This window comes from Chenopodium album, chromosome 13 (genome assembly GCF_948465745.1).
Source record: "Chenopodium album chromosome 13, dcCheAlbu1.1, whole genome shotgun sequence".
NCBI lineage: Eukaryota > Viridiplantae > Streptophyta > Magnoliopsida > Caryophyllales > Amaranthaceae > Chenopodium > Chenopodium album.
In genome coordinates, this window is record NC_137846.1 from 19,356,312 (window position 1) to 19,428,400 (window position 72,089).

General features: G+C 33.7%; 2 protein-coding genes across 3 annotated transcripts; both read right to left on the minus strand.

The window, feature by feature from the left end:
- Positions 1-17,177: 17,177 nt before the first annotated feature.
- Positions 17,178-23,021, minus strand: LOC145574680 (ethylene-responsive transcription factor WRI1-like). The gene is made up of 7 exons (XM_081632522.1): positions 22,461-23,021; positions 22,144-22,226; positions 21,724-21,732; positions 21,285-21,373; positions 20,883-21,007; positions 20,483-20,559; positions 17,178-18,200 (listed from the first exon to the last, which is right to left on the minus strand). The coding sequence occupies exons 1-7, from the start codon at positions 22,823-22,825 to the stop codon at positions 17,488-17,490; spliced, it is 1,461 nt and encodes a 486-aa protein (XP_081488648.1). The 5' UTR covers positions 22,826-23,021; the 3' UTR covers positions 17,178-17,487.
- A 2,463-nt stretch (positions 23,022-25,484) lies between these two features.
- LOC145576466 (uncharacterized) lies at positions 25,485-33,290 on the minus strand. 2 transcript variants are annotated; one of them, XM_081634225.1, is made up of 8 exons: positions 32,660-33,290; positions 31,277-31,477; positions 31,080-31,175; positions 30,901-31,005; positions 28,554-28,685; positions 27,595-27,732; positions 26,640-26,855; positions 25,485-25,926 (listed from the first exon to the last, which is right to left on the minus strand). In XM_081634225.1, exons 1-8 carry the CDS (start codon positions 33,173-33,175, stop codon positions 25,606-25,608), a joined length of 1,725 nt encoding a protein of 574 aa, XP_081490351.1. In that variant the 5' UTR covers positions 33,176-33,290; the 3' UTR covers positions 25,485-25,605. The 2 variants fall into 2 exon arrangements, with proteins under 2 accessions (XP_081490351.1, XP_081490352.1); XM_081634226.1 differs by having other exon boundaries at positions 25,486-25,926; positions 32,671-32,904.
- Between the last annotated feature and the right edge of the window lie 38,799 nt (positions 33,291-72,089).

Consider the following 72,089-nt stretch of genomic DNA (forward strand, 5'->3'; position numbering starts at 1 on the left):
AACTTTAAATGGTTGCAATTGACAAATTTTCCTTTTTGTATATCAATGTGAGATTTTGGTCTAAAATTTATAGGTTTGACTATAAAAAAATTAGTGAAAATGTGATTATTAAAACGGAGAGAGTAAACTATAATACCTACGGAGTAATTAAGATTGAAGGTATTTGTCTGATATATTCAAATTAGAGGTATCAAGACCGTACCCAACTCGACCCGATCCCCGAAACTGATTAGAAAAATATCTAATTCAGATTTCGACTCACATAAACACAATAATTTAGCATGACTCGAGTTTAAAATTAGACTCGACACAAACCGAACTCATCAAACCCAATCCGAACACTTGAATTGACACCTCTAATTCAAACTCCTCCACCCTCGTGATTTGTATTGACCTTATGTCTTACTCTCAAAGAAGAAGAAAAAGTGGTATCTGTAGACACCTAAAAATGTCTCCCCAAAACCAAACCCGATGATGAACAACCTTTCATCGCCATTATTGGTCGGGTTGAGTATTTAGTCTTGGAGTGCTTAAATCCATATTCAATCCAATACATTTTAAAAATCAACCCAATTCTTAGCCCATTTTGCTAAACCATAACTTAATTTCCACTTTTCGTGTCCACATCACAAAACCGAGAGAAACTGATATTTTGGCCTTATAATTTTGATCCAAATATTATTTGGTTGGATAGACCTTGAAATAATCTTTCCAACGATTTATCATGAGCCCAATTCCAATTTAAAACGAAGAAGATATGAACAAAATACTAAACTCGGCCCAAAACCGACACCCTTTCACTAAAATGGCCATATATTAAAATCTAAAAATAATTTTAACCTGATTCTAATTGGGTTGGAAAGTAGACTTGATACGATTTCCAACGATATATTATATGCCTTATTCCGAGTTACAGATCAAAAGTTATCATAGTTTTAAAAACGCATAAAAAATTAGAATTACCGCGCAACAGTTTAAAACACTGCGCCATGGTATAAGCTGACGTGGCACGGTACTTTATACCGTGACACGGTATTCTTCAGCGTGTCACGATGCTTTTTTCGTGTCTTTTCCGCGTTTTCTCACATGCTTATGAATTTAGACGCAATCTAGGAAAACTGTGCACCGCGACATGGTATGGAATATCGTGCCACGGTGGACTACGCCGCGTCGCGGTATCCTGTGTCGTGTCACAGCACACATACCGTGACACGGGAAATTCCTGTGTGCTTTCCACATACAAAACCTCACGCGTTTACTGAACTTAGCCACATTTTAGGTAAAATTGTCTACCACGACATAGTTCTTTTGACCATGTCACGGCAGACAGTATCGTGACACGGTGTTCAGTGTCGCGTCACGGTACACACACCGTGTCAAGGTGCTTAATTCAGGTTTTTTCTGCAGCTTTATCTCTTCTAGGGTTCCGTGGAGTCCCCCTGTTCGTCTCCTCTATAAATACAAACCTCATTTCTGCAGTTCGGGGCACCAAATCATTCTCTCTTCCACTCTTCTACACCAAAAATCATTCTCTTCTCTCTCTTTTATAGTCTAAGCCTTAAACTTATATTCCTAACTACATCATTCCTTCCTTAAGCACTCTAAGGAGTCCATACAACACCCGATGTTCCGTCCTTAAATCAAGGCGTGAAAGGTAGAATTAATTGAGGGTTTGGACCAAATCAACTCTACTTTTTAATTTAATTGTTTCAATTTGATTTATATTTTTATTGAAATTACTAACAATTTATTCATGATGTAGTAATTTTATGGAACGCACGTAATGTGAGTAATTAATTAATTAATTTAATTACTTATTTTATTTTATATTGCTAGTATCATGATTAGGATTGTTATTATTGATTTGACTAACGATATTATTATTAAATTGCTTCCAATATTAATGTTGATTTTATTTTTTATGATCACTATATTGCATATTTAAAGGGAATATGTAATTGAAAATCACGACTAATAAGATAATTTGGACAACCGGTTTAGGTTCCTTTTTAATCTTGTTATTTAATTAAAGTGATCACAAATATTTTAGAATTATATGTTGCATTAATATTCAACCAATTTAGCATAATAATAGTTTGAAGCGAATTGAATATTTGTTTGCATGCCTTTGAGATCGCAAGAATCACTTTTCACAATAAGAATCGAGTAAAGGCCAATACGGGCAAATGTGACTCCATCATCCCCGATCCTCCTTTCGTGGTTCCGAACCATATGGAGTTAGTAATCTCATGGATTATGAATAAGGTATAACCTTCACAGGTCAATTGTTGTTGCCTTTCGTTGTCCCTTATCGTGGTTGCCTTAAATGATCTCATGGATTATGAATAAGGTATAACCTTCACAGGTCAATTGTTGTTGCATTTCGTTGTCCCTTATCGTGGTTGCCTTAAATGATCCGTGAACGGTTTACAAGTTCCTTAAAACTTTTTTGGCGGCTCCCTACTTTCCTTGTCCCATCGTTGTCCCTAATCGTATATGTCAATTTCCACTTCCTAAGAGTGCCAAGCATATTCACAACATGCTTAACGTAGGCGCACTTCAAACGACGCCTACAATATCTATAAACTATTGGAAAATTCTACAATGGTGATCTTTAAAATGACCATCACTATACTTAATTCTTATTGGTTAATTTTTTTTTTTATTTTTTTTTTATGCTTGCTGGTCAAACTTCTTTTTTCTATTTTTAATCATTGTCGAAAATTATTTACTGATTTTTGGTTATTTTTTTATTTATCTTTATAATAGTTATTAAAATTAGTTTTTAATAAAATCAAGAATAAAGATTAAATTAAAGTAATGAAAATAAAATATTGTTCTTCATTGTTCTTTAATGTTGTTCAATGTTCTTCATTCATGGATGAAATTAACAACCATTATTGTAATCTTTATCCCGTTAGTACGCTCGTACATCAATGAAAATTGAAAATATGCATTGATCTACATACTATATGTGAAATTTGAGTTCGTTCGAAATTGGGATTCATGTGCAAATATGGGTTTGTTTTTAATCCTAAAACAATATATGTTAATCGAACAATTGCAATCAAGGGATCCAAAATCAGCCTTTATATGTATGCGAAAATAAAAAAATCATGAATTTTTCGAATATAGGCACGTGAGGCAAATCAGAGAAGACAATCACGATTATTGTTTGAAATACCGACCTTTTTGATACGAAAATTAGAAGATGTAATTTTAATTTTTGTTTGTATACTAGGCATTAACCCAAATGCTAATAGGACATTACCTATAAAACACAATATTATTTATTTTGTCTATGACTGTACCATACGTTATGTTGAACATTGCTAATTATTAGTTCATAAATCATATGCATTTGTATCTTAATATTTTTCTTAATTGATAGCAAATAGGATTGTGGTCTTCACTAGCCAAGTCACAATGTATTACCAGGTTTGATACCAATGATCACTAATATATCTACTATTGTGGTTTAATTTCTGTATGATTATACCTCAAAATTAAATTAACTCTCAATGAAACCACCTTTAGAGTTACTCTGATGGTAACTAATTGTCAAATTAGATTATTATCTTAACTTCATATCTATCTGTGTGACCCAATAGTTAGATATTATTTTGTTATTATTATTATATAACTTTACAATTAAGGAGATTAAGACTAGTTCTAAATCTATAAGTAATGTCATATCTTAATATTGGACATATCCTACATAATAACCAAATGAAAAAAATGGAATTAGAGCAATTACGTACAATGGCAACTGTTTTTTTTTTTTTTTGGGAAATTCTACGCTATAACCCTCAAGTGTTCGAAATTCTACATTGTGCCAGGATTTTTGAAATGTCTACACTGTAACCCCAAGGTACATTTAGTAAGTGTACGGTAACCCACATCATCTAGCATTTATGACGGACATTAGGTGGGCATTAAAGACGTCACCTAACTCTAAATTTTCACAGTCACTTTCTCTCTGCTTCAAATTGATTTCCCTCCTTAACTCACCCCTGTTTACGAATTTGATCATAAAAGGGACCAAACATAAAAGGGACTTCTTCATCTGGAGTAGTGGCGAATTATCTAGGGTTTCCTTCTCCGAATTTTGGCGAAGAAGTTGAGGTTGTAAGTGTACGGTAACAAGTTGAGGTTGTGCGAAGAAGACAACTTTTGCGAAGAAGGAATGGTTGCTCTTTATTACCCTAACCCTTACAATTATGATGAAAGGTTATTGATTGATGTTGTGATTGTTAGTGTAAATGCATAAAGGTTATAAATTTCCATTCTTTTTGTTAAGTATTTGTTATAGTGGCATGACCTTAATTCTGGGAGAAATCGGCGTGATTATGTGTTTTTTTGTTTGTGGATGGGTTGATGTCTCTGGGCTATGGGTTGGTTGTTGTTTGTTTACCTATGCAATTTGTATGTGTATGAATTTGGTTGTTATGTAGTGTGTGTACTTTATGTTTGATGATTGTATGGGTAACACATTTTATAGATGGAAGAGGAGAGGATTTTGAAAATTCATTATTGTGCTAATTGTGTAGATTTAACAATTGATGATGTGGATAAGTGTTTGTTAATTGATGTAATTAATGATATGTGTGAGGATTTTGCAAATAGAGGTTTTGAGTTGCCTGAATACCCTAACCTGCATTACTAGTATAATCAGAAAGCTATTAATTTAGTTGATGATGGAAGTTTGATGAAAATGTTTGAGACTATTGAAAAGAAAGAGATTGATATTTGGGTTGGTTGTTTGAGTAAGCCTTCCTTCATTCTGAATTTAGCTAGAACTATTAAACCCCAATAAATTAAGCCCAATAAACATGGCACAATTGGAGTTGACGGGAACTACCCCATTCTTACCCTTTTGGAAGGTATTGAAAGTGCCTTCTTTTGTACTTGTTATTAAGTTAAATGTATGACAACATTGTGTACGGTGCAAGTGTTAGGAGAATAGAAATGGTGAGGCATGCTACAAGACAACAAACCAGTGAGTAATGGGTTAATGGAGTTTGCCCTAACATTAGAGAAAGAGTTAAGGTTCTAATGAAGGAGGCCAGGTTTTGTAATGCTTACCCAGCTGGAAGGGGTGAGTATGAAATCTCATATGGTAAAAGTATGTTGCATGTATCATTGAACTCAAGGACATGTGTCTGTGGAAGGTGGCAAATCAGTGGGATTCCATATAGACATGGAATTAGGGCACTGTTAGATGCTAGGAAAGAGCAAACTGATTATGTTAGTGAGTGGTATTCAGTGGCTAGGTATAAGGCAGCTTATGCTGGGAACATCTTGCCCATCCCAGATCCTGAACAATAGCCTAATTTGGAATTCCCAAAGATGGCGCCCCCACCAATCAAAAGAAGTGTGGGTAGACACCTTCAAGAAATAGAATAAGAGAAGAGGTAGAGCAAAGAAAAGGAAAGAGAATTGCTACTGTGAAATGCCAGAAATGTCAACAATTTAGACATAACACTTTAACTTGCAAGGGGGGCAACTAAGAAGGAGTTGCTGGCAACACTGGGGAAGACATCACAGCAAGCTAAGGGAAAGGGAAAAATGGCTACAAGGCAATGCAGTCAACTAAATAACACCAACTTGATTGAGCTCATGATACATGGATCTACATCATCACAGCCAATTCCCAAAACCCAGCCAGTGCACACTCCTACTTCAAGTTAGCCACCATCTACCAGAGAACCATCCAGCTAACCCGTCCTAAGACATAGTACCATATCAGCTGTCAGAGGTGCTGCATTCATTCAGCCTCCACCAACATCAGAATTGCACCAGAGCATTAGCCCAAAGAGGCAAAAAATTATGAACAGGCTGTCAATGCTGTAAATTGATCCCCTTTCGAAATTCTTTTGGAATCACTTTTGCAAATAACATTACTCTGGATATGTAACCACTTAAGTGGCTTTTTATTACTAGCAAACTTCTTAATTTCATGTCCTTTTTGTTGACTAGCTAACTGCTTCATTTATGGGTTTGTTTTTTGTAACCAACAGTTATGATGTTGATATGATTAGCTCATCTCAGTGATGATCTTCATATGTTTATGTTTGGAAAATTTTGTCATGTCTTATATAATTAACCCATCTCAGTTATGTTTTATATGGCTATTTGTAATTGCAAATATAAAATGCATTCACACAATAATCACAAGAACACAATTAATCAAAACCCAAATTTATTTATACCATTTATCATTTAATCTTGGTTACAATTGCACCAAATTTGGCAATTACAATCAATTACCCCCATTTTTAAGCATTAAAATCACCACTATATAACATACATAAACACTCCAACCCTCACAATTTCCCTAACATAAGACATAAAATCTGTGAACTTGAACATCACTGCTTCAATCCCATTGTTGTTGTTCTTCAGTGTATCAAGCCCTTCAATATCACTATCATCGAGCCACTTGAAGAATCCACAATCATTGCACTTGAAAAAATCTTTTCTTGGGTTCTTGTTCGTGGTTGAGATCTTCATCTTCGTAAATTTGGGTGGCTTGCACCAACGTCGTGGACTGATAAACTCTAAAGTACAAGTCGAATTGGAAGGAAAAGAGCTGCGAGAGCTTGTCGGAGACATTAATGTGTATAGGAGAGAGAAAACTATGGAAACCCTAATTAAATTGTAATTTGGGGAAAAATAAGGGGAAGGATTATACATAAAGGGAGGGAATGGAGAGCTTTATATTTGGAGGGAATATTTCCCACCAAACTCAACTAATATCACAAAAACACTGCTTCAATTGACTTAACAAAACCATATTAACGAACACTTAACGCCAAGGGTACTGTACACATACTAAATGCACCTTGGGGTTACAATGTAGACATTTCAAAAACCCTGGGCACGGCGTAGAATTTCGAAAACTTGAGGGTTATAGCGTAAATTTTCCTTTTTTTTTTTAAGAATACAATGGCAAGATGTTAAATATATGTAAATATGTTTTTGTATTTATGTAAATTAAGAAAGCTAATATTCAGCCCCTTTTAGGCTAAATACATGCTGCTGCTATTAGTTGTATTCCATAGAATTAGGCGCTTATCATTGTTCTGTTTTGTATATACATGTCTATCTATCTTAATGAGAATCATTGGGGAAAATATAATCTTTTTTTTTCAAATTGTCAAAATATATTGTTTCAAAAAAATTGTCAAAATATATAATCTTTTTTCTAATAGTCTATATTTTATGTGTCATAAAAAATAATGGATGACAACACTATTGTATAATATTGATTTATTTTTTCACCAAAAAAAAATATTATTGATTTATTTCCTAAACAGTACGATTATAATGGAATATTTAAAAAGATTTGGATGAAAAAAAAAATTATATGGGATAACTTATGTAACAATAATAACATTTTCCTAAAATTAAGCAATCAACAGCTAATGACATCATATAGCTAGGCAATATTCTTTAAATATAGATCTTAAATCTAACAGTTTAGCTTCTATTGTTAATATAGATTTCAATTTTGCTTTAAATAATTTTTTTACTTTATAGAAAGCTGGTTTGAATTTCAAATTGACAAACCAAAAAACAAAAATTACTGTCCAAACCTATGTTTATTATTTTGGTCAAAATTTATTTTAACTGTGTATTATATCTTAAATTAGCTATAGTAAATTATGAAATTACCAAAAACTGGTTCGCCTAAACTAAATCGATTTACCAATTAACATTTAATAAAGAAAATATTTGATATTTAAAAAAGGAGTAAAATATGCTACATTACGGAGTATTATTACCTAAGCTATCCCCTATTACCTAAGCTATCCCCTAATAATTGGAATGACCATGTTCGTTCAAAATAATAAAATTATGTGTTACAGGTAATGTCCTATTAGAAGTTAGGCTAATGCCTTATACACGAACAAGATTCATGGTTCCATCTTCGGGTTTTTTTATTTTTTTTTATTATTTTTTTTATCAAAATGGTTTTCAAAACAAAATTTATGGTTTCTTCTCCGATTTGCCTCACAAACCCAGATTTTCGAAAAATTGATAAATTATTTTAATTTTTGCATATAATGGTCGATTTTGCATGCATCCCTTGATTGTAATTGTCCAATTAACATATATTGTTTTAGGATTATAGATGAACTCATATTTGCACGAATGATTTTGAATGAATTCAAATTTCACATATAATATGTTGATTGATGCATATTTTTAATCTTCATTAATGTGTGAGTTTATTATGGGACAAAGATTATGATGATGGTGGTAATTTTCAACCATTGATGAAGAATATTGAAGAACAATGAAGAACAATATATTGATTTTAATTATCTTTATATAATTCTTTTTTTAGGAATTATCTTCATATAATGGTTGTATTTGATTTTATAAAAAATTGATTTTAATTTTTTTTTCAAAAAAACAAAGAATAATTTTCAAAATAAAAAAAAATGAATAAAAGAACTTTGACCAAGCATAAAAATAAATCAAAAATCAACCAATAAGAATTAAGAATAGTGGTAATCATTTTAAGAATCTATAATAAATATTACTAAAGTAGAAACTGCTGATATCATATTGTCCACGTGGCAGCTTTATAAGAAAAATTTTCTCTCCTAATTAAAATCTGATGTCATTATATTTTCTTTGGTTTCAAATTTCAAATTTAATTTCTCCTCCTCTTAATTTATCTATACTCTTTAATTTATTTATTTTTCTTCTATCACCAACTATTGGTATCTAATACATCTTTCTCTTATGCTTCATCGAACAAAATACTTTGATATATATATTTTTTCTATTTTCCTTTATATATTTCAAGTTTAAAATCATTTTTTATTTGCTTAATTAAAATCGTATAGTAAAATTCTAACTTTTTTGTATATGCTTAAATTTTCATATTCGGTTTGTTCTTCTTCAAAATTAATTTTTTTAAAATTAGCATTTACAACTAATGGTTATGTCTCAATAATTTTTCTGATACGTAAGAATATATAAAATATATACTCCATATTTCAAAGAAATCCGTGCATCGCACGGGACTAATCTAGTAACCACTGTAGAATCATCCATTAACTATTACCAAAACAAAACATTGCTGACATCATCAACTCTTAAACTATCCTACGTGTCATTATAACATTAAAAAAATTTCCTCCATTTTTATGTGAGTCATCAAATATTTTTTTTTAATTTACAAAACAAAAATTAATTGCCACACTTTTTTATGCAAATGATAGTATATATATATATATTTATTAATTATGCGTAATAATAAAACTATTTAAATAGTGCAAAGGACGAGTCTAAACTAGTAACGTACTAAAATACTTCCTTCGTTTTTTTTTTAGTTTCTACACTTTTATCTTCACGATTTCCTAGACAATTTTCTAAGAGGAGAGAGATAGAGAGAAAAATAAGAGGGACCCATGTGGGTAAGAGAGAAATAGAGAGAAGGAAATGTCAAAAATAAAAAGTATTGTAACTAATTAGCAATTTCCAAAGTAAGAAAGTGTAGCAATTAAAAAAAAACCGAGGAAGTATGAAATTAAGGATTATGGATGGCAATCCAGTCCGAATCCGACCCTACTCTGCCCCGATCCGAGGTAAAAAATCCGCTCCGAGTTCGAGAAAAAAGTAATCCGAGTTCGACTCCGTTAAAATAATCCGACTCTGAGTCGGAGGAGGGTCGGAGTCGGATCCTAAAAAAAATCCGACTCCGACAAATGTCCGACTTTGACGGATTATCCGACTCCGACTCCAATAGATAGTGGATTTTTGTGTGGGTCATGGTGGCATTGGGTGTGGGTTGTCAAGGCCCAAATAGCCTAACATCTCAAAGTATATTAAATAATGTAAAAGAAACTCGGAGTCGGGTCGGATCGGAGTCGGAGTCGGAGGTCGGATATTGAAGTCGGAGTCGGAGTCGGATTTCGGAGTCGGATGTCGGAGTCGGAGTTGGATGTCGGATTTAACATCCGACTTCTTGTCGGATCGGAGTCGGATTTAGCATAATCCGCTCCGAGTCCGACCCGTTGCCATCCCTATTAAGGATACAATATAATCCTGTTAATCCGTGATTAAAAAAAGAAAAAAAAAAAAAAATTGTCGTCTCCGTCAGCCGCCAACCTCATTACGAGTAGAACTCTGGCATCCCACGTGTTGTCCCCTTAAATAACCCACTAATAACTTACTACGTGTGAAGTGGACCCACATTTTTTGTCCTTATTATGTACACATGTCATTTTTTATATTGTCTACCCTTTTTTAATTTCTTCTAACCTTATCTTTGCACTCAAAAAGTTTAAAAAAAAGGGTTATTAATTTTTTATTTTGTATATTATAATTAACGTCATTTAAATGGTGATGAGATTTTCTAATTATGTTTCATTGTTTAGTAAAGAAATCTGAGGTAATGAACTAATGAATGGCTGACTTTTAAAGTTTTCCAACTAACTTATGGTGTAATTGTATTTTATTTCATGTTTTTATAATTTTGTATTTGACTTTTTGTATTATAAAAATATTAAACTTTGGGTTATCTTGGCAAGCACTTGGACTTGGGTAGTACGAGTAATTATATTGTTTAAGGAAAGAGATCATCTTTATTGGCTAACACTTCCTCTTTTTCTAAATTATATACGAAGTATATAAATGCAATCGTTTGACATTTTAAAATTTTACATTATACATTTATATCTTTTTGAAATAACATTATACATTTATATATACTCCCTCTGTGTTTTATTTGCAATGTTATTGTATAATGCGTGTTTGGTCAAACTGTAATACTTATTTAAACACGGAGGGAGTACTACATTTGTTTCATTTTATTTGCAACGATATGGCATTCACTAGCATTCAGGTAAAATTTGTTTGTGAGTGGTAAATAGAGAGCGGAAAAATTGAATGTGACGAGGAGAGAGATAAAAAGAAATAACAAGTAAAAAAGGAAAGGAAATATTTGTTGCAAATAATTTATAATATCATTTACTGATAAATGTTGCATCAAATTGAAATAGAGGTAATATTAAGTTTGATAGCAAGTTTTTTGTGTGGTTAATCACGTAATGTGGCTACATTTGTTTATATTTTTACAGAATTATAAACAACGTTTTAAATCAAAATCTAACAAAGTTAACACAGACTGTCTACAAGCCAAATTCCGCCTAAATTATGATTTTTTTTTCTTTTTTTTTTTAGGGCGGGGGAGAGTGGGGGGGGGTTAATTTAAACGAATATTTTTAAATTTTTACGAGCACTAATTATTATATTGTTAAATTACTGGTTATGTGCTTAAAATTTGTTTGATTCATCAAGTATATAGAAAAGCCCTAGTACTAATTTGCTTAAAATTTCCAATTGATTTATTGAATTCATGTTTAGAGTAGGTGGATAATTAGAGTCTGATTCCATGATTTTTAATCTGCACCATCTATTATTAGTATTAATACTGTAATTATATTGACTATTTTACATGAATCACATATATAAACTCTAGAGTAGATAAAGATTAAAAATTTGACATTTTGAAAACCGATTGAATCTTTCAGTTTTTGTTCATTATTTGAATATAAGAGCCATATCACTTGTTACATTCCACTACCATTGATAAGTAGATTTTATTTTAGGCTTTGGGATGCATTTTCTTTAGAATTAGAGAAGTTTTGTATTTGTGAGTTTTTTCAAGTTGCACTCGATTTCTTCTATTTTAGTTGTTTGGTTGCTATTATGTGATTTTTGAGCAAAGTGATATTAAACAACTTTGGGTATTTGAGGATGGATCTATGGTCACGCAGACACTAAAATGTATCTCTTTAAAGTAAAACCCAATGGCAAAACAACCATCACTGCCTAATTTGGTCTAATTTGTATAATGGATATAAGAATTACTTAAATTATCATTTGTCCTAGCCTATTTGCTTTTTTCAATCCAATTTAGCCACTTTCTGCTAGCCCAATCCATTTATTGGCCCATTATTAAGGGTGTAAATGAGCCGATACATTCGTGAACTACTCGCGAACAAGCTCGGTCAAAGCTTGGTTAAAACTCGTTTGTTAAGCTAACAAACAAGCTTGAACAAAAATTTTAAGCTCGTCACATAAATGAACACAGCTCGAACAACATCATGTTCGACTCGATAGCGTTCATGAACAACCCGTTTAAGTCCATTTATAAGTTTTTTCACGGCCAATTAAAACTTGAAAAAATTATAAATTTTTTATTCATACATATTTGTAAAATGTACTAATTATTTCATCATGTAAAGGCATAAAAACTCTGCCATTACCTTTTTCTATAGAAAGAATATAAATATCTTATATAAAATTAAATGGATGTGTTAAAATTTGAAAGAAATCATACTTTTAATGATAAATTTCGGCTCATTTATTTAATCAAGCCCAATTTAGACCCGTTCAAGCTTGAACTTAAACATGAAATGCAAACGAGTATGTTCGTGAACAAAGTTTGAACAAGGAAAATTTTTAACAAGCCCAGCTCGGACAAGATTTTTAAAACCTTGTTCAAGCTCGAGATAGTTCGAATACAAATAATTCTTATCAAGCTTAGCTCGAACAGACTAAAACTCGGCTCGGCCCGGATCGTTTGCAGCCCTACCCATTATACTACCATGACTCAATTGGACACTTTCAAAATCAAGCAAAAATTGGCTTACGAAGAGTATTGGAGTCCTAAACGGATATAAATTTCATTGTAAACTGGATATGATGAGAAAGATTCTTGCCGGTACGAAAAAGGTGGGCAATTACATATACGAGGGTTAGAACCTATTTTGCTATATTCGCCGGACTCGGCTGAAATTCCGGAGCGTCCGTGTTGACACGACACGGATTCGGACACGAAATTCGTGTCAGATTCGCAATGTGCACTCGGACACTTCAGAGAGAGGGGAAGGGGAGAAATAGAGCTGAATTTTTTTAAAAAACTACCTAATTTTTCAAGTAAAGGAGTGACTTTGGAACAATTAAATTCGAGCAAAATCCCTCATTTAAAATACTACTTGACCCAGATTTAATATCCGTTTTAATATTAGTGTCGCCATGGCTATGGATAAGTAAGAAATTTGAAGGAGCAGGAGGTTGAAGAAGAAAGACAATACAAAAACAAATCAGAAAGTCAAATAGTCGGTGCTTTACAGTTGTATTCCCCCCTTTTATTGGTTTTTTATTTATTTTTAAAATCCCTTTTTACTGTTGTGACAGTTGTGTCCATCACTTTTTTACCCCTTAATTTATTTCTCTTGCGGTGAGTTACTGATTACTTAAGTACTTCATCTTTATCTTTCTTTTTTTTAAAAAAAAAAAACCCAAATAATAAGTGTTATTGTCATAGTTTTAGCATTATATGGTATAAATTTTTTGAATATTAATGAAATATTTAAATATTTTGTAATGTATAATTTTTTTGCAAAAAATGAAAATGATGTGTCCCCGCACCTGTGTCAAAATATAGGACAGAGTCTCGGTGTCCTAAAATTTTGAAAATTGGCGAATCGGACACTCGGAACACACGTACTCGAGTCCATGTAACATAGTATTTTGGTTGTCAAAATTAAAAATGGGCTGCACTTGTTAGAGATTCTTGCCGGAAATCACAAATGGGTAATGCTACTTAAACTTAAGAGACACCCTTTATTTATTATTTATTTTTTTTAACATCATTATTTTCTTTGAACCCCTCCACTCTAATACAAGTAGCCTCATATATTCAACGTCCAACTTATAACCGCAAATTTTTAGCTGGTCTCGTACTATAAAAATGAACATTTTCTAGAAACAAAATGAAAATTTAGTAATTGAACATTGCATGATCAAAGTGAGTGAAAAATGAAAGGCAACGATATGCAGCAACATTAAGGTCAACAAGGACAAACAATCAGAAACAAACTCAGTTCACAAAATTAAAAATTTAGGACAAACAAACAAAATGGAATTCACATATCGATCAAAGGAAAGAGAAAAATTCCGAATAAATGAGGTACCGTCATTCAGAGAGTGAGAATCGACACGCGTAGAAATGGGAGAAGAGAAGGAAGAATGAGAAGCACGAATAGCTTCACTGCCACCAGCAAGAAGATTAGAATTGCCGACTTCACTGAAAATTTGCCGGTCGTAAGTGTGAATTGAAACATTTGAGAATTGAAAATGTGAAGAAAATAGTATAGTTATTGTTAGTAGTAGTATGAACTATGAAATTTGGGAGTTTAAGGAGAGAGAAAGAAAGGGGTTGTTTAAGATTATGGATCCCGATTTCCATTTCGATTTCCATCCCAATTTCCGGTGAAAGCTTAATTAATTAATGAACATTTATAATATAAGAATAAAATAAAGAGACTATGAAACCAAAAAAAAAAATTGTACATCTAATGTTATATAATTGAACATCCTTTATTATAATAACGAACGTTTTATACAACTGAACAAACACAAAAATTTATACTCCATTAATTAAAAAAGAAAATGAACATTTATTTTATAAGAATGAACATCATACGGCCTAAAAATAAACATTTATTTTATACGAATGAACATTATATTGAATGAAAATGAACAATTAATTATTGAGAAATACAAAATTATTGTAAAATATGTTAGTTAGAAAATGTTCATTTTTGTTATACTAAATGTTCATTTTTGAACAAGGGATCAGCCAAGTCTAGCTGGTCTCGAGACCAGCTAACAACAACTGACTTATAACTCTATAAAGATCTATTCGGGCCTGGGCCTGATCCTATAGTACAATAAGAAGTTGTAATTTAATTTGTCTTTGAACACCATTCGGGCCTGGGCCTGGTCCTTGTCCAGAGACTCACTTCGTCAATTGTTCCAAAATTTAAAATCAATAAACCCAATCAATGATGACCGCATGACAACTACGGACTACCTACAAAAATTACTTCTGCATAGGAAGTAAAATGTTTGGATTCTCTAAGGAAGGCATAAATAAAACTTCAAATCATAAAACTTCAAATCAATACAGTTATTTTATTTAGGAACTCTTCGGGGTTTGTTTGGTTTGATGTAATACTAGTTTTTTGGCGTGGATGATGGCCTAAGTTAGTGCATTAATTTCATGATTGAAATTCTAATTTATATTTAATTTTAATAGAATGACATATAATACGGTAATTGCTTAGTGGCTAACACTATACTTTTAAAACTAAAGGTTATGGGTAAAAAAAAAGAAAGTAAGAGTGAAAAGCTGAAAATGGATAAGAGGAAAGAAAAAAAGGAGATAAGGAGGGTGAAAAATGTGGTTTTCTTTATTTTGCGCGCGTGCACACACACCAAAAATAAATAAATTTCGACCATTGAGAGAGAAATTATCTACTATTTAAAGGTTGTTTTTACCCCTTCACAACTAAACGAAGGTAAATGAAGGAAATTGAAAAAATCAGTTTAAATGAAAATAAGTTACACCAGACTTAGGGTCTGTTTTCTTCAGCTTAATTTCAGTTCATTTCAGCTTCAATCAGTTCAATTCAGTTCAGTTTAGTTCAGTTCAATTCCTAATTTTCTTCTCTCATAAACAGTTCAGCTCCAATCAATTCAGTTCAGTTCATTTCAGTAAATCAAAACAAACCCTAAATGCACCCTTAGTGTTTTATGTAGTTTACCTTGAATTAGTAATCCAACCTTAGTTTTAATAAGAGTAGCTAATGTATTGAAGCTATCAAACGCTAGTTTATAATAGCATATGTTGTATATTTGATTTTCTCCTTGCATAAATGTATTATCTGTTTCATATAAATTCGCAAGATTATATTAGTAATTAGTAAATTAAGGGAGAGCCCCTAGGTACCCTAAGCCAACTTCTAGGGTACCATTAAGTTCGAAGGCCAAGAAAACAAATAGAGTCGTATCATAATATCGTACGACATTGTCTCACAAATGTAAGGATCATGCACATCATTACTATAAGGATTAATATTACGTTGCCAAAGCAAAAAAAAAAAAAAAAAAAAAAAAAAAAAAAAAAAAAAAAACTATTGCGTTTGCGTATGTGCGTTACAATCTTATCCCAACAAGTCACTATTTATTTGGTCCCAAGTTCCGATTCAGTATAGTCCAATTGAAATTGGGCCAAAAATCTTCAAATTTTGTGATTTTTGAAAAGAGAAAGATATTCAATGTACTTTCCCTATCCACTTTCCACCCACACAAAAACAGCTTCCAAAGTTAAATTCAGTTGACCCTGATAATCCATTATCCACCTAATGATCTTGACTTTAGTTTGCTTTTCACAAATAAAAAGAGGTTTAATATATTAGAAAAAACGTGCCTCACATTCGCAACATTAGGCTTAATTTCTACTTGCTTCCTCCGTCCCTATACGAGTAATGCCTATTTCTATTTTCGGTCAATTTTGCTTATAGTTTTTCATTGCAAAAAACATGCAAGTAGAAGTATATTGTTAAATACGTCTAAATATGTAGTTTTATACTACCTTCATTTTTTATTAGTTAACACGTTTTGACTTTAGCACTGTTCACACACTTTTCTTTGTCCATGTTTAATGATTTATACGTAATGAAAAATCACAAAGTCTTATACGTGGTTAGTCACATGGTGTGGCCACTTCACATAATCACATACAAGACAATTAATTAAGTAATATGGGGTTACGGTGATGAGCAAATGGGATTACCTTGACGCGTATGTAGGTTATTTAAATGAGAAATAAGGGTTACTCTCTTAAATAAGTGAAATTATTCTTTCATTTATTAAAACAAAATAATAGGGGTTATTCGAATGAACAAATGGAGTTACTTATTTCCAAATTACTTAAATTCACTCGTATAATTAATTTGGGTTACTTTTAAGGACAACATGAGGTTACTCTTATAAAAAAATTAAGGTTACTCATACATATAAATGAAGATTACTTTTATAAACTAATGTGGCCGCACCGTGTGGCTAGCCACATACAAGACTTACCCATGAAAAATATAATCTTGTGGGATCTTGTTAGATTCATCACGATATATATTTTCATAATATCAACTTTTTATAATTTTTACTTATCGATAATTAAAGATATTAACGGTTGAAATCGTGCATTGATAAACGTGACTAAAGAAACGTGTCGACTAAAGAAACGTGTCAACTAAAAACAAACAGAGGAAGTATAAAATAAATGGCACTGTATTATGAAATGGAGTGAATAATTTTTTTTCTCCCACATACTAAAACAAAACTCAAATTCAAGAAACAAAATTTTGATTTTCCTACAACAGAAGAGTAATGACATGTATGGAATTCTTCCTATCCATTCATAAGATCTTCAATTCAACAACTAACCTTTTTTTTTCTTATAAAAAAAAGAAAATAAAAACTAAAGCCAAACAAATTTAAACAAACACAAAGCTAAAACAAGAGCCTGAAAACGAGAAACTAAACTATAATTTGAAAAGAGGGGGAAAGGAGAAGAAACAGTTCTTAAAATGCATTAACGCTGTATGAGCGTTACAGCTGACATGAGTCTAAGCTAGTAATCGAAGAAGGAGATGATGGGGAGGACGATGAAAACGAAAGTGAATTCTCCTCCACCTTTGGCACAATCTCCATCTTCTTGTCTAATTCCTCGGAAGTTTGACAGCCTATGACATCTGTGCCATCGAAGAAGGTGTCATCTATACTAATCAAATTTCCTTCTCCTTCAAACATCATATCAATATTCTCTTCAAAATTGGTCTGATTGAATAAATCAAGCAGTCCGCCATCTTCATCAAAGGGAATATCCGGAACCAAGAGGGGGTCGTAACCCCCTGTATCCAAGCAAAAGCTCCACGGGTTTTCTCTTGCATCCTCAGCACCCTCCATCCCAATCATAGCTGGGTGGTGATCAATGGAGTTAACTAGCTTAGACTCTTCAAGCTGAGATGGAATACTCATTTGTTGATCTTGTTCCTGGTGTACAACATCAGCCAAATTTCGCTGTTTTACTGGCACTTCATCTTGTAGCTCTTCTTCCTCTTTCTGTTGCTTTATTTGTTGTTGCTGAAGTTTTGGCACTGCAACTTCTGTTTGTTTGGGACTTGGTTCCCCTGATTCAACCTTTGGCATAAGATTCTTCACACGACCGATGTAATTGCTAATATCAAAATTAGTCACTGCATTTGGGCCTCTATACTCTATTGCAGCCAGATCATATGCTGCAGCAGCTTCTTCTTGTGAACCTAAAGTAAAAATGATACAAATTTGTCTCAATAGAGGATAGTGAAATTCAAAGTATACTCAACTAAGAAGAGTGTAAATTTATATACAATATATAGTTTTCCTTCTGCTAAAATTGTTAAGCAAGCTCCATTACAAAATGGAGATGAGCCAAAGCATTCGCGACAAGCAAGCTTTCATTACATAGAGAAATCAAATAAAAATCTCAATTACTGTTGAAACAGAGAATTATATTGCAGTACATGGCCACAGCTAAAAGGTCATTGACTTAGGCTTTGTTCTTTTCGCCTGAAATTATCTTTCTTAACTTATTGGAACCTATCGATACTAATTTTAGTTGTACATTGAGACTGCATAGCCTGTAATTGAAATTTATTTCTTCTAAAGCTTTGTTTTAAGAGCTGATAAGATTGATGTCAAGCAAAGCTCTAAAATGGTGGCAGGAGTATACATTCAAATACGATCCCATATAATCTGTCACAGCATTTTAGAAAACTTTAGCCTAGTAGACTAACAAACAGCGAAGTGATGGATATGTCGGGCACTTGGACAGCCTATGGAATCTGATTTTGATACAAGAACTTAGGGCCCCAATAAAAGTAAAAAGAAGCAAGAAGAAACTAGGATACAACTTCTCATTTAATTAAAAAGAAACAAGGCTTTTCTAAAGGATAATATCAAACCAGGTAGGGATGTATAAATCACAAATCATCATAACAATTTAATAGTTGGCCGGTAAGACAAGATCTAGTCAGAAGGTGAACTCCAAAGATAAGATGTGCATGAAAGCAGACCACATGTGACACATCCAACTAGGTTAATTTAGTTGACCATAACACATTTTTTCCTAGCCCTCCTGAAAAGGGGGAAAAATTAAACAAACTAATATTTAAATTAAAAGAAAAATATACAAAAAAATTATAGAAAATTTTCTGGAAAAAATAAATAAATAGATAAGTAAATAAAATCAGCAAGCATATAGTTCAATATGAATTATGAAGTCCATACCATTTAAGTGGGGACAAAATTAAGAAAAGATTTTTTTTATTTATTGATATTTTTTTAACATGATATTCCCCAACTACTAACAATACACCTTACCATTTAAGGCAGGAGTTTTGCCAACTCAAATGAAACATGGGTGAGGGGCCAAACAAGCAACAAAAGTCCCTAAAAATAGGTGGAAATATGAGATAATCTTGTCCTACCTTGATGCCCTTCAATTCTCGTGTATAAAATAAGATTACGAGCTATTTAACTCCCTAATTACCCAAGAGACCTTTCTTTCAGCTCAAAAGAATATTACTCAGTTAGAAAGGCGAGGTCAAGATTCACAGCAAATTGATCAATAGCATAATGCATGGTTTTTAAGTGATTTCGAATGTTGTAATAGTATTGACCAAAACAAAGTCACAAGATATTCTTTGATGCTTTAATTTGTACATGAAGTTCCCATGTGCACAAGTAGAGTTTTGAGTAAGGGAAGATGGTAGGACAACACTAGCATGCATGGAAGTGGCCCTATATAGTAAACACCCCCCTTATTCCCATAAAAAAGTTCTCTTTTTTCTCCTCTATACACTTTGCTTCCTTAAATTTTTAGTGCTCATCTTAATTTCTCATAAAACTAATTTCTCAACTACTCTAGATCATCCCCTATATAAAGAAAGACAAATTAAGGGCCTACCGAAAATACCAGTAAATCTCAAATTTATTTTCATAAGATTGATTCCATTCTTTAATCCTCTTTTTGTTTTCTTTTCTGATCAAATTTGACTTTATTACATATCTTTATAGGTAAAGGTGGGGGTGCATAACTGCATATGTAATAGTCAGGTGTGACGGAGTTTAAGCAAAGAGCAGGAATCTTAGTGGATCATAATTTTCACCAAAACCCTACCTAATTAATTAATCATACTAATAATTTTCTTCATAAAATCAGATCAAGCAACCCATTCCTAAAAGGTATTCACAATATTTGACTCACGTGACGCCATGTGAGTCCGTAGGAGCAATTTTTTAATTAATGGCAGATCTACTGGTACCGTACTCACCCCCTTTCCTTTATATCTTATTGTTTATAGTGGACAGGAATACATACAACATATACTATATATGATGATCACAGAAAGTGACCAAACCAAAAGGGTCAGTCCAAATATTAAGTATCTTTGTCCCTGTGATTATGATAATCACTTTGTCTGACCACGTATCTGCGTGTGTGCTCGTGATCCTAAATCTCATAGAACAAGAGCGAGCACGAGAGAAGAGTTCAGGACATTACTGAAAGTGCCTAAGTAGAGGTATTTGTTCCCATAAACGCGCCCAATTCGTGCTTCCCATCGCCCATTATGATGATGCCTACAAAAAAATAATTTTAATAAGACGTTCAAAGAATCATAGATGTCACATGACCCATAAAATTAAAGAAAAAACAATGAATGTTCAAACTTTTGACCATCTTTTTACATAAATTCCACCTTCAGAAATACATTCTCATAACAATACAAAAAATCCCAAAAATTCAAGCATTTTGATGGCTTAAAATTATTACAAGAACACAACCTCCAAAATCCAAAAAAGATGACAAATATATTAAATGGTCAAAAGTTCAGACTACTGTTGTTTATTGTTAACTTGATTCAAAAAACAAAGCACGGCAATAAAACCCATTGAAAATGTACCTAGCCACGCCACGATATTTCGAAACACCCCTCGAAAATCCACTACTTCTCCGTCTCAGTGACGCCAAGTATTCTTCCTTGGACGCATTTTGCATGACCTCAACCTCTTCCGTATAATTTTCTATCTACATAAATCAATACATACCACACCATATTGTAAGTCAAATTTATCATTATTATTATTAAATTTTGTGACAACATTAAAGCACCACATTAACATTAACATTGATAGCACGACCCAGCTGTGTGTGTCAAACATACAACAAGTGGAAAGAAAGTGGTGCAAGTCGCAAAATTAGATTAGCAATAAAACACCGCTGCATTTCATTTTGACAAGACTTTGGGTTATAAAAATTATAATATAGTCTTACTTATAATTGCTCACAAACTTAGGTAACTCACTGGAAAATTTAATGTCGTCTCTGGTCCCCAATACTTAAGTGCCGCTAAATCGTACGTCCTAGCTGCATCTACTTCACTATCATATGCTCCTGCATTTAAATAATCACCCCAAAACAAAACAATTTCAATATTGTGACGACATTAACCCCCCTTCTCTAAAAAGTTCTTCGTGTTTTTGACTCTTTTCTTGTCACAATCACCGTTCAAACAGGAATAATTTTCAGAGACAGAACAAGTATAATATGTTGCATTTTTTTATAGTTATAGTGGGGCAATTTCGTAAATTAATCAACTTTTTATCAAACATGCATCCAAAGTCAGCTGACTAGAATGTATTGTTGATTTATTTACAAAATTGCTACTAGTATCATTTTTTTCGGGACAAAATTGAATTTAAAAAAAAAAAAAAAAAAAAAAAAACCGAATGAATTGGACTTACCCAAATAAACTTTGAACAAGAAGCGGAAGATGAACGTTGAGATAGTCAGAAAGACAAAGAAAACGCACGCAGTCAGCAAGTTGGCAGAACAAACTCCAAATAACGTTATACGAATACTCCATAAATAGGTTTCAAAAAAAAAAAAAAAAAAAAATACTCCATAAATAAAAATTAAAAAATTAATGAAATAAAATAAATAATAATAGGACAAAATTTAATTCATTAATTAATTACGGAGTAATAAGTAGGACTGTAGGAGTATTACAGTATCATTATCACCAACCATACAGTAATCAAAATATTAATTAACCGAGATTACGGATCTCCATGAGAATACTCACCATTTAAATTTTTTTTTTTTACAAAAGAAATAAATTAGTATCTTTTTAATTGAATAAAATCGAGATTTTCAGAAATTACCTTGTCTTCCTTTTTTGTTTTGAAGGCTATTCCAAGAACTTTTATCCCATAAATGTGCTTCAAATCTTCCTGTCCATCTATGTCTGCAAATTTCACCCAAAAATTGAACAAAAATTAAAATTAACTCAATTTCCATGACATGCAACTTAATTAATAGACATAAAATTCAAAATAAATTCAATCAGCATTTGATTATTAATAAATTCAATCAGCATTTGATTATTAATAAATTTTCCACAAATTAACCAAAAAATTAAAATTGACAAGTGGAAATTACAAAAAATGGAAAATTTTGATTATTAATTAAATTATATTACCTTGTGACACCTCTGTAAATGGAGCTACGACGATTGGTAGAAGGATTGGTACATTTCTCAGTTTTGGGATTAACTGGTGCTCTCTTTCTTCTAGTTCGTTTCGGCTTAGGCGGCTTCTCGTCGTCATCAATTTGAATTTGGTCATTTTTATTTTTATCATCATTATGAATATGATAATCAACTATACAGGAAGACGAAGACGAAGACGACGACGACGACGACGAAGACGGAGACGAAGGCGACCCATTAGCCGAGTCAGCAGCATTACTAGTAATTGGATGAGAAACACGACAACGACGACGCGGAAGCGGAAGCGGAGGCGGGGGGTGGGATTGTGAGTGGCACCTCTTAGACGTCGTCTTCATCTTCTTTCTCCTCCGCTCGCTGCTGTTAAAGAATGAGGGGGTGAAACAAATAAAGTAATGTATGAATGTGATAAATTAGGAAGAGAAATTTGGTGAAGGAAAAGGGAGGTTTGTTTACCAAAACAAGGTAAGGGTGGATGGGAGAGTGAAGTGAGAGAGAGAAGAAAGATTGTGTAAAACAGACTTTGAGACTTGTTCTTTTCTTTCTCCTGATGTTTCTGCTTAAGGGGTTTTTAGGGGGTTTTTTTTTAACTATGGTTGAGTTTAGGTTTATTTTTATTTTTATTTTAACTAGAGTGTTGAGTTTTGTAATTAATTTTTAATTTTAAAATTTAATATGAGGGGTTTTAGAATTAGGTGTAGTGAAGCCAAACACTTGGCTTAATGGCTCCAAGTTGTTTCAGCCATGCTACCAATCAGGATTTGCTTTATACAGTGTGTAACTTTTGGATCTCTCTTTTAAGCCTTTTTTTTTTTTACCCCTTTCCAAAATACAAATAATAAAACAGTTTTATTTTCTGTAAAAAGAAAAATAAAACTGTTTTATTTTCTTTAAAAAAAAATTATACATAATATTTTGACATGTAGTTTAAGAAATACTTGTATTTGGTATTAGATTAGGTAAATGAATATATTAAATTGAAATTAAATCATTGATAAGAAGAAAGTGTTATTAAGGTTCAAACTTTACACTTAGGGTGTGTTCACATTTACTGAAATGAGCTGAACTAAACTAAATTGGACTGAACTGAACTGAATAGAGGTGAAATGAATATTTTATGAGAGAAAGAAATTAGGAACTGATTTGAACTGAACTGAATTGAAATTAAGCTGAAGTGAACAGGCCCTTAATCGGTTAATACATACCTTTAGTTTTTCTAATGACTTTCTCAAGTATACAAAATAGAGGAAGTATATAATTTTTTTTTTTTAAAATTTTTTATATATATATATATATATATATATATATTTATATTTATATATATATATATATATAGATAGATAATTCATAGCATCAACCTTATTTTCTTCCCTAATATTATCTTAGTTCCTAAGATTTGAATCAAGTAGTATTTACGTGGTAAAAAAAGATCATTTTAAATTTTTAATCATACATTATTATTTTTATATTATATAAAAAATATATAAAATAGGATCTCGCTAAATTTGTATAAATTTAAATATTTCAAATTTAAGTGAGTCGGACTTTGAAAAATGAAAGGAATATACCAGGGAGTAGAAGTATAAATTAACACTGTTGTGTTGTAAATGCATTACGGAGTAATGCCCTATTAGTTTGAATGAAACTATTAAGTCAACAGTACTAAACTGCTTATGATGCATTTTGTATCTTTCATTAAATAAATAAACAAATAATAAAATTGGATCAAGATTTTTAATACTGTATCTTTTGACAATAGTTTTATGTTATTTGCATCAATCTAACTTCTCTACACCCAAATTTTAAAAAAAATAAAAATAAATCATTTCAACTTCCTACCAAATAAAATTTCTCTAAAAGATAACTTTAGCTTCATACAAGTATATAAGAGCAACTCCAACGGCAAGCTAATTTGACAATTAGCTTGGCATGCCACATAAGAGTTTAAGCTAATTATCATTATAGCTACTTTAAACTCCAATGACTAGCTATTAGCTTACAATTTAAATGAATTTCACCTTCTTAATTAACTTTTTATTTTTCATTTTATTAATTCTATTTTTTATTTTCTTTGGTAAGTTTTTCTCCAAGCAAATTAGCTTTGTCAAGCTAATTTGCTTAGCCAAACTAATTGCATTTTCTAGCTCCAATGGTCAAGCTAATAGCTAGGGATTATTTAATATTGCAAGCAAGTGCCTAGCTACAACCATTGGAGTTGCTCTAATTAACACAATAATAAGTGCAAGATTATTTCAATAAAAATAATGGAGTTTCAACAAAGATTGATATTTTCAGAAAATTGTGAGTTTACACAAAAATTGATACATTTTTTTCATCAGAAAACTTTTATATATATATATATATATATATATATATATATATATATATATATATATATATATATATATATATATATATATATATATATATATAATTTTTGGGCTATAAGGGGAGCTGGAAATGTCAGTTACATTGTGGAGGGTAATATTTGTAGCCCAACAAACATGAAAAAGCAGGTGAAAGAGAGAACACGTGTGAGATCAAATCTGAAGAGTTAAAAAGAGATTTGGCAATTTGCTTATGACTTTCAATTATGCCAGCAAACTTGTACAGAAACTCTCATCACCCACTTCACTTCTTATAACAAAACAAACCCAGATTTAGAGGGCATGCAAATACATTACCATTTTATTTGGGCTCTTTCGTATTCACTTTTGGCCCCTTTTTCTGGCCCAATTTCATGCTGCATGGAATTTGGATTCTACACTGCACCTAAATTCCCTTTTCCCATTGACAAACATAAACAAACTCCGTCATGTTTCTCGGATTCGTCATTTTTATATCTAAGTACTTGTATCCGATATGAGTTTCCGTGCTAACCTCATCACACTTCGCTTGCACCATCACTGGACCTCAGTTTAATGGGGAGATATATAGGAACTTAACTAAATTTATGATTTTCTGAATTTACTGAAAGATGATATGAATATTGATTTCAAGATTGAACGGTGTTTTCATTAATGATTTTTATATTTCATTGCAGACGGCTTACCGTGTATACAAGACTTCGAAAGTTATTGGAAATCTGTACACAAAATTTGCAGATATGCAGAGCTATTTACCATAAAACTGAAGAAAAGGGAGCCGCTGAAAAACCAGCACCCCCACCACATAATAACATTCCCCCAGAATCTATTCTGCTCCTAAACGTTACCCGGTCCAGCAAAAGTTTCTCCACAGGTACTTCACAATTGTAGTCTTTGATGCTTCGAGTACTTGTTCTATCAGAGTTGCTGGTTTCTCCTTCACTATCCTTGGAAAAACTTTTGACATAGTTTCTTATGTCTTCTTCAAGTGAAATGGAGGGAGATTTTGACAATGAGCTATTATAACTTCTTTTAAGTGGAGAACCCTCGTGACATTGCCCAAATGGAGTTCTCTGCATAACAACAGGAACAACAAACATTAAGAATTTATCAAAAAGACTAAATTTTATTGTTTTGTTATTCAAATATTTTCGGGCAGATAAATACTCTCTGAAGACAAATCAGATTCCACGCTAAACAGGAGGCAAATACTCCATCCATCACAATTAAGTCACGTCATTGCCTGACTATTACAACTTAATTGAGGTTACGTAGCTACTCCTACATGCTAGAAAGAAGATTCCATTAATTACAATCATGCCCGAGTGCAATAGCTCTATCAAAGCTTCACTGAAGCATACAGCTAAACACTGATGCTCTATTCAGAATTAGCCCATAAATTGAGGTAAAGTTGGCAAATTTATGTGCAACTTTGCTAAAAATGCATCACTAGGATGGCCATGGACCATGGTAATACAAATTATAATACCAAATATGATTTTTTTTCCCTTTTAATATCAGTTTCACTTGTTGCAGGAAAAACACGTGCAATTTTAAAAAGGGAAAAATGTAGTCATACTCACAACACAAGTCACAACTACTACTAAGCCATGAACCCAATTGATATGTACTGCGAAAATGTAGCAATAAAGAGCAGGGAAACCAGTCCAACAGAGGCATGAATTTTAACAACGTTATTAGGATAGATTATGATGTAGAAGTAAAGGACAGTATAAAAAATATGGCAAGACAACACAAAGAATAACAGGCAATGTAAGAAACAGACCTGGGTCTCAAAGGAGTAAGCATCACTAAATCTGCTTGGAATTCCAGGTAAACCTACTCTATCACTGCCTGGGCCATCAACACTGACCATGGATGGTAGATCCTCTATAGAAGAAAAGTCAGACTCATCAAATGTTGATATTGAAACACATTCGTCAAAAAAAGCCAATGCATCTTCTTCAAGGTGCCTAGACACTTTCTTCCTTTCAAAACTAGCCTGCACACATTTAATATCATGAAATTAAGCAGAACAGTAGGAAGGATCACGGAAGATACATTGGCCATTCAAATGTTTTACACACGACACCTCAAGAATGAATTCAGGGTAGCAGATTTAAGAACAATGAAGCAAAAAAACTCATCAGTAAAAGAGGCTATGACGATTTGTATAACCATATCTCAACAGAAGCTTTCAGATACAAGAAAATAGTCAAACGAAATAACCAACCTAATTGATGTAGAGTGGATTAGACCCTTAGTAGAGATATAAGAGAAACTCAAAGCTAGTCAAAAATGCTGCATGACTAATCCAACTCACTAGGACTAAGAAACAGAACAATCAATAGGTAAAAAGAAATACTCCGTCCGTCCCTTTTTGATTGACTCATTTGAGCAAATTTCACGGGAATTAAGGGAGAAGAGGAAGCAGAAAAGTACATTGGAAAGTTAAATTCACATAGGGTTTGCAAAAAAGGAGAGAGAGAAAGTAATAAAAGTACATGGAAAAGCAGAATTCACATGGGGAAGCTAACTTTGCACAAATATCGTTGCAAATTGAAGGGTATTTTGATGCAAATGGGATCATCATTTTGGACCAAAAATTTGGCCAAATGAGTCAATCGAAAGGGAAGGAGGGAGCAATAATATGGACATCCTCCAACTCTATCACCAGTCCATGATACTAAACACACCCTAGGCACCCTCACTAACAATAAATAGGGAAAATAGAGTATCACCTTTCTTACTGCACGAGTTTTCTGCACAACAGGAGTCTTTGGTTCAGGAACAGTGTCGTTAAGAATTTTAAATAATTCAATCTCACGATGCTCTTCAACAGCTAATTCCGCTCGAAGTTTCCTGGTACGTTCTTCACACTGAAGCACGAAAGACGTGTAAAAGAACACATATACATCATGACAGAAAAATAGCTATGACATCAGGATGACAAATGTTTCATGACGCAGCATGTAACATTATCACTCATTCACCAACACCAAAAATATCATCACGATATATGATGACAGAGAGGTGGACCACAAACCATCAAGGTCAATTAATAGAATAATATAGGTGAAATGAAGACATCTTATTATCTCTCCCCTAGCATGTTGTGGCAAAGATGCACTCTGTTAACAATAGTACTTGTAAATCAGACTTAAATTTTACAAAATTTTCATTATTCTCCTCTAATTCTTTTCTGAGGAAAGGTAAAGTAGCGAACCTCCAGACATCATGGAGAAACCATTGGTCAGAGTTGCAGGAATATTCCTCGTGTGCAGCTTCTACTTGGAATCTCACATGAAACTAAATGGTAATGGCACTAACAAGAAAGGAGGTTTATAACAACTTCAGGGCCCAAACAAGCAAAGTTCTTAAAAGAAACAAGTGTTCAGCTATCTGACAGAAACTATATCCTTAAAAAGACCTCAGTAATTCATTCAAGAAAGCCCCAAGTACCAGTGCTGGCTCGCCTGCAGTCTAATGCATCCCTCCTCTAATAGTTTGGAAATTGACTAAAAGAAAATGAGGAAAGGAAAAGGAACACAACAAAAGGAGAAGAAAAACCACACAAGATTCATAGCAGCTGCTTAGATATCTGTTTAAACTGTTATTTAAAATCATGTTGTCAACCAGGCCAAAGGAAATGAGATCAACAAAGATCAGTTTCCAACTGAAAATATGAAAGATAAATTACCTCTTCCAGCTCCCTAGCAAATTCCTCTCTAAAATCTTCTACTAGCTCAACTGCATTAGGATCTTCCAGTTCATGAAGAACATCAGAATTGATGTAGCTATCAATAACATCAGAATCACTCCTTAATTTGACCTGCAAAATTTTTAGTAGTTTAGCAAGTGACAGGTGTATGATTGCTTGGCACAAGATTGCTCATGAAAATGGTTACCACAGAATAATGTAATCCTAATTCACTTATCAATTTCAAGTTCTCTCTTTGAAAGGCAGCTCTGCATAGCATTACAAGATCTTTCAGAAGGAAACACCAATTGATGGTAAATTAGTCCATCCTATGGTCTATTACATGTCTTGCAACGTTATATTGACCGTTAGTTTTGTTATAGTGCCGTGATTTATCAGAACAATTCAACTTTCATAGAAACCAAGTCTATTTACTAGTACAGCAGAAGGCACTTTCTTTGTGTACTCTTCTGTGACAATAATGGATCCATTAGCTCAGAGGCTCAGAGGCTTTCCACAAGATATAGATCTGCCAACCACTTTCCTTCTTTGACATTTTTATAGTTTACTATTGTATCTATACAGCTCACTGGCTCAGGCCTCATCCCATAGAGAATTTATTGCTGCAAATCAGCAGCGCCAAGGTGATATGGGAGTTGATTCATTCCATGTCTTAAGTTTGGCCAACAATGAAAAGTAAAATAATACCAAAAGTTAATCTAATATTTTACAGGAAAATAATCCACCAATGAAAATCTCCTGCCAATGCATCCATCAAGGAAATCGTCCTAGGGACACTTGTCAAGTTGACAGTCTAGGAAGCTCAAGGGCTCAACCAGTCCCTAACTCCCTAATCCAAAAGATCCTTCAAGAAATAGAAGTTCCAAGAAATTTATCAACCTCTTCCCGCCATAAATGTAGAGAAAATAGAATTATGAACTAAGGACAAATGGTTGAAGCTGCATGGATGGACATGCCCAATGAACAAAGCACAAATGATAAAGGCTGAAAAGGGAGCCTATGCCCATTTAAAGAGTGTTATGAGCCTGTTGAGTGTCTAAGAAAACCGATGTGGTAGAACAAAGCAAAGTGTAAAATCAGGGGAGTCTTGTCAAAAGTTTTAACACTGGTAGTAGGTATTAAGTGAAAGAGGGTAGAAATGATATAAGATCAAATGCTCAACTTCATCATAATATTAAATATTACTGTAATAAATTGGATCCAGCAATCAGTAATTAACAAGGAGTATTAGTTAGGAAGAGTTAAGAGATGGGGATGTTTATTTGATAATTATCCATTAAGGATGATCACATAAGCACTCGAGAGGCTGAGATTCTCTCCCAAGCAAAGAAATTACATCACACAAAAAGCCTCATTCTCTCTCTAGTTCTATCTCTTTTATTCCATTCACTATCTCAGCTCTGTATTTTTAATATACTGTCACCTCAGCTACTTCCTAACAGATCTTCATTAATCTTTCCTAAATTATTTGGGACCACATCTTGCATACGTCTGCAGGATAGGAAGCTTGGGACAAGTAGTTACAGCTACCTCCTTTACAGGTAAAAAAAATTAACCTTGTTCAACCCATTCTATAGTAATTGCACATGATTTCATGAGCGGAATAACTCATAATTCTTAATAGCATTCGCATGGAAGAAAGAAGCAATAAAATTACTAATAAAGAAACTAAGACATCAACAAACAATGTGTTGAGATCGTTATCATTAAAGCACACATTACAGTTATCTTGCCTATACAATTCATTTAAGACAAAGATGCAGGGATGCAGAGTTGTAAAACAGTTAGCATATTATTACATTTAATATAAATCAATGATCCACTAGGATCAGTATAACAAGATGAAGTAGCCATAATAAAATGTATTTTCAGATGTTTCAACTCTAAAAATTACTAGCTCTGTTTCTTGTTTATGGTTCTATAATGTATAACACTCTATATCTATGGCACAAATTTAAATTATCAGTTCAATAATATGATTTGGATCCCAAAAGAAAATTTGTTATGGGACAAATGTTCATTATGCAACTATGGCCAGCAGAACAGGTCAAACCTGCCTCAGTATTTGTAACTCTATACAACCCTGCAATTTTCCCATATTAATCCCCATATTGCACAACGGTACATATTCCAGGTAGCTGTATGGTAGAGTACGCTGGGTTCAGATTGCCCAATCGATCATATTTATCAGATTGTTAGATTTGAAATTAAAGTTGGCTAATCATTATAGTAAGTATGAAGGGAATTGGGTTGCAAAATATCCTGAGGCAAAAGTAAAAGAGAAGAGAAAGAAAGAACAGAAAATAGTTAATCTAGAGACACTCACAAGTTTTAAGTCACTCTCCAAGTTAGAGATAGCCCGTCTAACTTCTGAACGAACAGTTTCAAGAATTCCACCAGTAGTGCCACTATTGTCTTTTAAGGGAGTTATCTGGAAAATAAGGAGCCAAAATTTAGGGTCTAAAGTGTAATATTCAACTGAGAATTAAATACCAAGGAACCAACCTTCTCCTCAGAAACTGCATTAATGGTCTTTTCTTCAGCTTCTGAGATTGAAGTTGTTGATTTTTCATCATCCCAATGAGGTATTAGAGAGCCAGACTATTCAAGAAAACAAGCACGTGAGACTGATGAGATTTGTCCTTTAATAGAATAAATAATATTATTAAGAAATAAATGGCTAAGAGTATCAAACATAGTACCAGATTTATGGCAGAATCATCTGAAGTCTCAGAGGCAGGATGCTGACTTGACCAAGTATTCCGGCCTTTCAGTAATTCAGAGAAATCAGAAGCACTTCTAGCCAGATTGCTCTTTTTATCAACCAAAGCACGATTTGCTTCTGAACTGATCTTACTTCTGCTTCTAGAATTCAATGATTCACTTACCTGCTCCCTTTCACACTGAAAAAATAAACAAAATACAATATTATGCACTCGAAATTTAGAGAAAGAACTGAATTTACAGGCATCTTAGCTAGCAACATTCGATGACATATGAAGCTCCAAAAATAATGTGATATTCCAATTGAAGAAATATGGATCAAGTGAAAAGCAGGAAAATGAAGCAAACTCTTTTCTCGCTAAATTCAATTCCACATAATCCCAGAGATTTACAAGCACAGGCTAAATACTTAGTATAAAATATACCTTTGCACCAGGGAAAAATATTATCATATAAAAAAAATCCACTTTTGAAGACCCCTCCATTAACAACGTATTAATAAAAAACGGGTACTACTTCTAGTCTTCTACCAAGCCTGACTTTTCCAATTATTTGTATTACTACCTTATATATATCACATTGATAATCGGAACAAGACTTTCTGGGTTACAGCTTAAATACAGATATATCCAGATTAGACAGTGCAGAAAAGAATTGCAAGATATAGAGCTGTTTTAGAGCCCTCAATCCTCAAAATTGGTTAATCAGGGATCAAGTGTTCCCAACTTAATTCATAAGACAATCAGGAAAGCTAAATGATTTAATATGTCCTAAGTCCTAACTGTTCACTTGCGTGCGCACATACTGACACACAATCCCCGTCCCACCTTGGCATATCATATGAGGTGCAAAATATTTTCAAGAAATCAAGCTTCAGCAATCAATTGCTTATTGTCTTTTACACAACTTGACATTACACAATTTTCTCATCTTCTACCATCAAGTATCAAACCATTAACCACAGTAGCTAGTAGCTACTCATACATAATTCAAGAATCGATACACCCAAACGTTAATATTCTAATTTAGCAACAACACCAATATTCCTTGCACAATCAAATCCATCATCTGTCATAAATGAACACAAATCAAACTCCTTCCATCACCTAATTCATAACAATCCCTCATCGATTACATACAAGTACATGTTAGCACTACATCATACCAACCTACTCGGGCCAAAAAGTCAAAAATGGAGTGTCTACATTACATAAATGATAAATTCCTGCAATACAACACAAGTCTACAACACCAATTCATCTAAATTGCTCAAAACATCAAAATTAACCACAGGAACAAAAAAATTCTCATTATCAATATGAAAAAATAAAATAAAAGAGAAATAAAATGCGTCACCAAACCTCAGAATTACCATAGTGCCCTCGAGACGGAGACCGCCGCCGCCGTCCAGTATCAACCCTAGACAAGCTCCGGCCAATACCCTTCCTTCCACCACCAAAACCACCATTAGAGAACTTCGGCTCGCCACCGGAGTTCCTCAAAACTGACCTCCCTCTCCTACTATCTCCACCACCATCAAAATCATCCTTCAAATTATGTAAATTATCAACACCAACAACTTTAGGGATCTCAAAATTGGACAACTTCACCATATCAATATCTTCCTCAGAATTATTGGGTGACCCATCAACCCAAAAGAGAGGATTATCCCTTTTGTTCTGGAATTCCGAGGTTATATCCAATTGGGTCCTCGGAAATGAGTTCACACTTCTCGATCTTCGAGGAAGAGCTTTCTGGGTCGAAGTTTGTGGCTTTCTTGAATGCTGCTGCAATGGCTGCTTATTAATGGAAGTTGAAGAGGTTGAAGATGAAGTAGTGGGTCTTTTTGAGGAAGATTTGAATGATGAAGTTGCCATTTTTTGTATTGGGAATGTCAAATGAAGAGCAAATTTTGTTGTACAAGTTTATGTGTAAACATTTTCTAAGATTGAAGAATTTAGGTGGGAATTTTGTGGGGTTCAATTTAATGGTGATGAGCGTAATTGCGGAAATGGTGATTGCTATTGTGATTTTGTCTTATTTTGGCTCCAAAACAAAATTGGTGCTTTCCTTCGTAAATGTGTTTTGGTCAACCTTGATTATTAAGTTATTCCTTCGATTTTTTAATACTTGCTCCACTTTTTTTTTTTTTTTTTTTTTTTTACGGCCATTTTTAAATACTTGTTTAATTTCTTTATTTGGAAAATTGTTATAATATTTAATTTATTTCTCTTAATTAATGGGATCCAATTTTATTACTTTAAGATTTTCTCTCCTCCAATTTACCTTCCACTAATTCCATTATCTCTATATTTTAATATTTTCTCTAATTTCTTCTAAAATTCCGCGCATGGAGAAATTGAGCTAGTATTTAAAAAAAGGAGAGAGTATGTTTATTAAATGACATTTTCGTAAATAAATTGCATTGAAAATTGTTTTTTTTTTATTAAAAAGTATATATATTTTTACTGTTTGTGGGCCACAATAACAAGTTCGACAGATTTTCAAAGTTAACACCGTTAACTCTCCGTTTGCTACTATTCATCATCTTCCTCCTCCCACCTTCTTTTTCATGTTCATCTTCTTCCTCTTGTTCATATTTTTTCTTCTCACCCACCTTAATCTTCTCCCTCCATCTCTACCCACTTTCACCTTCTCTTTCAAGTCCGTTCAACTTCATTTCCACCGGCGAAATTAAACGAAAACCATATTAACAAAAGGAGAAATTCATGTCATGGTTAACCCTAAAGGATAGCTAAGTTTTCCTTCCTCCATTAAGTTCGACTTCGTACCACCATTTTCGGTGGCGTAAACGAAAACCTAAATAACAAAGTGAAAATAACGGGCATGGTTAACCCTAAAGGGTAGATAAGCTTTTCTCCCTCCATTGATTTCGACTTGTTTGACGTCATATAGTAAAAGGTGTACTTTTCACCATTAAAATTGAAGGTTGAAGGAGAAGAGAGAAAACAACAAAAGGTTGAAGGAGGTGAGAGAAAATTAGAAAATACCAAAAGGTTGAAAGAGGAGAGAGAAAACAACAGTTAACCAAAATTAGATGTAATTTACATATACACCAATTGATAAGACAATTCTTGTTTATCAAGGTTATAAACTTGTATTTTCTCCAATAATACACGATTTTTCAAATAATTACATGTAAAAAATAGTATTGTTCTTGTTGAGAAAACAAATGAAGTTCACATGAACAATATAACTAGTACAATTGCCATATATATATAGTACAGTGATTTATAACAAAGTACAATCATGTAAAATATTTTAAGAAAATTTTGTTCGGAACTACCCCATAAATGACCTGTTTTGCAAACAAGTATCTGATCTTTTATTTAATTTGTAAACAACTACCCTAAGATATAAAAACTTTGTCGAGCACTACCATTTAACAGTTTGCGTCAAATTTTCTGTTTGTGGGGCCATAGTTACGTTTATCTACCCAATTAACTCATTTCCCACCCATCTAACACTCGTAATGTTGTTCTTTTCCTCCGATCAATTATAAACAATTATTCACCAAATCAAGTTTTTTAATTCATTAGCAATGTAATTAGTTTAGGAGTTTCAGTTTAGGAAAATTATCTCTGGTAACCACAAACTTTTATTTTTTCTCAGTGGTAAAGTCTATTTTTTTTTTTTTATTATTATCAATGGTAATCACGAATTATTATTACTAATCCAATGGTAACTTAAGTTAAACAATTTGTTAATTCCTTAACCATGGTTTAGCCATTAGACTACAAAAAGACACAACTACCCCCAACAAATTCTTTCTTCTTCCTTTCTCTTTCCCTTCCATTCTTGCTTTCTCTTTCCCCCTCTCCGCTGCACCTCCAACCACCAGCCACCGCATCCCCCGCCCTAGCAGACCTTCTCTCCCCACCCATCCAGCCACCAGCCACCTCCTCCCCCTGTCAGCGTTCAACTTCCCCAACCTCATGATGACCAACCCAACAAAACTGTAACCCAGTGAATTCAACAGTGAAGCCCGATCAATTCGACCCAAAACCCACAAATTTGCCCAAAATCAACATAATTCGACCACTAACCAAAAACCCTAACAAATCTAAGCCAAAACCCCTCATATTCGAGCAAATTCGAGCCAAAACCCCCATTTTCGGGAAAAAATTGACCCAAAACCCCTACAATACCCATGAATAGAGCAAATAACAATTGGAAATAATTGATAATTTCGCCCCCAAAACCCTAGAAATTTCAACCAAAAATCGAGGAAGGAGAGGGAATTGAGGAAGGAGGTGGAATCGGGGAATTGAAGGAGAGGGAATCGAGAAGGAGATAAGAGGGAATCGGGCAAGGGAGGGTTGTCTGATTCCGGCATCCCCGAGAAGCGGTTTTGGTGGTGATGAGAGGAAAGAGAGGGTAGGTCGGGAACAGGGAGAGGGGGTGCTCATTTTGGGATTGGGGGTGTCAGTGGTGGGGTCTCTAGTGAAGGAAGGGGTTGAGATGCCTACAGCCGGGCTAAGCTAAGCATCGGCAAGGGGAGGGGGCTGGCGGTTGGCTGGTGGCTGGGGAGGGGTTTTAATTTTTTTGCTTTTTTTTTAAAGAAATTTAAAGGCTACTAATGTAAATTCATTGTTACTTAATCAAGATTTAACCCTGGTTAATCATTTAATAATGTTTTAATATCATTAACGTTACCATTTGTTTAGTGATATTAAGTTGTGATTACCATTGATAGCTAAAAATTTCTGACTTTACCACTGAGAAAAATAAAAGTTTGAGGTTATCAGAGAGAATTTCCTTACAATTTACTTCAATTATCATAATTAAGGATTCAATTTAGAGTTTTCAGCTTCAATTGAAGAGAGTAGATTTTAATTATTAGGGTTTTGGGTTTGAATTAAATTAGGGGTTTTGTATTTTTTGGGTTTAGGGTATATGACTTTGATTGAATGAAAAGACCACAAGTTTCATAGCAATTACTACATTTGTACCTTCTTGGTCTTTGTTTTCCCATACTAATTTGAGCCACTGACATAGGCCTACCCAACAAAGCAAGAAGATAAGTAGGAAAGAGATATCGTCTGTGTAGTAAAGGGCTAATTTACAAAACCCAAACTATTGGGTCAGTCCTGCCTGACCAATAGTTGTGTCAATCGCGTGGGTTTCTTGGCCCAGCCTTATATTGTTTAGCCAATAACCTTATTAACGATGTACAATCTAAGTTCTTTCAACGTTTTATTTGTCCAGTCCTATATCTCTCAACGTTTATATTTCCTTTTTCTTTTCTTTTTCCAAAATAAACCGCCATTTGTTCATCATCTTCATCAATTTGAAGTTTCCTCCATTTTTCTTCATCTTCTCTTCACTCATTTTCGATTTATTTTCTCTGCATTTTTCTTCTTCTCTTCATTGTTTTGTTGTATGAAAGATTTTTGCCGTACTTATTATCGTCGTAAATCAACGATGAGGTCGAAGAATGCTAATAAACCTCCGTTAACTTCCGATGATATTGGTTCTTCTAAGTCCAATTCTGTTTCTAGGTATACATTTTAACGTTTTTTTATTTGAATTTTTTCGTTTTGATTTAGGTTTTCCAGTTTTTGAGTTATATGTTAAATGTTCTTTGATTTTACTGTTGATGTAGTTATATTTGATTATGATTGTTGAAGTTATTTTATGTTTTATTCTAATTTAGTTATTCGATTGTTTATTATTATTGTTGAATTTCGATGTCCAACTCATCGTGATTCTTTTGTGTGTTTTTTTTTTTAGGTTTTTAGTTCAATTCATTTTGTTTTCAAAATTTGTGTTCAAAATTTCATTGATGATTTGTAGAAAATCTCCGAAGAAATCGTTGAAGAGTAAGTTAAATGCCAAAACTAGGTTTGTTTTGTTGTTGCCGAAATATATGTTTCGTTTTTTATTATATCCTCTTATTCTTAAGTGATATCCTCTATTGCGTTGATGATGTCTTGTATGTAATAATTGAAGTCCTCTATTTTGTGAATGATGTCATCTATTGTCTTTATGTTGTCTTTTATATAACATATGATGTCCTTAATTTTGTTTTTGATGTCCTCTATTCTAAAAAATGCTATTCCCGATATCCTATAATACTTTGATGTTTTTTAATTTTTTTGATGATGTCCTTAATAATACAGATGATGTCCTGTGTTCTTTAGATGATTTCCTTTATTGTCTTGTTGATGTTTTGCATTCTTTAGATTATGTCCTTTATTCCATAATTGATGTCCTATTCTATTAGCGACGTCCTCTATTCTCTTTATGATGTCTTTAATTCTGTTAATGATGTGCTCTATTCTTTTGATGATGTCTTTTATTATTTTGATGATGTCCCGTAATTCTTTAGTTAATTTCTTCTAGTGTCTTTTTGATTGCTTGTAATTCATTATATCCTATATTATGTGAATAATATCTTCTTTTCTTTTACTTTTGCATCACTTTGTAATGATTTTATTTTGTGTTTGTTTATGATATCCTATATTGCGTTGGTGATTTCCTGTATTATCGGACATTGTATCCTTTATGCTGTATATAATATCTTGTAATACTTTGGCTAATGTTTTGCATTCTGTTGATGATGTCCTTTATCCCATAAATTCATGTCCTCTTTTCTGTAGATGATGTCTTCTATTCTGTTAATTATGTTTTCTATTCTCTTATTGATATCTTTTATTCTGTTGATGATGTCTTTTATTCTGTTGATCATGTGTTATATTCTTTTGATGATGTGCTCTGTTATTTTAGATGATCATCGCAACCCTTAGCTAAACTTGTCCTGTGTTCTTTAGATGATTTCCTTTATTGTCTTGTTGATGTTTTGCATTCTTAACATAATGTCCTTTATTCCATAATTGATGTCCTCTATTCTTTTGGTGATGTCCTGTGTTCTCTTGATGATGTCTTTAATCATGTTAACGATGTGCTCTATTCTCTTGATGATGTTTTACATTCTTTTGATGATGTCCTGTAATTCTTTAGATGATATCCTCTATTGTCTTTTTGATGCCTTGTAATTCATTATATCTTGTATTATGTGTATAATATCTTCTTTTCTTTTACTGTTGTCTCACTTTGTAATGATTTTATTTTGTGTTTGTTTATGATATTCTATATTGCTTTTGGTGATTTCCTGTATTGTTGGACATTATATCCTTTATGCTGAATATAATATCTTTTTGACATCCTTTATCCTTTATTAACAATCTTATACTTTATTTTATATTTCAGAGAACAAGCAAAAGAATCTTCTGTGAAAAAAGTTAAAATTGATGTTCCAAAGCCTCAAAAAAGAAAGAAGTTAGAAAAACAAGCTTTTAATTTGAGGTATTAGATTGTTAAAACATTATTATATGTATATTTTATATCTTTTTTCCTGGTCCAATCATTTTCTGTTATTTTTGTTTTCTTCCAGTGATATAACTACAGATGGTATGAGAGATGTTACAATTTCTAGTCAATCTAGTGCACATTCAATGTCATATCTTATAAGTCTTTTATCTGATGCACAAAAATCTGCTGTTGAAGAGATTGGTTTGGTGGACTTTTGTATATGAACTTTTCTAAAGATTTAAATAGGTCTTTGTATCAGCCTCTTGTTCTGAATTATAATCCTACTGCAAAAATTTTGTTGGTTGGTGATAAGAAGATTTCCTTTAACAGTGCTGATTTACACAATGTTCTTGGCATTCCTCACACTGCTACTCCAGTTATTGAATTGTCAAAAAAGAAGCAAGGTGAAAATCCAGATAAGGATATAATCAAGGAATGGAGACTATTTTGGTTTAGATGATTATTTTAACATTTAAGGAAATGAAACGAGAGGTGTAGAAATTATCCTGTATACTTTCTTTGATATCCTATGTATACTTTCTTTATTTGTTGTTTAATATCCTGTATTGATATTTTAATATCCTCTATGTACATATAGATATCCTCTATTTTATGTATTTTGTCCTGTATACTTATATTGATATCCTTTATTATTTAATTGATATCCTTTTTTCATGAATTCTATTCTAAGATTATGTATTGTTTTCTTTTTCAGGATGTTGATAAGAAATTGTTGATTATAAAGCGCAATATTCAAATTGGTTCCGCTGTTAATCTTGAGTTGATTAAAGATCTTAGAAAAGATGGTGAAAAATTATCAAAAGAAGCTTCTTAGCCAGAGTCAGATTTTGATATGAATGAATAGTTTTTTCAGATGCTTGATGCTATAGAAGAGAATTTTGTGAAACAAAAAGAGATTGCTGAGAAGAACAAGGGATATCCTGTGATAGTTGAAAAGAACAAGACTTCAAATGATTTGGATAAAAATAATTTTATTTACTGGACTCTGGTACCCTTAAAGATAATTTGTAGAGAGATATTTCAAGCACATTAGCTTCTTCAGAGAATACTTCTCAGGGTTGGAAAAGAGAATTGATGATTCTGTCTCTGGAAATTTAGAATTAAGTCCAGCTGTAAATCTGAAGTCAAATGAGAATGTTACTCCAGAAGTTAGTGCTGATTCTTTAATAAAACAAATAGCTTCTTCAGAGAATACTTCTCAGGGTTTGGAAAAGAGAATTGATGAAGCTACCTCTGCAAGTTTGGAACTAAGTCCAGCTGTAAATTTGGAGTCAAATGAGAATGTTACTCTAGAAGTTGGTGTTGATTCTTTAATTAAACAGATAGCTGTTGGTTTTGCATCTCCTAATTTTAACCTTTTAGACAGTCAAGAAACACCTTCTCCTCCTCAAACTAATCCACTTCTTGCAACCTCTTTTGCTATTCACCTCTGTTTCTCCTAATACTTCTGTTCTTGCTGCTACTTCTATTCCTATTACCAGTATTGGTCCTCCTGTTATGTCTATTCCTTATACTACTTCTAATCCTATTTCTTCCTCTAGGCAGCAAAATCCTAATGAGGTATCTTCAACACAAAACATTTTGTAATGTGTTTATGTTAAACAGTATTGTAAAATATACTAGTGTTTTTGAATGGTTTATGTAATTGATATTTATTTCAGAATAATAATATATTTTTAATTTATTTCAGATATTATTATTATTTATAGATTACATTTGTTCTTGATATTTTATATTCTTTTTATGTATGATATCCTCTATTTACTGGATTTAATCTTTTATTTATTATTTGATTTCATCTATTTTGTTCTATTTTACTTGATTATATCTTTTACAGGAAAGGGAGTTAAGGCGCAATAGTCAGATATTGCAAGTGTTAATACAAAAGCAAAGAAGATTATCTTCTACTTCAGCACAAGGTTCTGTTCTTGCTCCAAAGGCTTCTGTTTCTTCTAGTGCTCAAGTTAATGTTTCTGCAGTACCTCTTTCTGTTCATACAGCAATAAATTCAGCACAAGGTTCTGTTCTACCTGTTTCTTTTGGTTCTATTCTTACTCCAAAGGCTTCTGTTCCTGCTAGTTCTGAAGTTAATGTTTCTGTAGTACCTCTTTCTATTCATATAGCAATAAGTTCTATTAGTGTTATTGCTTCTAAAATATCTGAATCTGTTCATGCTTCTGCGGTACCTGTTTCCGTTTATACACCAAGTTCTTTTTCTCATGTTAGTGTTGAGACTTCTGTTTCAATACCTGTTCAACACCCTGTTATTGTTAGTGTTGAAACCCTTCTAAATGAAGTAGAGCGTAAAAAAGTTGCAAAGAAAATTGCTGCTAATTTTGAATTGAGAAAGGCAAAGTTGAAGGAATTGAAACAAAGAAGGATTAAAAAGAAGAATGCTAAAGTTCCTTCTTTACCAGTTGAAAATACCTGAAGAAAATAGTGATTTCTTTGTGGCTAGGAAATTGCAAGAAAGAAAGCAGGATTATAAATCATTTACTTCAGAAGAAAAACAGCTCCTTGATTTTTTGTTTTTTGATCCTACTGTAGAAGAAGATCCTTTGGAGATAATTGAAACTACAAAAGGGAGACAAAAGAAGGGAGATAGATTCTTTGAACTTGATTCAGATACAATTGCAGAGTTTGCTGGCTTTAACACTGAAATTACCATTACCAAGCATGATATATTATCTTTAGCCCCTAGTACTTGGGTGGCTGGTAATATTGTTAACTGTTATGCTTGTCTATTTAACTTGAAAAAAATGGAACTTGAGAGTCAGTATGGTGGTAAATTTCCAGATGGGCAAAAGTTTGGTTTACACTCAGTGTTTTGTGAGTAAATTTACTATATTGTTTTTAAATTCATCTTTAATAATGCATTTTACATTTTCTCATTATAAACACCTGATTGTGTCTCCCCAAAAACCAAATCCGGTGATGAATACCTTTCACGTCATTGATTATCAAACGAAGTGAAAGTGTGAAAAGTCTTGTGATGCGGTTGTTTTAATAAAAATACTTCCCTTTCTGTTTTTAAAATGTACTCTATTTATGAAAATGTCCAGTTCAATTTAGTTTGGTCCATGATAAGGGTCCAATAATGGTGTAGTTCGATTGGGCTCGAAAAGAGCTTTCCAATGATATATTATAAGCCCAATTCCGATGAATAATGAGGAACTTATGGCCAAAATACTAAATTGGGCCTGAAATGGTTTTATGTGGCCAAATAATCAAGTGGAGGGCCCATTAATTATTATTCCTAAAATTATTAGGATTGATTTTAATCTTCTAGAATAATTTAGAAGGTTATTTTAAGTTCTAATGGGATTAGGATTAATAATTATATTTTTTAGAAAATAAAGAATTTTATTTGGAATAAAACAAGTGTTTTGAAAAGATTAAATCTGATTTTAAAAGATAAGTACGGACTTTAATTAATCTAATTTAATTAGATTAAGGATTCCGTACGGATTTTAGAAAATGCGTTCTCCTCGCGAAACGATAGGACCTGTCGCGCTGCGACAGAAGTAGTTTTACTCCGAATCGAATTCGATCTTTTTCTGATTGTTTCGGGACTATTTTTTCTTTAATAGGGTCGTATTTCTCCGTTTTCAAAATCAACAAGCTCAATCATCAACAATCATCTAATTCTATTCTCTTCTCTCTTAAGCCAAAGCATATTCTTTCTCCCTCTTTCTAAGCCTAGCCTTTTCATAAACACAATTCCGCATTCACGAGTTCTAGACACACCTAGCCAAGCTCGAAGTTGTCTTTGCCCTAGACGTGAAAGGTTGATAATTTTTGAGGGTTTGGTCCCAAATCCCTATTTCAATTATTTAATTAATTGTTTGATTTAATATTTTCCTTGAAGTTACTAACGTGTGTATTGTTTTGATAGAAAGAGATACGAAGCAACAAAGTAAGTTGTTTTATTGCTATATTTCTTTAAGAAGCATGTTTATATTATTTTAATTCCCAGTATCATGTATGCTTTCTAGTATCATGTTTAGGTTACTTCCTATTTCTTTTATCATGTTAGTATCATGTTAGGAATAAAGCTTTGATCTTTATTGTTTAGTGACATGCTAGGATTTGTTATTAATCTTGTTAGTATCATGCCTAGGATCTTGCTATTATTATTATGCTTTCATGAGATTGAGAATATTATTTTGATGATGATGATTTGTTGATATTATGTTGCTTGATATTACTGTTATTGCTTGATCACGCCCTCTCTTGCAGGATTAAAGGGAATTTGTACTTGAAATCACACTTAATAAGATTATTAATAATCTTGTTTAGGCTAATGTGATTATAATTCAAGTGATCGCCAATAATAGTCTTGTTTATGCATTAATATTCAACCAACATAGATTAAACAGGTTTAGGGTTAATATATTGTTTGTATGTTAGTCAGAAAGCACACATGAATATGAAAAGAATAAAGTAGAGGCCTATTTTTAGGGCAGGTTCAATTTCTTTTAGGTTGGATTTGTACCTTCATCCTCAAATATCCAGTCATGGTTCCATACCACTATGGAGTTAGCAATCTAATGGATGGTGAAGGGGTGTAACCGACTATTTTACTCTAGCTTCCTTCCCTTTGGACGCCACCATGCTTAAGTGTATGATCACAGTGGGGCTCAAGTGTGGGATGCTTGAAATATTCCCTACACACATTATTTGAATTTTTGTTTTAACAGCATGAAGTTGATAGGCAACACAAAAAGATTAAACGCTTTAAAAAGAGATGTGAGCAAGTGAAAGAAGCAGAGGATGTAATGGAGGCTATGCATAATGGTCCTAATTATGTTGCTTATTTGGATGCAAAGGAGAATTTGGATAAACTAAAATCTTCATTTGAACCAATAGATATTTCTGATAAAGAGGTTGTGGAAGAGATACAGAGGTGGTGTGATAGATTTCTTAGAATTAAGTTCAACAAATTGGATTTGGTATTTTTCGATTGTTTTATTTATTTCCTTCATTGTTTTAATTATATCCTTTACTGAATTTTTGATATGTTTTAGTAATTCAATGATATCTTGCATTGGATAGATGTTTTCTTTTGTTTCTTTCATGATATTCTGCATATAGATATATGATATCCTCTATTGCTTATATGATATTATGTATTCTTATTCATGATTTCCTGTATTTCTTTTATCATTTCCATTTTTGTTCTAATGATATCCTGTATTGCTTTATGATCCTGTATTTCTTAGCTTATTTCCTTTATTGCTTTCATGATATCCTGCATGGATAGATTATTTTCTTTATTACTTTCATGATATTATAAATATGTATAGATGATATCCTCTATTGATTTATGATATCGTGTATTTTAATTCTTGATTTCCTTTATTGCTTTTTTGATATCCTCTTTTCTCATTTATATTTTCCTCTATTTCTTTTATGATATCCTGCATGCCATTGATGATTTCGTCTTACATTAATGAAATTTTGTATTGCTTTCATGATATCCTGCATTGGATAGATTATTTCCTTCATTGTTTCATGATATCCTGTGTTGATATATGATTTCCTCATTTGTGTTAACAATATCCTTTAATGTTTTTTCAGATATTTTTCCCTGTTCATAAGCACAATCATTATGTAAATATTGTTGTCAATACTATTGGAAATGAGAAAAGAGGACCTGCAGTTGAGATAATTGACAACTGAAGGGATAAACTTATAAAATTTAAGAATAGAGATAATCTGTTGGTAAGTTGATGTTTTATTTTTTGTTTCATGTAGATAATATGTTTTATCTTCCATTTTAACTTCAATATTTAATTATTCTTGTAGATTGATGCTGTGCATACAGCTGGTGGGAAAATTTTTAAACATCCAGTTTTGTTTAATCTTACTACATGGGGTGACAATAAATATCTTAATTTTAAATTGAGGTCAACCAAAGAAGTAGAAGATTGTGGTTTGTACTTAATCAAAGTTATGGAGTTATATAATGGTGACTGCAATGAAACTCTATTAGAATTGAATTCGGTAATATATTAATTTTAGTTTTGCATTCTCTTGATGATATCCTTTATCGCATAAATGATGTCCTCTATTCTCTTGATTATGTCTTTTATTATGTTGATGATGTCCTGTGTTCTGTTGATGATGTCTTATAATCTGTTGATAATGTCCTCTATTATTTTGATGATATCCTGTAATTGTTTATATGATTTCCTCTTTTGTTGATGATATCCTATATTGTTTTGATGATTTTCTCTATTGTTGGACATTATATCCTTTATTACTGTAGATGATATCATATTAAGTTAAACTATGTGTGGATTTCTTTATCAGATTTGAGGATATGATATACTATAGTTTAACTTAATTTTAGTTTATATTTTCTTATTTTTTTTCTTTTTTCTCTTTTGCAAAAAGTCAATAGGAAGGTTTTTAGGTGTAAACTAGCATTGGACTTGGTACTTAGCCCTAAAAACATCTTTGCTAATGCTATTCGAATAAACTGTGTAAATTTTTGTCTAAAGAAAAAAGAAGTTCTTGCGAAGAAGAAAATTGGAAAGAAAGAGGAAGAACTGTTTTACGCTGAACAAGCAATAATAGAAAGAGAAGCACAAGCTTTGGTTGCTAAACTTAGTAAACAGCATAAACAAGAATCAAACCAACATGAAAATTTGTAATTTTAGGTATATATATATATATATATATATATATATATATATATATATATATATATATACACACACACACACACACACACACACACACACACACACACACACACACACACACACACACACACATATATATATATATATATATATATATATATATATATATATATATATATATATATATATATAATTCTGTAATAGTTTTTTTTATAAATATAGATGAACATATATTTTCAATTGTAATTATATTACATATTTATATATGGAGGATATGTTTTAATTGTTTGAGGATATCATTTGTTTAAATATAATATGATTGTTTTGTTACAAATGGACATATTCTTATTACACTTATTTAAAACTTAATATAAAATTTAATAAACGTGTTTTTTTTTACAGGATATTAGTAAACCAATATAGGATATGTTTTATTAATTGAGTATACCATATATTCCTTGGAGGATATTAATTATACGTTTGAGGATATGTGACGTATGTAAGAGGATATCATGTATTTCTTAGAGGATATGGATTTTACGTTAAAGAATGTGTCAGGTAATTAGAAGGATGTATATTATCTGGCTTTATGATATGATAAATACGATACAGAATATGTATGATATCAATTTTAACATAGAGGATATGTAATTGATTATTGCTTACATATATTATAGTATATATGATATAAATAATAGTATAGAGGACAAATAGTCACATAGTCAATTATTTTAAAATATAATAGAAATATTTTTCCCAACATATCTAAATTAGTTGTGGATTTGGAGTTTTTGTTCCAAATTCATTAACATGTCTAATAGCCGTCTTTCGCTTCTCAAAGTGACCTCTGATTCTCTTGTTTCTTCCAGGTGGCCTTCTTTTTGTTTTTGGTCGTAAAGGATCAGGTACTGTTTTTCTTCTTTCTTCTTCGTTGATTTCCTTGATCTTTTACTCATCAGATTGAAATGCTTTCTTAACTGCCTTATACATCTTGTCAAGAGACTCATCACACACTTTTTTAGCATCATTGTTTATTTGACAGATGCATACTAAATTGTAGAAATTTCTTGGAATAGTGTGTCTCCATGGAGTATCTAGAATTGTAGCAACTTCTTCGACATTTCCTGAAAAAATTTTAAATAACATTTGAGTAATGATATTAAATTTTTTGTTATTAATACATTATACTATATTAAACATACATTCTTTGTCTTCCCAAATTGAAGCTTTTACATTTTTTTTCCATCTTTTCATAATGTATTTTGGAGGTATGGTGAATACATTATGCATATACATTACCCTAAGTATATGATAACAAATTATACCTATTGCATTGAAACATAAGTGACATAGAATATAGAACATCATCAACAGAATATAAACTAAAATCTTTATAAAGTGAGACATCAGTAAAAAAAAAAGGGTATTATACACATAATACAGGATATAATATAGTAAAAATAAAATAAGAATCTGTAGCATAATAATTATAATATTTAATAAGAGTACGGTTGTAGACACCTGATTGTGTCTCCCCAAAAACCAAACCCAGTAATGAATATCTTTCACGTCATTGATTATCGAACAAGGTGAAAATGTGACAGGTCTTGTGATGCGGTCGTTTTAATAAAAATACTCCCTTTTCTGTTTTTGAACATATTTCTTTTCGTACACTATTTATGGAAAATGTCTTGTCCAGTTTAGTTTGGTTCAGGATAAGGGTCCAATAATGGTGTAGTTGGATTGGGCTCGAAAAGAGCTTTCCAATGATATATTATAAGCCCAATTCCGATGAATATTGAGGAGGTTATGGCCAAAATACTAGATTGAGCCTGAAATGAGTTTTATATACGGCCCAATGATCAAGTGGAGGCCCCATTGATTATTATTCCTATCATTAGGATTGATTTTGATCTTCTAGAATCATCTAGAAAGTTCTTTTAAATTCTAGTGGGATTAGGATTAATAATTATATCTTTTGGAAAAATAAAGAATTTTATTCGGAATAAAACAAGTGTTTGAAAGATTAAATCTGATTCTTAAAAGATAAGTACGAACGTTAGTTAGTCTAATTTAATTAGATTAAGGACTCCGTACAATTTTGAATTAACGCATTCATCATCGTGAAACGACAGCTTCATCGCGGCGAACGTGAAACGACAGCTCCATCGCGCCGCGATGAAGCCATCGCGTCACGATGGAACCATCTTGCCGCAATGGACACTGTCGCGCCGTGATGGGAGCAGTTTTACTCCGAATCGAATTCGATCTTTTTCTGATCATTTCGGGACTTTTTTCTTTATAAATAGGGTCTTATTTCCCCGTTTTCAATCATCAACAATTATCTAATTTTCTTCTGTCTCTTAAGCAATAACTTGTTCTTTCACTCTTTTTCTAAGCCTAGCCTTCTTACAAACACAATACCGCATTCACGAGACTTAGACACACCTAGCCAAGCTCGAAGTTAACTTTGCCCTAGACATGAAAGGTTGATAATTTCTGAGGGTTTGGTCCCAAATCCCTATTTTAATTATTTAAATTAATTGTTTGATTTAATATTTTTATTGAAGTTAATAACGTGTGTATTGTTTTGATAGAAAGAGATACGAGGCAACAAAGTAAGTTGTTTTATTGCTATATTTTTATAGAAAGTATGCTTAAATTATATTAATTTCTAGTATCATGTTAGGATGTTATTTATTGCTTTCTAGTATCATGATTAGGTTGCTTCCAATTTCTTCTACTATGTTAGTGTCATGTTAGGGCTAAAGATTTGATTTTTATTGTTTAGTGACATGCTAGGATTTGTTATTAATCATGTTAGTATCATTCCTAGGATCTTGCTAATATTATGCTTTATTGAGATTATTATTATGATGATTTGTTGTATTACTATTATTGTTTCTTGATATTATATATTATTGTTATTGCTTGATCATGCCCTCTCTTGCAGGATTAAAGGGAATTTGTATTTGTAATCACGCTTAATAAGATAATTAATAATTTTATTTAGGCTTATGCGATTTTAATTCAAGTGATCGCCGAAAAAAGATTTGTTTGTGCATTAATATTCAACCAACATAGATTAAACAGGTTTTAGGGTTAGTCTAATGATTGTATGTTAGTCAGAAAGCGCACATGAATATGAGAAGAATAAAGTAGAGGCCTATTTTTAGGGCAGGTTCAATCTCTTTTAGGTTAGATTTGTACCTTCATTCCCAAATATCCATTCATGGTTCCAGACCACTATGTGGTTAGCGATACTCATGGATCATGAAGGGGTGTAACCTTCACCCTGTGAACGGTTTACAAGTTCCTAAAACTTTTTGGCGACTCTTTTGCTCTAGCTTCCTTCCCTTTGGACGCCACCATGCTTAAGTGTATGATCACAGTGGGGCTCAAGTGTGAGATGCTTGAAATAATTCCCTACAACGATATATAAAGAATTAAATGTAAGATATCATAAAAAGAATAGAGGACATCAGTCATTAAATAGAGGATATTATGAAGACAATAGAAGACATCAGTGGAAGCATCACAAAATATCACAAACTCAATAGAGCGCATCATTCATTAAATAGAAGACATCATCATCAGAATATAGGAAATCAATTATTAGATAGAGGACATTATCTAGACAATAGAGGACATAATGATAATTTTGGAACCAAAATATACCTGTTTCATTAAAACATAAGCAGGAACATGCAAATTCCTTCATATTATCACTGTAAAACACACTACTATTGTGTTTGAAATCCTCATTTAAAGAAACTTCAAACATCTTTAGACCAGCTGTCATTTCATTTGACACATCTCTAATATATGATCTCATACTCGTGTCATATTCTTTTTCAAATTCCTTAAAAATGTTGAGAGTGTAAATTTCAGCAGTCTGTTATAAGAGTTTGCATTTTGTCTTTAGCTTTTCTGTTCTACATCTGAAGTTATCTGCCTTTTCATTGCTTCTCCACCTTTCAACAAACTGTAGCTTCAAATATATGAAAGAATTCATATAATGAAATTGTTTTGTTGGCCTTGAATGATATTGCTCTATTTGTAATTTCAGATCTTTGGGAAGACAAAATTCTAGCTGAAAAAATGTCTTTGCTAAACACAGGACACCATTTCTCTTTTAGGTGATACAGTCTATCAAACCATTCTTTCTCTTCTAATCTATACTTTTGAATCATATCATTCCAACATTCATGAAATTCTTTCTCATCATCACAGCCATATAAGCATTTGCCAAACATGTTCTTGAAATCTTCATTGCTTTTTAGCTGGCCAAATCTTGATACAAAGTTTTTTTGGAGATGCCACAAACACAACAAACCTGAAATTTGGAAAAACCTGAAATTTTTATATAATTATAACAATAAATTATATGGTGTAAGGATATAATCTTTAGTTTATAAGATATTATAAAGCCTTAAGAGGATATCATTCAGTTTTTGGATGATATCACCTACTGTTAAGAGGATATCATCTAGTGTTTGGAGGATATCATACAGTTTCTATAGGATATCATCTACTCCTTTGATGATATACTTCATTTAACAGAAATTGATGTACTTCATTCAACAAAAAGATTATATATATCATCTTTTGAGAATATCTTACCTTTTCAATTGCTCATCGCTTGATCTTGATTAGTGAAAATTGTCTTTGGTTCTGCTCCAGCCATTGACTTTTTGAAAGTTTCAATTACCCATTCAAAAGTTTCTGTAGTTTCATTAGTGATACAAGCACACCCAAACATTGTTGTTCTCCAATGATTGTTTACTCCAACAAATGGTGCGCATATTAAACCATATTTGTTGGTTCTATATGTGGTATCAAATATTAATACATCTCCAAATGCTTTAAAATCTTCCAACATCATTGAATCACGCCAAAATAGCTCACTATATTATCAGTTTCACCAAACTTTAATCTGTAAAAGAAAGAAGAATCTGATTCTGCTCTCTGTTGTAGTGTGTCCAGTTACTTTGCATATCTCCTCCTTCAATTATGCTAGATTTGTACCTAGTTACATAGTTTAATAGATCTCTCTTTGTGTGTCCTAAAGCTTCCTCTGATCCTACTTCTCTTTTAAGATATTCATATCAGTCCATTGGTTTAATTCCACTTTCTACCCTCTTTTTAATCACCAATCCAATCTCTTCTTTAACATTTCTTTCAGATTTCAAGTGATGTCTTTCTGAAGGATTAACCAATTCATGATTTTGTTTTATAATGTGTTGAACAACACAATATTCTCTAGAGTCTATCTTCTTGAATCTTGTATTAGCCCTACAACCAGTTCTAGTCTCATCAACACTTCTTACTTTTCTCTTCTTTGATGACTCTGTTTCTTCAGTTATGAATTCTGAATTTGCTATCTTGTTTTCTTTTTTCTTTCTCTCTCTTATATAACCCTCTTTTGAGAAGCAAAAATAAAAATAAGATACTATTCCATCTGTTTTACTTCGCCTAAGAGTATTTTTTTCTTACACTGAATCCAATAGCTCTTGAATGAGCTTTATACATTCACAATGCATCCTCACAATTATCAACAACTCTTCCCATCAAAGATAACTTGATGTTTTCATCATTATCATATTTGTAATACTCCAAATTTGTAATTTGAAAAAATAATTAATAAGTTATAGAGAATAATTAAAATTAATTATATCCTCTTGTGGTACCTGATTTTTATTAGACAAAGATTAGTCTATAAAGGTTCCACTTAAGTGTCTGATAAGACTTATAAACAAAACTTCCACCTTATTTTTATCCGAATAAGGACGGATTTTAAAACAGTCAATTTTAAGAAATAAAAGTAAAAAAAAAAAAAATCAACTGTTAACTTTATAAAGATAAATAAGGCACAGGGTTCGGGGTTTAGGTTAAGAGAATTGAACATCTGGAACTCGTCTTCCCTTCCGTTCTAAGGAACGGGCTCTTACTATTGCGTTGTTAAAAATCAAGTTTTAAGACGTGTTAATCACAAAAAAAAATGACATAATAATTAATATAAGGTAGGTTTGAGCACCAAAGTTGCACTACGTACCGATCATAGTGAGATTTTGAATTCACTCACGGATCAAAACCTTCGTAGTTCGGACAGATTCCATGTTTTAAATAACTAATTCCATTGGGTTTTTAATTTGGGTAGTTGACATAAACGTCATTTTTTGTAAGTGGAATCTTAGTGATCTTTGACGGATTCACTCATAAAAGTAAAATGAACCACCTTGGTTGAGGAAAATCACCCCGATTAGTGATCACCAAAAATGTCTTTTGAAGAAGGCAATTCAACAAATGCGTCCCAATTGACGACTTTTTTAGTGGGTCAAGGTATTTTTTGGAGTGAAACTATAAGGGTTCACTGTATAATCTCATTTTGGGTTTAAAAACACTCAAGGGTAATTTTTCTAAGGTTTTAAGGGTTATGTGTTTAGGCTTAATGGAATTAACCAAGTAAAACACGACACCTGTCAAGGCCTTACTTCCAAATAAAAGGGAACAATAAACTGTTTAATCGTATCCGATTGTCAAATAATCCATCGGGTAATTATAATGGGATATAAACTTATTTTTATGGAGATGGATAATTGTTACAACCTTATACAACTAAATAATTAATCTTAACCTCATGTTTGAAAATGAGTCCATAACCTTGTATTAACTATCATTAATTATTAAAACAAACAAGCAAAATTACGATTCATTCTTTTGTCGCGAAAGGGTTTGAAATAAGAAGGTTCACAAAATTATAAAAGATTTTAAAGTTTGTTAAAACTCTTATTTGTGAAGTCGTCTTAAAATAAAATTAAAGTCCTTAAGACATCACTTATTTCAAAAGTCATCTTTTAAATAATATTAAAGATTTTTTTTAAAACAACAACATTTTGAATTAAAGTATGTTAAAACTCTTATTTCTAAAGTCATCTCTTAAATAAAATTAAAGCATTTAAGACTCTTAATAATTAAAGTTCCATAAATAAAAAATACATAATATAGTGTAATATAGGTTCCATGACACCATTAGTTTCTTAAAAATAAATTAATACAATTTTAAAAAGCAATTTAAGAGAAAAAAAAACGTGCCTTTTTCATCTCTTTGATAGCTTAAACTAAAAAAATCATTAAAAATCATAGAAAAATCGAAAAAATTATTGTGAGATACGGTTGGAAAGCTATTGAAAAGTTCTATCACTTGAGTTAAAGAAATAGAACTTCTTTTGGACGTAAGGGTTGTTTTATAGGCCATCTTTGGGACGTGGTAAGTAACTCTTCACTCTTGAACATCCTTTACATAAACTCTTAATTCCTTAGGTCTTTAAGCTCACTTTAAGAAGGAAATTATTCTTAAAAATATATCTTAGACAAACACATGAATGTATTAACCTTTTATATTTAAAATTCATTAGAAAGAGATGCCATGCAATTAACCCCCCCTCTTTTATAACCTATCATCTCACCAATAGGCTCGGCTTTTCTAATGTGGAGTACTGAAAGATTTAGGGCTAATTTAGGACCTAATATCGTCACCCCTATTGGGAACATCACATGAAAACAAACACGTTAGTTAGCATAATAATAATAATAATAATTAAGAAAATTGAGAAAGTAATAAAGATAATACCTTGAGCTAGATGTAGCAATTTTTTGGATAACCCTTCTTGCTTATCAAGGATTAAAAGATGATAACTCCATAATTAAAGTGAAATAAAAGAGACTAAGTGATATTTTTTTTTGGAATTTTTAGATATTAAAATAAATTAGTGCAAAATAAAGCTAATGAACTTTTTTTTTTTTTTTTGATTTTTGATTATAGAAAATAAACTTGAAGAATAAAACTAAATCTTGAGAAATAAATTTTTTTTTTTTTGGTTTTAATATAAAATAGGAATACTTGAACAATTAAGCTCATTTTTTAACAAAGATGAAAATAACAACAATACTTGAACTTGAGATATTTTCGTGTTTTTTTTTATAGGAATTGAAGATGATAACAATACTTAAATAAAAATAAATATAAAAATAACAACTTAATTATATGATGCTTTTTATAAGCTAATAACTTAAATATAAAGCTAAATTAGAGAGATTTTAACTAAAGCAAAATATTAAAGGAGAATTTTGTAGAGAGAATTTTTAGAGACGGAATTTGTAGGAAATTTTTGGTGTCCTAAAATGAGAAAATTAGGGGGGTATCTATAGGAAAATAAAGGGGTTAATTTGTAAATAAAAAAGTAAATAAATTAAAATTCAAGGATTTAAAAAGTAAATATCAAGATTTTGGTAATAATGAGAATCTTGATATTAAATTCTTTTGTTTTATATGTAACAAACTACTTAATTTGTTTTGCAACACTTAAACTGATAAAATAAAGAAAACTGTAATTAAATCAGACTCTAATATTCATATGATAAAAAGGTTCTAAAATGCCATGGTATTACAAAAAAGAAAATATATAACCAAGTCATGTCACAACTCAAAAGTACTCACATGGTATATGTATGGCAGAGTGCTTAAATTTATTTAGTGACTATTATACTCACTAAGGTACTAAAACAATACTTATAAAATAAACATCTCCCTAAGATGTCAGCTCTGAAAGTTACACAAAGACATTAGGTTACAATACTAGTAGGGGTAGACAAAATATTTTTAGAGTTTAAAAAAATAAAATAAAAAAAACCCTTGCCCTTATTAGACAGTACATATAAATTACCAAAGAAACATCTAACCATACGACAAAATCTTATAAATACGAGCATTACAAACAATAACCCTTACTAAAAGTATAAAGTACGGTAAATCATATAAAATCATAAGATTGACATGGTCAAAGTGAAAATACACATGTAAAATCATACAATATTAAGTCATACGACATAAATTTAAGGTAGTCAAGAGTAAAATATATTCCCTTAATCGAATGCCCTTTTTTTAAAAAAAGTGAACTCCTATTTTGCCTCACTCTACTAAAACACAAATTTATTTATCATAGTCGTAAGAAAAAAAGATAAAAGATACAAGATTAGATCAAAACAACAGGAAAACGAATAAAACAGAAGACCAAAATCATGTCTGCAACATAAATAAACGTAACGGAAAATACTATTTGAATAGTGTCAAATAGTGTTTTGAATAGTGATATGCAATATGTGACGCATATGAAATTTGGCTGTCTCAATTAACGTCAGATAAATATTGATACAATTGATCCAAATTGAAATTTATTGTATACAATATTAACCGCGGGGAAATAAAAAAAAGGTAATGTTATTTCACTATTGACAATGTTCATCAGAATTGACGAAAGGATACAAAAACTAGACTGAAATAAACAAGTCATAAATAAAAATAAGATAAAAGATAAAAAAAAAAAAATAAAATAAAACAAAAACGAAATAACCACAAAAGAAAAATGTCAAAACTCAGAGTGCCATTAATCCACTATCAAAGTGGATGAGTAATTGTAAGGAAGGAACACGATCCTACATTACCGCCGAAAAAAAACTATTCATCTAAAGGTCAGCGTAACAAACATACACAATTATACACAATTATACATACGTATCCCTCTTTTACTCTCGTCCATACAACACCTAGATAAATATCGACGGGTTTGGTCCGAACTTGTATTTATCGGATCAAGTATTAACTATGGAACAAAAAGACAATGATATTTTAACAAGTGTATATAAAAGGAGGTCCCTTTAGCACTACAACATGTAGTACCTATTTAGGTGTGGGAATGTTTGTCATTTCCCTACATTGGTTGGGCATGAGTCTTTAGAGTAGCGGACTTTATAGGTAAACTGGTCATATAATAGGGTATTGCACATAAAATAAAAAAAAAAACTCGTTTAAAACGTTTAAAACTCTAACAGTCTAAGTGAACATACGAATATACTTATTATACTCTAAAGGAATAAACAATGCTTGTTTATGAAGAAAATGACATATTCCCGTGGCGAGACAAAAATATTGTACTTTATACTATACGATTATTATACATATACATATAAAAATACGGTCTAAAATACCTACTTTTACTAAAAAAATAAAATTACCCTTATCCAAAATCTCCACTCACCACTTAATTCTTATCTTCTTCCATCTCCCTCCTTACCCAAAAAAACCAAACAAAAACCACCATTAAACTCGGCCATCATGTTTCAAGAAAACCAGGAAGATCAGCCTGTCTTCACCTTTGAGGAAGACATGAGGATGATACAGATGTACTTTATGTACATTGTGGGGCTAGTGGTTTTCCTAATGGCTGCATTAATTTACTTGTTAATTCACAAGTAAAGCCCGAAAATTACTTCGGTGGAGCAGGGTAAAAATGCATGTAGTGTTAGTTGTACTTCAATATTTTGTAATTTAGTAGCTTAGAAGTACAAATTGTAACATGTATTTTGGAAATTATGAATAAAAATCATTATTATTACTCGTTTTCTTTGTTTTAAATAATAAAAAAAAACATCATTAAGTTTATAAAAATAATAATAATTATTTACAAAAACAATAAAGATAATAATAGTAATAATTACAAAAGTAGGATCAAAATTTGGTGTCTACACCTCTATGCAATTAATGATATCTTCTATGCGATTTATGATATCCTCTATTTTAAGCAGCATATCCTAATTTATTGTGAATGATATCTTCTATTTTACGTAGCATATCCTCCTTTAATGTGAATGATATCCTCTATTCTATCTATGATATCCTCTATTCTGTACATGATATCCTCTATTCTATGCATTATATCCTCTATTCAATATATTATATTCTCTATTGTTGACACCCTTTATTTTATTTTATTACTTAGTGATTAGGGATTTATGATATCATTATTATAATTTAGGTTATCGTGTATTGAAATTATTATTTGTTTTATTGAAGATATTTTCTATTTAATGAATAACATGATATGGTATATAATGTTCATTTATAATGATATATTTTTTACTCAGATTTTTTTCCCAGAATTTTTAACAAATTATATGATCTATAAGGCTCTATTTTTAACCCAAATTTTTTGTTTATATATATATATATATATATATATATATATATATATATATATATATATATATATATATATATATATATATATATATATATATATATATATTCAAATGCATATGAACATTAAAATATATTCATTAACAGAATTTGAAGCAATAAATTTAGATTAGATTACCTATTTTTTCAGATGTTACAATAGATTCATTAGGTGAACTTGTTGATGCTTTTCCAGGATCAGTCTTTGCTTGTTGAACATTTGATTGAATTTCTAGACTGTTTGTTTCATTTTCTTCGATAAAGCTTTTATAATTTTTTGATGTTGATGTAGAAAAATTGGGTGAAATTGATTGCTTCTGTTGATATGTTTTTGCATTTTGTTCATCATTTACTAAGTTTTCTTCCATCGAAATTGCACTTTTTTGTAGTTTCTATTGAACAAAAATGAGTATCGGCGTGAAAATCTAGGTTTTTTTTTTAAAATTTATATAAATAAGCCCACGAGCTTAAGTTTTTCTTGTGGGCCGCTTAAAATTCGCGGTTTTTTTTTTTCATTATCTAAATTAAGGTAAGTTTGTAAAAGTGATTCATATGATATAGTTTATTCGAAACAGGATATAATACATATATATTAGGATATGTGTTTTGATTATTGAGGGTTTAATATAGCGTTTAAACACAAAATGATACAACTACTTTATCGTGTTTTGAAAATATTATTAACTCTATTGAGGATATATTGTATTATTTTGAAAATAAATCAAAGTATTCAATTTATATATAGGATTTTACGATGTTTAGTGTTAGAGGAATTGTTTATCCTTATTCAAGATATGATATATGCTTTAGGATTTGTTTTGTTTATTATAAATTTATATAGGTTTGTTTAATTCTCTCATAGGATATGATACAAGAGATTTAGGAGTCGTTTTAAATGATATAAATGATACAACTTATGAATAATAAGACTTGATTCGTATGTTCGAGGATTAGAGTTTTGTAGATTTGGCAAGTTCAAAGGATTTGTTTAATACGATTGAGGATATGATATATGCGTTTAAGGTTTTGTTTTATATTTAGCTAGAGAACAACCATTAATTATACATATCTTGTTTTAAAAATGCATATCCTCCAATAAATTATACATATCCTCTTATAAGTTATACATGTCCTCTTTCAAAGAATACATATCATCTAATAAATTGTACATATCCTGTATAAAAGAATACAAACGTTCTAACAAATTTTACATATCCTCCATCATATAATCCATATCATGTAACAAATTTTAAATATCTTGCATCAAATAATCCATTTTCTATAACAAAATGTAAATATCTTCTATCAAATATGCATATTTTGGATTTGTTTAAAACGATTGAGGATATGATATATGCGTTTATGGATTTGTTTTATATTGAGCCATAAATCAAACATTAATACATAAAAAACTTTTATTAGCTAGTAAATATTTATTACAACTTTCAGAATATGAATATACATTAAATCATATCTTTCAAAATATGAAAATACATAAAAAAGAAAACATTAATTTTAATTACATTCTTATTCTCATCAGATTTCAAGAACTGACTACAACAGTGTAACTGCATTTTCCATAATTTTTCTACCCAAAACAAACCATCTTTTAACTTTGAGCATATAAACAATCCCTACGAAAAACACTCTATCACTTCTCAAATTTTCTAAAACACCCCAGTTTTCATGTTCCTATTCGAAACTTTAAAATTTGGGATGTTTTAGAAAGTTTGGGAAGTAATAGAGTGTTGTTCGTAGGGTTTTTCATACAGGCTCAAAGTTAAAAGATGTGTTTTAGGTTGAAAAAATTAAAGAAATGCAGTCACCCTTCTCTAGTGATCTCTCAAAATCAAATGAAAAGAAGAAATACAATTTTGTGACTACTTTGAGGACTGCCCAAATTTCTTTTGCATCTCCTCCCAAATTTCTTCAGAAGCCTCTGCAGCAGCTTCAATATCATCTTTCCACGTTTTCTTCCTTTTCTCTTTTACAAGATTTTCAATTTTGTTCACTTCTTTTATTAAATCAATACAAAGCTTTTCCTCAGCATTGCATCGATCAATTGCTCCCTGTAATTTACCCTTGAGAAAACCTAACTGAATTTCCAAAGATTTTATTTCAATTTCTTCATTATCAATTGAATCGTAATTCTTTTTATTTCGTGATGATTTTTTGTTTTCCATGTGTGTACTTTTTTGGGAAAAATTAGATTTAGGAAATTTTGAATAGATGAAAAATGAAAGAAAATTGAAGGAAATGATAGATTTGGATAGATGAAAAAAAAGTGTACTATATATAGGGGGGCGTCAAATTTTAGGTTTAGGTTTAGGTTTATTTATTTATTCTTTTTAAACAATGTGTCGTTTGGTTTAGGATAAGATTCTTTGAATAATATTAATATTTTATTTAAGATATTTTTAAATATAATTATATTTTATTTAAGATGTTTTTAATAATCTGTACATTGAATAAAAGATGAAAAACATATCCTCTGTAATTATATCCTCCATTCACATAGTTATAACCTTAGTTCATATAGTTATCTATTGTATTTGTAATAAAACTTATGCTGTTAAATATAAAAATTATATTCTTTATTGTTATATTACATATATCCTCTAATTTATAAGTGTTATCCTATATTGTGAAAATTATATTCTCTAAAGTATAAAAGATATCCTTTATAATGAAAATCTGATGCCAATCAGGATACAAATTATATCCTCTATTACGAGAAAACATATCCTCTTATGAATAATTTATATCCTCTTATGAATAAATTATATCCTTTGTTATAGTATAAGGAGGACATTATATAATATTTGGAGGATATCATGCAGAAATTGCAGGATATCATCCAAGGTTTGTAGAGTAGGTTGAAACATATAATATAGTCTTTTAAGGATATAAACTAGTGTTTGTTATTAAGATGATATCATTGAGTTGTTGAAGGATATCTTGCAGTCATTGGAGGATTTCATACAGTTATTGGAGGATACATGAAAGCAGTGTCTTTGAAGATATAATGCAGTAATTTTAGGAATGATGACTGCATGATATAATTCATGCTTTAACTGATATATATACTATTGTAGACACCCAAATGTGTCTTCCCAAATCCAAACCCAGTGATGAATACTTTTCACGTCATTTGATTATCGAACGTAGTGAAAGTGTGAAAATTCTAGTGATGTGGTTGTTTTTATTAAAATATCTCTCTTTCTGTTTTTGAAAATATTCCTTCTCGTACCCTACTTATGAAAACGTCCAATCCAGTTTAGTTTTGTCCATGATAAGGGTCCAATAATGGTGTAGTTGGATGGGGCTTGAAAAGACCTTTCCAACAATATATTAAAGCCCAATTCCGATGAATAATGAGGAAGTTATGGCCAAAATACTAAACCGGGCCCAAACCGGATTTTACTTACGACCCAATGATCATGTGGAGGGTCCAAAGGTTTAATCCTATTCCTAAACTAATTAGGATTTATTAGAAGCTTCTATGAGTTTCTAAAAGATCTTAATTATCCTTTTTTGAAAAGATAAGATCATAGAATTTTAAATTGAATAAAAACTTTCCTTTTTTTAAGTCCTAATTCTATTCGAATTTAAAGATGTTCAAAGACAGTTAGATATTATTTTCGTAACTCATATTATTTATCCAAATCTTATATGGTTGGATAGATCTTGAAATTATCTTTCCAATGATATATTATAATATTAATTCCGATCTATAACAAAAAAGATATGAAAGAAATACGAAACTCTATCCAAAACTGACACCCTTCCACTATTTCGGTCATATCGTTTTTTCTACAAAATATTTCAATATAATTTTAATTGGGTTGGAAATTAGACTTCAAGAGCTTTCCAACGACATATTATATGACTTATTTGGACTTCTGGATTAAAAGATCTGATAAAAACAAAATCCGCAAAAAACTGTCCCAGCGCCAAACGACAGACCTGTCGCCTGGCGCCAATATCTGTCGCCTAGCGCTAATATCTGTCGTCTGGCGCGAACTCCTGTCGTTGGCGACATGAGGTATTTTATTTTGAATATGACTTGATTTGATCCCGGACTATTTTTCTATAAATAGGGGTCGTATCTCCCCGTTTTTAATCATTCACAATCAACAATCATCAATCTCTCTCTTTCTCTCTCTAAAAGCTAGAAGCTTATTCTTTCTCCCTCTTTCTAAACCTTCCCTCTTACAAAATTCCTCATATATTAGATATAGACACACCTAGCCAAGTTCGAAGTTGCCTTCGCCCTAGACGTGAAAGGTTGATAATTTATGAGGGTTTGGTCCCAAATCCCTATTTCAATTATTTGATTTAATTGTTTTATTTATTATTTTCCTTGAAGTTACTAACGTGTGTATTTTGTTATTAGAAAGAGATACGAGGCATCCAAGTAAGTGATTTAATTACTTTAATTATTGATCTTTTGATATAGAAATCATGCTTAGATTATTTTGTTGATTCTTAGTATCATGTTAGGATGTCTTTATGATTCCTCGTATCATGTTTAGGGATAACAAAATTTCTAATATCATGTATATTATTATGATGCTTCCTATTTCTTTCCTAATATCATGTTAGTGTCATGTTAGGGCTAATTGATCTTTAATGTTTAGTGACATGCTAGGGTTTGTTATTAATCTTGTTAGTATCATGCCTAGGATCTTGCTAATATTATTATGCTTTGAGATTGAGAATATTATTATTATGATGATGATTGTTATTATGTTGCTTGATATTATATTTATTTATTGTTATTGCTTGATCACGCCTTTTATGCATGTTTAAAGGGAATTTGTATTTGTAATCACGCTTAATAAGATAATTAATAATCTTGTTTAGGCTAATATGATTATAATTCAAGTGATCGCCAATAATAGTTTTATTTGTGCATTAAATTCAACCAACATAGATTAAACAGTTTTAGGGTTAATTTGTTGATTGTATGTTAGTCAGAAAGTGCACATGAATACGAGAAGAATAAAGTAGAGACCTATTTAGGGCAAGTTCAATCTCTTTTAGGTTGAATTTGTACCTTCATCCCCGAACTTCCGGTCATGGTTCCAGACCTATTGGAGTTAACGATCTCTTGGATTGTTAAGGGGTGTAACCTTCACCATGTGAACGGTTCCCAAGTTCCTAAAACTTGTTGGCGACTCTTTTACTCTAGCTTCCTTCCCTTTGGACGCCACCATGCTTAAGTATATGATCACAGTGGGGCTCAAGTGTGGGATGCTTGAAATATTCCCTACAACTATATAGAACAAATTGTATTGTATTAGGATTACATTATCAAAACTTTGAAGGATATCATTTAGATATTGCAGGATATCATCCGGTCTTTGTAGGATAGATTGAAAGATAAAATATAGTCATTTAAGGATATGAACTAGTATTTGTTGTTATTTGGATTATATCATTTAGGCATAAGAGGATATTATGAGGACATTGGAGGATATTGTCCAGTCTTTGTAGGATAGGTTACAAGATAAAATACAATCTTTTAAGGATATTAATATTGTCCAGTTTTTAGAAAGATAGCACCTAATCTTAAGAGGATATTATCCAATTTTTGGAAGATATCATACAATATTTGAAGGATATAATTGAGTTTCAATAGGTTTAATTTTATTAACATATCATCTTGATTAGTGTAAATTAAATTACTTTTATCAGTATATCATTTTTATCAAAACAACGAATATCTAGCTACAAATTCAAGAAAAATTGAACAAATGTTTAGATAACTAATATTTGAAATTTATTAATTTAATACGAAGTATTTTAGGTAAAATCACCCAAGACACGTGGCCCTATCAGAAGTTGACACGTGTTAGCCTCAGGGAGGCCCAAATGGATTTCTCACCTAGTGACACATGTCACTCCTAACAAATGGGAGAAAAGGCTGCATTTCTGGCCCAAATCCCGAGAAAGCCGTATTACGGCGTAACCCACCAAATTAGGTCAGAATGACCTAAGAAAGGGCACTTTTCCCAATGACCTTATAAATAGGGAGATTTCCCCCATTTATGGGACATATACATTTATAACAACCCTACATTCTCTTACATCAGAGAAAACACCTGATCTCGCAATCCGAGAAGATCTTACTCTACTTTTCCGCACCTTTTCGTATTCTCCAACACGTTCTAACTTGACCGTCAAAGGCGGAGCTCCAACCACCCGGAGTCTCCGTTATTTTGCAGGTACATGCATCACCAGACCAGTCTTCGAGTTGTAACACTCCCGAGGGACAAAAATACCCAAAACATTTGGTGCCGGCTGTGGGGAGAGTACCTCAAAGATGGTTCAAGAGTCTGTACCGCCGCCAGACCCTAGCCGTCCTCTGGTCGATTGGGAGGTCTTTACAGACCAAGAAGACGACCACGATGTGGACGTCAAAACATATGTGGCCACAAATGGGTCACTCATTGCTAAACACATCCGTTCTAGAGACAAGCTTGAACGAGTAAACAATGAAGCTGGTCCCAGCAAGTCTGCTGGACCACCGCCTGGTAATACCAAGGCGGTAGGAGGTCAGGCTCCAGTAACCCGAGACGAACTCATGAAATTCATGACAAGTTTCAAGGGTGAGATTAAGGACCTGATCGAAAAAAAGGACGGTTGGCTCTAGCAAGGGTCAGTCGGCTAAAAAATCTCCTCAAGGTGCGAGGAGGAAATCAGTCAGAGACAGGCGACCTACTCCACATCCAAAGGAGAAGACTACGCCTGCCATTGACTGAACTAAGATCCTTCTGCCCCAGACGGGCACAAGGAAGGTCATCCGAGCTGTTCAGCCGGTTGGCAGCAAGGAAACCTTTACCGATGCTCAACATGTCATCGAGCAAACTTGGAATCAGCAAGGAATACATCTAGATAACTTCTACGTCGAGATTTCTAGATAACTTCAAGAATACATCTGCAAGGAATACTCAGTCCTTGTATGAGAGCCATAAAGGAGGCAAGTCCGTCCATTTTGGCCCTCAAATGATTGGGAATGCCCCGTATGTGCCTCAGATGGCATACGGGCCATACACCCCTCACTTCATGCCGCCGAACCTCTTTGGGGGACATGCGGCATATAATGTCCAACCCTTGGAATAGCAGCTCCGTCTGCTTAAACTTGGTGAACAAACTTCTACGTTCACCAAGGAGATAACCGAGGCGGCACAACCGGCCAAGGTTAAGAATGTGTTGGTTGGTGCTTACGGTGGCACCTCCAACCTTGAGGACCACCTCATGTCCTACTCCAACCTTATGCACATGCAGGGGTTGGAGGATGCTATGTGGTGCCGATGTTTCCTGACTACCTTGAAGGGTATAGCCCAGCAATGGTTCGGCAACGTACCAGCTAGCCGGGTGCATTGATAGCTTTAGGAGGCTTACCTTCTTGTTTGCCTCCAACTTCTCGATGAATATCCCTGCCAAGAAAACAAGTCTCGACTGGAGCACTATTCGCTAGGGGGAGAGAGAGGGACTCCGCTCCTACGTCAGGCGGTTCAATCTAGTGAGAATCCAGATTCAAGGACTGTCTAACGAAGTTACCTATATAGACTTGTTTAAGGGTCTGAAGGACGGGTCAACTTTTAAGTTTGACCTTGTCAGAAAGAGGGTTTTCACCCTTCAAGAGGCATTGATAGAGGCGAATAGCTTCATACAAGCAACCGACCTCTGCACGTTCAGCAATCAGTCAGACTCCAAGAAGTCTGACAAACAAAAGGAGAGCCGGTCTGCTCAGCCGACTCCCAAGGCTGATCAGAGCAAAAAGAAAAAAGAAGTCTGGGCAGTTGAAGATTCTCATCAACCGTCCCAGAAGAAAAAGAAGGAATTCAAACCGGACGCCCCAAGGTATGATTTTAATAAAGACTGCTACTCCATCCTCATGGAGATACGGGACCTGGTGACTATTAAGAAGCCCGCGGCCATGAAAGGTTCCACCAAGAATCGGAATAAAAGAATAAATAATGTAAGTTCCATGAGGACATTGGCCATGACACCAATGATTGCTTCAGCCTCTAGCGGTTGTTGGACCGTCTGGCTGATCAAGGGGAGTTGAAGTCATACATCCTCAAGTCCAAGGCCACCCCGAAGGCGAACAAGGGGCAATCGTCCAAAAAGACTCCCCAACCTACTAGTAGTTCGGACACCGACAAGGATCCGGTCTACACCATAGCAGGTGGGTTCGCCAGCGGTGGCCCGACCATTCGGGGTACCAAGGATCATCTGAAGAAGATGATCCACTCAGTTGATGATGGATAGGCGTCAACCAGTGGTACATTCCCAGACATCCTCATCACTGAGAAGGATCGGGGCAAAGTCCGCCAACCGCATGACGACTCGGTTGTCATTGAATGTAAGGTCGCCAACCAACTGGTTGGACAGATCCTTATTGACACTGGTAGCTCCTTTGATCTCATCAGCTACAATTGTCTGTCCAAGCTGAATTATAAGCTGGACAACCTGCGCGACATCTCCCATCCCCTTGTTGGCTTTGGGGGAGGGGTCGTGCACCCAGTCGGACAAATTGATCTACCCATCTGGCTAGGGCAGAAGGGGAAAGGGCGGCATATGACCGTCTGGTTTTTGGTGGTTGAAGAGCTGACCGCCTATAACATCATTCTAGGCCGACCCACTTTGAACGAGTGCAAGGCTGTCATCATCCCAGCTCTCATGCTGCTCAAGTATGAAAAGGATGATGGCTCTGTTGGATCCCTCAACGGAGATCAGAAGACGGCAAGGGAGTATTACCTCTTAGACGTCAAACCAACGGCTGCTGCAGTCGGTCAGTCGAAGGAGCCAATAGACCTTGACGATGTGAAGAACTCTGACCCAGCCCCACCATCAGCCGGAAAGAAAAGAAAAGCTAATTAGCTGGTGGAGGTGAAGAAAGAGAATAAATAGCAATCACTGACCGGGGAACGGTCAGATGAGCTCCGTCCCCAGCCGGGTGGTGAGCACATTGATATTCCTCTGGACCACAGTAGTCCAGAGCGAACTGTTAAGGTGGGGATGGATGCTTTTGAAAGGTTGGGTATAGACTTGCACCTCCTGCTAAAAAAGTTCAAAGCCATCTTTGCCTTTGAAGTGGAAGAGATGTCAGGCATCAGCCCAGATCTTGCTGTCCACAAACTCGCCGTGGATCCTAAAAAGAAGCCCATCCAGCAAAAGAAAAGAAATCACGGCGAGGAAAGAAGTCAGGCGGCAGCTGTCGAGGTCAAAAAGCTGTTAGACGCTGGGTTCATTCGGCCATGTAGCTTCCCTGATTGGGTTGCGAACGTTGTGCTTGTAAAAAAGTCGAATGGTACCTGGCGCATGTGTGTAGATTACATTGATTTGAACAAGGCATGTCCAAAGGACAGTTACTCGCTTCCAAAAATCGACATCCTGGTTGACTCTACAGCCGGGCATGCCTTGATGAGTTTTATGGATGCCTACTCAGGCTTCCACCAGATACCCCTGTGGAAAAAAGATCAAGAGAAGACGGCCTTCGTCACTGATCAGGGGTTATTCTGTTATACAGTGATGCCGTTTGGCTTGAAGAATGCGCCGGCTACTATCCAGCGGATGATTAATACAGTCTCCATTAATCAGATTGGAGGAATGTAAAGGTGTACGTTGATGACATGATAGTCAAATCCAAGCTACAAACGGATCACCTTGCTGATCTCCAAGAAACCTTCACCACTCTTAGGCGGCATAAGGTCATGTTAAATGCCAAAATGTGTGTTTTTGGTGTTGAGTCTGGGAAGTTTCTCGGATTCCTAATTGATCAAAGGGGGATAGAGGCTAACCCCGAAAAGATACAAGCGGTAATTGACATGAAGTCACCTCGCACTGTCAAGGAATTTCATAAGCTCACCGGTTGTCTGGCTGCATTGGGGAGATTCCTCAGCCGGTCAGGTGACAAATGCCTTTACTTCTTCCAAGCAACCAGGAAGAAGACTAGATTTGAATGGGGAGATGATGCTGAGGTGGCCTTTCAAAAATTGAAAGAACATTTACACTCCTTGCCAAGGCTTGTTAGCCCTCTGCCCAAGGAGACGTTTTACATGTACTTAGTCGTCTCAGATCATGCCCTTAGTGTCGTTCTCCTTGCCAAGAGAAACGACATCCAACTCTCGGTCTATTTCATTAGCCATGTGCTCAGAAATGCTGAACTACGGTACCCCATGGTTGAAAAATTTGGCCTCGCCCTTTACATGGATGTCAAGAAGTTAGAACCTTACTTCCTGGCACATCCGGTTGTGATCTACACAGACCAACCTCTCAAGCGGCCAATGACAACCTTGAAGTCATCCAGTAGGATGCTCAAATGGGCTATTGAAATGAAAAGTCTTGAAATCACTTACAAACTAAGAAAGGCAGTGAAAGGTCAGGCGTTTGCCGACTTCATTGTCGAAATGACAAGGCCGGTTGCTCTGGACAATCTTGATCAAGTTTGGAAAGTGTATGTAGATGGGAGCTCTACTATGAACGGCTGTGGTGAAGGTGTACTCTGTCACTTGAGGGGGAAAAATATGAGTATGCACTACGGTTTAAGTTCTAGGCCTCAAACAATGAGGCTGAATATGAAGCCCTGCTAGCCGACATCCGTATGTGCTAGGCGACAAGGGTAACAAAAATTGACGCCTGCTCTAACTCTCAGTTGGTCATTAGCCAATACCATGGTGACTATGAAGCCACCCATCCGGCAGTGATCAAATACCTTCAGGCGGTCAAAGCTGATGCTGGGACACTTGAACAATTCCATCTGAGTCAAGTGCCCAGGTCTGAAAACAATCAGGCGGATGCACTGTCGAAATTGGCATCCTCTGCCTCTTATGATACGCCTCGGTCAGTCTTCTGGGAAGTTATGGAAAAACGAAGTATATCTGAAGAAGAGCCCATTGGAGTACTTGACCGAAGCTTTACCTGGATGGATGGCATCCGGGCATATTTGACAGACGGTACTCTTCTAGATTCACCCCAAGAAGCAATCGTATTAAAGAAACGTGTTGCAAATTTCAAGATGAGAAACAGACATCTATTCAAGACGGGTTTCCTAAAACCTTTGTTGAAGTGTGTTACCCCGGAGAAGGGGAAAGAAGTTCTCGAAGAGCTGCACGCGGGATACTGCGCCTCTCACATAGGCAGCATATCTTTGGCTATCAGGACCGGACGATAAGGTTATTTCTGGCCTACTCTTGAGTCAGACGCCATGGAGATGGTCAAAAAGTGTGACAAGTGCCAAAGATTTGGCAAGCTCATCCATCAGCCGACAACTGACCTAACAGCAATCCACAGCCCAGTCCCGTTTGCTAAATGGGGCATGGACATTCTAGGTCCTTACACACCTGCTCCAGGCGGAAAACGCTATATTCTGGTGGCTGTAAATTATTTCACCAAGTGGGTGGAGGCAGAGGCGGTCAAGAGCATTAAGACAAAGGATGTCATCTCTTTCATTTGGAAGAACATCATCACCCGATATGGGGTACCTATGTCTATGGTGTTTGATAATGGCCCTCAGTTTGAAACGCCTCAGCTCAAGACTTGGTTGGAAGATTAAGGGATCTCACATTGATTTGCATCAGTCGGCCAACCTCAAGCAAACGGCCAAGTTGAAGCCTTCAACAAACTCATCTCTCACGGCATCAAAAAGAAAATTGAAAGAGCAGGTGGTTTATAGGCTGAAGAATTAATTCATGTCCTATGGGCCATCCGGACAACTGAAAAAGATGCGACTGGTGAAACCCCATTTTTCATGGTATACGGTGCTGAAGCCGTCTTGCCCATCGAGCATTATGAGCCGACTCTACGAGTCATGCTATACGATGAAGAGGCAAACTGGGAGGCTATGCAGCTAGCATTGGACTCTCTCCCGGAACGCAGGGCCAATGCCGCCTTGCGTCATGAGATTTACCATATGAGAATGACCCGTGCCTACAACAAAAAGTTCACAAACGGCCCTTGAAATTTGGGGATTTTGTGTTACAAAAAATGGAGGAAACGGGTAGGGCCAACGAGCATGGAAAGCTAACTCCTAATTGGGAAGGCCCCTACCGGATCTATGAAGAAGTAAGAGACGACACCTAGCGCCTGGAAACTCCAGACGGCAAGCGAATGCCCAGAACTTGGAATGTAGACAACTTAAAAAAGTACTATTTCTAAGGGTTTGTAAATTTTTGTAAATGAAAAAACTTATCAATGAAAAAGTTTTTTTCGTTTTCACTATTATTGTTTATTCTTTATATGCATGCGTAACTTTCTAAGTACCGCCTGTACAAGGTACAGGCAGACATTGCTAATAACCGAATGAAATAAGGCCATAGGCCGGATGAAGAACTGAGTTAAAAAAACTCAATGGCTAAACAAATATCTAACAGACATGAGGCCTATGGCCGGATGATATTAAATTTTATAATTCGTCTTCTCCAACATGAGTAAGGCGTCCGGCGACGCCCATCCGGGTGGAATTGTCGCGGAGAGTAACTCCCATTTGGGTGACAAAGTGCTCTACAACCACATACAAACGACAAAGATTGAACGACCAAATTGGTCAACTCATAGCCATCTGACGAAAGTAATCTAAAGGGAATACAAGTGGACTATTGAGTGAGGTTGTGTCTAATAACACATCCGGAGTTTGCATAATGCTTTTACTTAGATTACAGCTTGAAATTATTAACCTATACAAAGTATCCCCAATGGGATGGACGGATGGGCGTATAATTGGATAATAACTACTCCGCTTGGGAGTAGGCGACCCGCCTATTTGAAAAACATTCGGGTGGTATTGATGCCTTGAGTATACATAGACGGCCTAGACTAAGTAGCCTAATTGATTCACTCATAGCCGTCTGGGTTACTAACTTATGGGTTAAGTTTTCCCTTCATACCTGTTTAAGTGGGGCAGGCGGCCCCTATATGACCGCCTGCTATACCTCAAGCGCTATAAGGTCGTCTGTATTTGCAAACGAAGCAATGTAGGTGGGCGAGAGCAGATGAAACATTTTAGTCCGCCTGCTCCTTTTGAGCGTAATGGTGAGAATTTAAGGGTTAAGGCTCAAACATAATAGTCATTCGGCCGCCTAGAAAAAGGTTCAAGGCCGTTTGTTTAAAAGAACCGGATGGTCAGTGGCCGGCTGTACGCTTAGTTTGGGGAAATCACCATAGTGATTGATTGACTTAGAAATTATTCATACTCTTTTAAGTATCAAAAATTTTCAAGTCAATCAACCCACTCTTGAACCCAAGCATACAGCCGTCCAGGGGCAATAACACCCGGTACGCCGCCTATATCTAATAAGATGCAGCATTCACGCCAGCGTTTAAAAGAGCTTAACTTTTAAAGAAAGGCCGACCAGATGGTCGGCTGATTCATAAACAAAAGCTGACCCCTTGGCCAGCAAAATTAAACATTGTTACTCGAAACACATCCGGGGGAAACATAGAAATTGTTGAATAAACCCGACTCCTCAGTCAGTAAAGACAAAGATACTCGGCACGCAGGCCGTAAATGTATTTGAAATGGCCATACAACCACAGAAAAAGCTTAATTAGCTTCAGGAGAGGACTCAACTTCATTTTCATCCGCCACTTCCTCGCTGGTCGGATGCTGCTCGTTGTGCTCCTTGTCCTCATCCTCATCCTGGATATCCGCCCTGCCTTCCACCTCTTGGTCCGCCTGTGCATCCAGCTCATCAGTAGCTTACTCATAGCGATACTCCCAGACGGAGTAATCGTCTTTGGGGAAAAGAGACTTCCACGCCACCTTCATGCGGGTGACGCAGTCGATCTTGTTCTTCTGTATGAGCAGCTTCTTCTCTTCTTTAACCTGGGCGGTCCACTTGGATGTGAGCTGCTTCTCCTGGTTGGCAAGCTTATTTTGCAACTTCTAGTTTTGGCGCTTGAGACTATCCGTCTCCCTGCCAACATCCTGTAGCTTCTCTAACTCAGTTTTGGCCGTCTTCAGCTCCGCCTTCACCTCAGTCACCTTCTTCTAGGACACCTCCAAATCTTTTTTCACTTGCAAATTCGCAGGCGCCTGTGAGTACAGAATATCTTGAGTCAGCAACTTAGTCTTATTTACATCATACATGGCTTTGTCAATATTGGAAGCAGCCCTTAGGTTGGCTGCCCTTACCTCTTTCTATTTGTCGTTGAATGGTTTTTTAAGACCATGCACTCTCAACATGGCCTACATCCGGTCAACAGAGGAGGCGGTTAATACGCAGTCGGCCAAGTCAAAATTCAAAATAATAGCCTAACTTAAAAAGAAAGCTACCTCTGCTAGATTTGCCAATATGGCATCGAAGTTGAGGGAGCCGACTCCTTTAATGGAGTCACGCTGTTCAGCAGAGACGACCCTGAGCATGTCCTTGGCTATTTGTCGAGCATCCGGCGTCTGAGGAGCATCTGCACATGCAACATAGGGTGAGAGGCGGGCATAGGTTTGACCAATAGACTGGTTGGCTTAAGAGCTTGTTGGCGACTGACTATAAGTCTTAACCCTACGAGGTTAAGGCAAAGGGTCAAAGGCGGAGGTACCTGGAATAACGAAAAGATCCTGGGCATTTTTTGCCTTCCTCCTGTTGGAAAGACCGCCTGGAGAGCCAGTAGCACCCGTTAGAGGCTTGTCCTTTGAAGACTTGGACTCCTCCGCCAGCTTGAGAGCAGCCATAGCAGCCGGCGACTTGCTGCCTATTAAGGGGTGGGATTCGGATTGGCTCGCAGAAGGTTTGTGAGCAATCGTCTTCCGATGCTTTGTGGGCATTAGCCCCTCCCCAGAAGCGGGCCGTTTGGGGGGCTTTTGCTCCAAAGTCGGCAGCACAGGCGGCTTCACAGATCCTTCCTGAAAAAACACTACACTTAGCAAAAGCATAAAATTCAAGTCCATAAAGAAATTGGCGGATGCAAGAGAGCTTACATGCTCCAGTTGATCTTTTTTGAAGATCTGGCTTTTCTGCCGGACCATCTGGCGGTATGCGGCGGCTGAGTTTCCTGGCTTCTTGCGGGGGTCCAGTTGAGACATAACTTCTTCTGCAAAAAGGCCGACTGGGTGGTTAGAAAAACAAGCAAAGTAAAAATTTAAAAATGCTCTACAAAACACTCATCCGGCTTCCCACCTCTTCTTTTTTCTATGCTTAGGCCACAAGCGGCCAGGAAGCAGGGATCCGTCAGCCATTCAAACCTAGGGATAAAGCTATTTGGGAAGATCTCCTTCTCAAATCCCCCTTGTACCGTTTTTATTTCAACCTTAAACAGCCTAGGCGTCAAAATTTGATCCCAGCCTTCATCAAACACAGGCGGGAGAATTCCTTTTTGACCCAAAAGATAAGGGTTATGGTTCCAAGAGTTGAATTTTTTTTATTCCGGATGGTGTCTGGGAAAGAGATGATGTAAAACTTATTCCTCCAATCTTTCCACTTATTCTCCTTCCCCAGAGTCATCATGTAACCTTTGTTACAAGATAAAGTGTACCAGCCGGGTCTGGATGACTTGGGTGCTTTACTAAGACAATGCATATGGGCGAATGCCTCGAAGCTAGGCTCAACTCCCTGCATCCTACAGGTGGACACAAATCCTAAAATATTGACCCAAGAATTGGGTGCTAGCTGCCATACCCCCAGGCCATCAAGGATCTTTTCGGTGGTCGGATCCAGTGGGAACCGAAGACTGGCCTGTATTGTGGCCGCATAACATTCAAAC

Coding starts and splice junctions, on each gene's coding strand:
- LOC145574680 (XM_081632522.1), bottom strand. CDS start 22,825: ATGAAGACGACGTCTAAGAGGTGCCACTCACAATCCCACCCCCCGCCT. Junction 21,008..21,284: donor AGACGACATTAAATTTTCCA/GTGAGTTACCTA, acceptor TGATTTATGTAG/ATAGAAAATTATACGGAAGA. Junction 20,560..20,882: donor AAATATCGTGGCGTGGCTAG/GTACATTTTCAA, acceptor ATTTTTTTGTAG/GCATCATCATAATGGGCGAT.
- LOC145576466 (XM_081634225.1), bottom strand. CDS start 33,175: ATGGCAACTTCATCATTCAAATCTTCCTCAAAAAGACCCACTACTTCA. Junction 31,006..31,079: donor ATGCAGTTTCTGAGGAGAAG/GTTGGTTCCTTG, acceptor CTTATTTTCCAG/ATAACTCCCTTAAAAGACAA. Junction 25,927..26,639: donor CTTACTCCTTTGAGACCCAG/GTCTGTTTCTTA, acceptor GTTGTTATGCAG/AGAACTCCATTTGGGCAATG.